The 70,235-nt window shown below is 51.5% G+C and overlaps 2 protein-coding genes across 4 annotated transcripts in view; both read right to left on the reverse strand.

Moving 5' to 3' along the window:
• Positions 1-8,712: 8,712 nt before the first annotated feature.
• On the reverse strand, positions 8,713-19,921 carry KIAA0513 (KIAA0513 ortholog). Of its 2 annotated transcripts, XM_009904467.2 has the most exons (13): positions 19,695-19,921; positions 17,717-18,199; positions 16,819-16,918; positions 16,470-16,543; positions 16,267-16,337; positions 15,589-15,796; positions 15,106-15,146; positions 14,519-14,597; positions 14,135-14,212; positions 12,475-12,504; positions 9,608-9,688; positions 9,028-9,122; positions 8,713-8,906 (listed from the first exon to the last, which is right to left on the reverse strand). In XM_009904467.2, the coding sequence occupies exons 2-13, from the start codon at positions 18,052-18,054 to the stop codon at positions 8,857-8,859; spliced, it is 1,245 nt and encodes a 414-aa protein (XP_009902769.1). In that variant the 5' UTR covers positions 18,055-18,199; positions 19,695-19,921; the 3' UTR covers positions 8,713-8,856. The 2 variants fall into 2 exon arrangements, with proteins under 2 accessions (XP_009902769.1, XP_009902770.1); XM_009904468.2 differs by lacking the exon at positions 12,475-12,504.
• Positions 19,922-48,761: 28,840 nt separating this feature from the next.
• Positions 48,762-70,235, reverse strand: part of FBXO31 (F-box protein 31) — a 24,294-nt gene continuing 2,820 nt past the window's right edge. The window contains exons 2-10 of one of the 2 annotated variants that reach the window (XM_054170229.1): positions 64,783-64,854; positions 61,560-61,646; positions 56,988-57,064; positions 55,512-55,679; positions 54,693-54,767; positions 53,025-53,134; positions 51,763-51,916; positions 50,769-51,133; positions 48,762-49,264 (exon numbers count right to left, since the gene is read on the reverse strand). In XM_054170229.1, the coding sequence (XP_054026204.1) occupies positions 49,042-49,264; positions 50,769-51,133; positions 51,763-51,916; positions 53,025-53,134; positions 54,693-54,767; positions 55,512-55,679; positions 56,988-57,064; positions 61,560-61,646; positions 64,783-64,854 (1,331 nt within the window). In that variant the 3' untranslated portion in view covers positions 48,762-49,041. The remainder of the gene's footprint in view (positions 49,265-50,768; positions 51,134-51,762; positions 51,917-53,024; positions 53,135-54,692; positions 54,768-55,511; positions 55,680-56,987; positions 57,065-61,559; positions 61,647-64,782; positions 64,855-70,235) is intronic. The other variant, XM_054170230.1, reaches the window with a different exon arrangement.

Consider the following 70,235-nt stretch of genomic DNA (forward strand, 5'->3'; position numbering starts at 1 on the left):
TTATTTATTTATTTTCTTTCCTTTCCCCTTTCTGCTGGCAGTGACAGCTTCTTAAAAAAAAAAACCACCACAGTGCCATCTTGGGAAACTTGCCCTCCCAGCTAAGTGTTCCAACATCCTTGTCCTCGCCTGCTCTGGGGACTTCTGCGAGCGTCCCAGCTGCAGAGACTGAGAGGCTGGATGTCAAAACCCCATGGGCTGCAAAATCCACCTCCGCATGGGGCTTGAAAAGTCATTTCAGAGCCATTTCCAGCACTGTCTGAGGCACAGCAAAGCCAGGAGCTTGCATGTCCCTCCTGTTTCCTGCCCTGCCGAAGCATCCTGCTTGGAAGCGATAAGAGAGGCCAGCCAAGGAAAACTGCTCAATTTTGCCTCCCTTTGGTGAGGAAGAGGCTTTGCTGGCTGCCAGTCTCAGCAGTAATCCCGTGGGGACCTCAATCTGTTCATGTTTCATGCCACATTCCTGGCTTTCTTGTTTGTAGGGCTTCTCACCCCCTGAATGCCCGGTCCCCAGGGAGAAGGAGGAGGAGGAGGAGAAGGAGGAGGAGGAGGAGAAGGAGGAGGAGGAGGAGAAGGAGGAGGAGGAGGAGAAGGAGGAGGAGGAGGAGAAGGAGGAGAAGGAGAAGAAGGAGAAGGAGGAGAAGAAGGAGAAGGAGGAGAAGGAGGAGAAGGAGAAGGAGGAGGAGGAGAAGGAGGAGGTGTTTAACTCAGCTAAAGGCTGGAGAAAATGCCCTTTTGAAGAGTTGAAGTGAGAGGTCCCACATCCCTCCTGGCCCTCCAGGCTTTCTGTCCCAGGGTTGAGGCTAAAAATGTCCCATTTCATTGGGGAGCTACAGGAATGGCCCATTAAACACTAGCCTGGGGACTCAGCTGAGCAGATCAACCACCTGCACAATGTGCTGCTGGTTCTGGGTCTTGTCCCCTTTTAGCACTGTGTCCTCTCCACCAAGAATGCACAGAGTGATACAATCATAGAACCACACAGCCACAGAATTGTTTTGGTTGGAAGAGACCTCCCAGATCATCAAGTCCAACCATTAACCCAGCACTGCCAGGTCACCACCAAACCATGTCCCTACCAAACCATGTCCCTCAGCACTACAGCTCCATGGCTTTGAAACCCCTCCGAGGATGGGGACTCCACCACTGCCCTGGGCAGCCTGGTCCAGGCTTTGACAATCCTCAAGGGGAAGAAATTGTTACTCACGTCTGGCCTAAACCTCTGCTGGTGCAACTTGAGGCTGGTTCCTCTTGGTTTACTACTTGTTTCCTGGGAGAAGAGACTGATCCCCACCTGGGTCCAACCTCCTTTCAGCACTTGTAGAGAATCTGCTGGGAGAGAAGGCATGCTGTTGGGGAAGGACTGGGATTTGCAAGCTTGTCCAGCCTGTAAAGAACTGTGAGCTTTTTGCTTGTGGAGGGGCAAACTAGGCTGATCCCCTGGCAAAGATCCCTTGAAGCTGAGCTCAATGTCCTTTGAGGAACCAGCAGTGAAAAATCATCACTGGGGGAAAAGCCAGGTGAAAACAATTTATCCAGGACATCACTATCACCTCTTCAGCCAGCCAAGGAGCTGCACTGACCTGGCCCCAGCACAGTGTCTGGGGTTGAAAGTACAGAGCAAGAGGATGTGACTCACATCTGGGATGTGATCACAGAGGACAGATGTGTTTTGTCACTGTCCAGGGCCCTATCTGCAGCTCTGTCTCCACATGCAGTGACTCAGCCTTGCCTTAAGCCCTTCTGAAAGAGGAGCCATGGAGCATCTCTTCCCACCAGCATCCCTGTGCTATTGTAAAATAGATTTGGGAAGAGCAGGCTCCAGTAAGGGGAAACAAATAAAATAAACCAAACCAAAGCTGTGATTCTCCATGGGAATCTTCCTATTTCAATTGGAAATCATTCAGGGAAGGATAAAATCAAATATTTTCGTAGTGGGATCCATCTCCAAGTTGAGAGGCTTAAAAGCTAAACATCCTGCCCACCCTAATAGGACACTGATGAGTCCTCTGGGTTTTCTTAGACACTTACCATAAGACAAGAGGAAACATCTCCTGGAGATGTCTGGAGGGAGGAATAAGGGGATTTCAACAGGCTTCTTTCCTACAGCTCCTGGGAAATCCAGCAGCCCCAGAGCACAAGAAGGATGCAAAACTGTTGGAGTGGGTCCAGAGGAGACCACAAAAATGATGCAAGGGCTGGAACCCCTCTCCTGTGAGGACAGACTGAGAGAGTTGAAGTTGTTCAGCCTGGAGAAGAGAAGGCACCAGGGAGACTTTCTTGTGGCCTTTCAGTACCTAAAGGGGTCAATTAGAAAGTTGGAGACAGACTTTTGAGTAGGGCATGTTATGACTGGCAAGGGGGGGTGGTATGACACTAAAAGAGGGGGATTCAAACAGGATAAAGGGAAGACATGTTTCTATATTGAGGGTGGTGAGACACTGGCCTAGGTTGCCCAGAGAGCTGGGAGATGGAACCATTCCAAGCCAGGTTGTTTGGGACTCTGAGCAACCTGCTCTAGTTGCAGATATCCCTGCTGACTGCAGGGAGTTGGCCTAGATGATCTTAAAAGTTTCCTTCCACTCCAAACCTTTTGATGATTCTATGATTTTAGTTAAGGCTGAGCCGGTATTAGACCTTGTAGAGTCTAAAGAGAAGAACACCACAACCACCTGAGCATGGCACATTACTTCTGTGGGCCTTCTGCAAAACCCAGCCCCACACCTTAGCCCCACAACCTTGGCTGGGTACTGATGGACACCCCAGGCTGATGACCAGGGTCCCCAAAATCAGCTCCTGTTCAGCACTGCTCAGGATCCCCCCATCACAGCAGTTGCTTTCTGGTGGGAGAGCAGATGGAGACAGGATATTTCCTGGGCACACCCTGGCTTTGAAGGCGTCACCAGCTGTGTATGTTTGTGCTCTAGGGGGCCAAGCGCTGCCTGCCCCAGGGGCCAGAGAGCAGGGAGCCAGCAATGCAGTTCACTTGGCAGACACATGATGGGGCTACGAAACCGACTACTGCTGCACCTGCCAGAAACCGGGGGGGCAAACCAGCTTCTGCCAGATGTTTTGGGGGCCTGTTTTGTGGGGACCAGGCTGGCATCCAACGGCTGTCAGCATCCATGTGGGATGCATCAGCACACGGTGCCTGGCAGCTTCACTCACGGCCCGGCTGCTCTGCAGCCATTGCCTGGACCTGGGCAAAGCTGAAGGCTTTATCCCAGGAAGATTTTCCATGATCTGTTTTGGGAAGCAGTGGAAAGAGAGCTCAGGCAGCTCTGGCAGAGAAGCATCAGACCTCTCCAGCAGTGTCTTGCAAAGCACTGTTCAAGTTTGGTGCTGCTCTTGCAAGACCTTGCTCTGTCCTACCAGAGCAGCACCTTTGCAGCTTGCTGTGGAGGGTACTGGTGTGATGCCATACAATCACAGAAAGGCTTGAGTTGGAAAGGATCTTAAAGATCATCTAGTTCCACCCCCCTTGTGCCTCTTACTAGACCAGCTTGCTCAAAGCCTGGTCTGAAACTCTTCCAGGGATGAGGTGTCCACAACTTCTTTGGGCAACCTATTCCAGTCTCTCAGCACCCCCGTTGTAAAGAACTCTTTCCCCAAGCCAAATCTGAATCGACCCTGTTTGAAGTTGAAGTTGTTGCCCCCAAATCATTTCCCCACGTTTCACCCCAAAACAAGAGGAGAATGAGGAGATGTAATCCCAAAGCCAAGCCCAAGCACGGTGAGAGGTGCAGCCCTGCATTGCAGAGCCCACTGCAGGCAAGGGCCAGCCCTGAAATTCCCTGAGCACTGCTGTCGAACCTTCCAACACGGCTCTAAATCCATCAGCCTGGCTCCAGCTGGTAGAGCAAAGCCAGCAGCAGTATGCAGAAGAGTCAAAGCTTCTGCTTGGGTTAAAAAAAAAAGGCTTAAGAGACGTTCTCCATAAATCATGAGCCAGTTAGTGCCGGGGAGGGCTCCCTCCCTCTTGCTCCACACACTGCGGCACAAATGATGGTCCCGACGCCGCTGTTGTTCTGTGATGAGCATCTGAAAAGGCTGTGACAGATGAGAAAAGGGATGATTTAGCAGCCATAAATCCAGCCAGCTTAGAGGTGTTTTTACAACCAAGCCCACCACGAATCCCCTCTGTGATGAGCACTCATCGCTCCCAGACGCTGCTACAATGGAAAGAGTTTTAGCAGCTTTAATAGAAACACAATAAAAGCCCCAGAGCCCGGCAAGCAAACGTCCTTTTGATCCCTCAAGGGAGGGAGAGGGGGCTGAGAACTGCTTGGTGTGCTCAGCCTTGAAAGATCCAAGCTGGAGCAGCCACTCAGCCTCTGCCTAATCCCTGGGTTTAATGGATGAGTGGCTTTCCTCAGGGGAAAAAGCATATAGGTTATAATTAATACCCCATAGAGAGTGAGAGATGGGACAGGGTGAGGTGGGAAAGGATAGAAGCCAGACTATGCCCATGATGTGCAGCATATTCCCTTTCTGATGTCGCTCTTACCTTTGCTGGGATCTGCTCCTCTACTTACCCAGGTCACAGCTGATCTAACCCAACTTTGAGTGGTTTCAGCTCAACCCAAGACCCTCCTGGGTGAGGTGTCCTCCCTCAGCCGCCCCTCACTGCTTTTTATGCACCTCATTTCATTAAAGCTCAATACCCACCACCCAAGGAGCAGGGCAGAAGCACTGGGAGATCTCCCAGCTTGGTTTTAAGTGGCCAAGGGTCTTGCTCCCTCTTGCTCTAGTCTCTTTGCACCCTTCTGTGTGTGCAGGTGCAGGCATACAGCAAAACCAGAGGTGCTGGGGCTGTACACACTGCAAAGACTACCCAGCACTGAGCAAATACCCCAGCAGTAACCACCTCCTTTCATAGAATCATAGAATCAATAAGGTTGGAAAAGACCTCAAAGATCATCAAGTCCAACCTGTCACCCAAGACCTCATGACTACTGAACCATGGCACCAAGTGCCACATCCAATCCCCTCTTTCATATACACACAAGATTATCTAGCAAGGTGATAAGAATTCATCAGGTAGAGGGAATAAAAAGTCATCACAGGGCTTCTGGTTTTCTAGAGCTGGACAGCCTGCCACCCCTGTAAAACCACAGCATGGGCTGCGGGCCTGATGGTTTTCCTCTTGCAGTGGTGGATCTGTGGAGTGCTCCATGGAGTAGAATAGAATAGAATAGAATAGAATAGAATAGAATAGAATAGAATAGAATAGAATAGAATAGAATAGAATAGAATAGAATAGAATAGAATAGAATAGAATAGAATGGAATAGAATAGAATAGAATGGAATAGAATGGAATGGAACGGAACGGAACTAGGTCAGAAAAGACCTCCCGGATCACTGAGTCCAACCTGTCACCCAACACCATCTAATCAACTCAACCATGGCACCAAGCACCCCATCCAGTCTCTTCCTAAACACCTCCAGTGACGGTGACTCCACCACCCCCTTGGACAGCACATTCCAATGGCCAATCTCTCTTTCTATGAAGAACTTCTTCCTAACATCCAGCCTAAACCTCCCCAGGCACAGCTTAGGATTCTGTCCTCTTGTTCTGGTTGCCTGGGAGAAGAGACCAACCCCCACCTGGCTACAACCTCCCTTCAGGTAGTTGTAGAGAGCAATAAGATCTCCCCTGAGCATCCTCTTCTCCAGGCTAAGCAACCCCAGCTCCCTCAGCCTCTCCTCACAGGGCTGTGCTCCAACCCCCTCCCCAGCTTTGTTGCCCTTCTCTGGACACCTTCCAGCAACTCAACCTCTTTCCTAAACTGAGGGGCCCAGAACTGGACACATTAAAAGAAAAAAAGGAGGAGCAGGGGAAGCTCATTGCTAAAAGAAACATGGCTGGGAGCCCTGCTCCTGGGTTAGCAGTGGAGAAATGAGCACTGCAGGGCAGGGAACAGGCTCAGCTTTGCCATGCAGAGACCTGAGGGGCTGTAGTCTCCCAAGCCTGGGGAGAAGATGAGACTCCCAGCCTGTTCATCTGAAGGAACATCTCTCCTTTTTTTTTTAAATCTTAATAAGATAATACTGAGTAATTGATTTTTAAATACACTGAAATCAAATGTCCTGAGGCCAGAGAAGGATCCCAGCTCAGATCAGCGGCAACAGGCAGAGACTGAGCACGGGGGGAGGCAAGGGGGGGGAGGGGGAGGAAAGAAAATCAAAATTACATCTCCTTTGTGAGCTTAGCTGGCTGCAGGGCAAACATTCATGACTCTTGAAGAAGGGGCCTCAAATTTTTCCCTATTACAAAAAAAGTAGGTCATCAAAAGGGAAAAGCCAGTAGGGGCTGAGCTGGAGAAAACACCAGGGACCACTGAAGACAGAGAAGATCCATCTGATTAAAACACACCACAAGGACTGAGCAAAAAAAAAAGGAAAGTCATTTTAAAGAGAAATTTATTCCAGTCTCTCTCACCCCATCCTTCATTCAGTCCCAACCAGGAAGAGTTTAAGGATATATAATTTATTCCAGTCTCACAGAATCACCAAGGTTGGAAGAGACCTCAAAGATCACCAAGTCCAACCTGTCACCACAGACCTCATGACTGCTAGACCATGGCACCAAGTGCCACATCCAGTCCCCTCTTGAACACCTCCAGGGATGGTGACTCCACCATCTCCCTGGGCAGCACATTCCAATGGCTAACAACTCTCTCAGTGAAGAACTTTCTCCTCACCTCCAGCCTAAACTTCCCCTGGTGCAGCTTGAGACTGTGTCCTCTTGTTCTGGTGCTGGTTGCCTAGGAGAAAAGACCAACCCCCTCCTGGCTACAACCTCCCTTCAGGTAGTTGTAGACAGCAAGAAGGTCTCCCCTGAGCCTCCTCTTCTCCAGGCTAAACAACCCCAGCTCCCTCAGCCTCTCCTCACAGGGCTGTGCTCAAGGCCTCTCCCCAGCCTCGTTGCCCTTCTCTGGACACATTCAAGAGTCTCAAGGTCCTCTCTCACCCCATCCTTCACTCACTACCAACCAGGAAGAGTTTAAGGATATATCATTTATTCCAGTCTCTCTCACCCCATCCTTCATTCAGTCCCAACCAGGAAGAGTTAAAGGATATCTTTTATTATTATTATTATTATTATTATTGGATTTTAAGAGTTTTAATTTACTCTTTTTTGGGTTTTTTTGGGTTGGGTTTTTTTTTTTAGAAAAATACACATGCAAATAATATTTATTTCCCCACTAAACTCTTTTTTTTTTTTTTCTTTAGGTTGGAAAAGAAATAATAATAAAGAAACAAAGCTGGATTCAGGGGGGGGGGAAAAAAACCTGGAGTGGAGCTGTGGATGAAGCAGGAATGAGAAACCATGGGATGCAGGTTGTGGTGCTGAGCTTCCTGATGCTCGTGCTTCAGCAAAAGGTTTTTTTTTTTCAGGGGGGGGATGAGGGGCTGCTGGAAGGGACTAACATGCTTGAATGTGCATGGTAGTCCCCTCCAGCAGCCCCTCACCCCAGTAAAAACCTTTCCCCACTGACCCATTCCCAGGTTAGCTAAACCCATCGTTGTACTCCTAGAAATGCATCAGAAATTAAGGGCTACGTGGAAAAGAAAGAAGCCTGCTATGGTATTGGTCTATGAGATAAAGCTGACAGCACAAGGAAAACTGGCCTGATGGTCCCTAGAAACTTTGTTCTGAACCAAGTCCAGGTTTAGCTGATGCTAAGCTGGAGGGAAAGGGTTGGGGAAGGAGAAGACAGTGAGATGAAGCCTAGAGAAGGAGGGTGATTAATCCAACACCATGGTTGTTGCAGGAAACCAGGTGATGCTCCTCTGCCTCCTCTCCCAGCAGTCCCACCCATGGCTTTATTCCTGCTGATCCAGGCTGATATGGATCAAACTGTGGTTTGTGTCTGCCCAGAGGTCCCAAACCCAACAGGCAGCACAGGGAAGATTTCCCAAGGAGAGGGCTTCCAGCTCCCAAGGAGCAATATACCAAGGAAAGCAGCCCCATCTCTGCTTCACAGTATCACAGTATCCATCCAGCTCCCATATTTCCCCTGTCCCTAGGCAGTGGTGACATCCCTGGATATACAACACAAGCTCTTGGAGACACCCAGAGCATCCCATCAGCTGCTCATCCCATCAGCTCCTCGGCAGCCAGCTGAGGACAAACCCATGTGCTGTGAATGCTCAGTGCCTCAAGCTGGAGGCAGAACCAACTGCTCTGTCCTAGCAGTGGCTTCCTTCAGCAGCTGGCTGCAGCATCAGCAGCAGGATGTGGTCCATGCTATCCCTTCCTGCATACCTTGTCCAGCTCCAGCTCCTGCTGTCCTCACCCAGAGGATGCCAGTTGGAAAAGGCAAGCAGGAAACTGACAGCCTTGGATTCCTCTAGCTTTGCATCCATCCCTGGCAGCCTCAGAAAGGCACCAAGCAGCAAAGACATTTGGCTGCTCTGCACCCACCACTGCTGTGCTATGAAACACTGAAGACCACAGGCAGCATTCCACGGGGGGGCTGGGGATGCACCTCTCCAGCTCCCACAGACACTCCTGGGGGTGCAACAGCCACTTTTTGCTTTTCCCTTGTGGTCTGTTGTTGGGTTTGGTTTGGCTTTTTAACTGACAAAATGCACTTTGGGGTCTGACTACTCTGCAAATAGATGGGAGAGGGTCTGCAGAAGGAAGGGGGAGGCTGTTTGGCTTCTATGTCTACAGGCTGCCCTGGTGCAGCTTGACAGTTCAGTGGATGATCATGCAGGTTTTATTGCAGCTTGTCTGGGTGATTGGTTTCAAGCAGCCCAACTTCTGCTCCAGGTAGCCCTGGAGATGGCTTTCTCTCCCCTCCCACCAGTCTCCATCTCTCCACCACAGCGTGCCAGCCGAGTGGCTATTCAGTAGCCATCTGCTCGATGTGGTCACTGAGCAGCTTGTATTGCTCTGTGGAGAGAGAAGAAAGGATGTTGGGTGAGTGCTGACACACCACCCTGGCCAGGGAGGTGGGCTCCACCCCTCCAGGACCTCATGAAGGAGATCTATCTCCTTTCAGGCTCATCCCTACCTTCATCCAAATTGCCGATGGTCGCCTGCTTCTTCAGGAAGTCACTGCAGAGCTTCTTGTTCAGGCCAAATGCCAGCATGTTGTGAATGAAGGTGCTGAGGAAGTGCAGAGATGCTCTTGGTGAGGGCAGGGCCAAGCTGCCCAGATTTTCTTCCCCCCACCTTCCTCCTCCCACCCACAGAGCCTTGTACTGGATACTGGGATGATGCTCATCTGTAGGACAACATGCTGGGACCATGTGGTGACTGGATTTTCTTCCCCTCACCTTCCTCTTCCTCCCTGCAAACCCCTATAGTGAGTACTGGGGTGATGGCTGGCTGTGGGACAGCATGCTAGGACCCTGTTGTGCCTAGATTTTTATTCCCCCTACATCATTTTTCTTCCCCACAGCCCCTTGTACTGGATGCTGGGATGATGCTCAGCTGTGGGACAGTCCCTGTGGTGCCTGGATTTGCAGCTTTAGGGGCAAGAGCACACCCCAGGGAAGAGTATCAAACACCCTCTGCACCACAGAGGGGACCTCTGTAAGGTGTCCCCTCTCAGCAGCTGGCAAGGATGCAGGTCCCCAGGCCCAGCTCACCCCAGCTGCCCGAAGGTGATGTTCTCGTTGAAGCGGAGGCTGTCGTCACGCTCCTCCTGCGTCATGTGGCACCACTTCTCCCTGCAAGGCACAAACCTGTTGGAACTGCTGTCAGCCCAGGATCCCCTACCTGCATCCCTCCCCAGGCCACACTGCCTGCGGACAGGAGGGCACCAACAGCCTCTCAGCTGCAGGCACATCCATCTGCAGAGCTCCCCACCCTGGGTCAAAGCAAGAGATGCCCCAGGAAAAAGTCTTCTTCAACTTTGGCTTTCTCCTGAAAGACCTTTGAGAGGTTGTAGCCAGGTGGGGATCAGTCTCTTTTCCCAAGTAACAAGTGATAGGGCAAGAGGAAACAGCCTCAGGTTGTGCCAGAAGAGGTTTAGGTTGGACATGAGTGAAGATTTCTTCCCCTTGAGGGCTGTCAAGGCCTGGACCAGGCTGCTCAGAGCAGTGGTGGAGTCCCCACCCTTGGAGAAGTTTCAAAGCCATGGAGATGTGGTGCTGAGAGACATGGTTTGGTGGTGACCTGGCAGTGCTGGGTTAATGGTTGGACTTGAGGATCTAGGAGGTTTCTTCCAACCAAACCAATTGTATGACTCTATGAATTAGAGCTAAGAAATAGCACTGGCCTCTGCAGCATGGACTTTACATCTCTCACCTTTGGTGCTGTTGTTTCACCAAGGGGGATAAACAAGGAGGACTTGCAGCTCTTGGGAGTGGCCATCCCAGTGGGGCTCCACTGAAGGCCCCTTTCTAGAAGGGGTATCAGAAGGGTACCAGGCACCTCTCCCCCATCTGCAGCCCTGAGCAAGAGGCTCCCCAAACATACCTCTCCTCTGACAGCTTTGGGGGCTCCCATACCCCTCCCCACAGTCCCAAAATTCCAGCACTGCCTTCAAGTTATCCCAGTTCCACTCTGCCTCCTGGGCAAACAGAACTATAGCATTGCCTTAAGGAAATGAGGGGGGGCAGTTTAAGCTCTAGATGCTTGCAACCAACTCGAGGTGATTTCAGGAGTCCCCCACTCAGATGTCCTGCTTGTCCTGTGTCACAGAAATGTCACTATGGTGCTGGTGGTAGTAGCTCAGTGCATGCACACCAGGGAAACTACAGCCCAGGGTGAAGCCAACCCCCTCCTCAGAACTCAAGTGAGGATACAGCCAAGGATAAGAGGAGGGAAAGCAAAGAAAAACATGGATAGGTAGAAGAAAAACAGCTCTATGGAGGAGAAGGAGGAGGAGGAGAAGAACACCAGGAGTGCACTGCACGCTTGCAGCTCATGCTAGCTCTCCATCACACCAAGCAGGATGGAAGGAGCTGTGTTGGGCTGAAATTGTGGCTTGGAAGAGAGATCTCATGGCAAATTCAGTGGGGTTAGCTCAGCCTCCTTGCATGTTTGTGTGTCTGAAAGTGGGGAAGGATGGGAACCCAGTCAGGGGGAGCCTGGCCTCTCTCGAGTCAGCCCAGCCTGGGCGTGAAAAATCTGCTGAGCTGAACCTACGGTGACCAGGAGAGAGCTGCTTATGTTTATAGGGCTGTGGAAACTTCTGTGCTGTGCTTATAGGAGATTTAAACAAATGAAAATAAATAAATAAAACAGGTTTAATGTCTCCCAGATAAAGCTTGTGGCAAGCAAATAAAACCCACATCCAAATCTGGAGGCTGAAAAGAGAGGGGAAGAATGAAATTAAGGGGCTTTGAAATCTGGAAGCAAAGCTTCACTGCTCTCACTGGCCAGCTTACAGCAGGAGCACATTTGTAACTAGGGTGTGATTTTTTTTCCTGCCTTTTTATGTTTTTGAGGGAGGAAGGAAGGAGGGAGGGGGAAAAAAAACCCAACCCAACACTAAAAAACCAACATTATCAAAGAGTCCAAGAAAAAAAATTGCTGTGTTCCTGGCTACTTATTAGGACCAATGTGCCTGGGAAGGCAGAAAGCTCACATGTGGCTCTGCTCAGCCCCTTTGATCTTCACTCTGGCAGTGCAGGAGTGCACGACCCCATGGCCTGTGTGCCATGGTACCCAGGAAAGCCTCACCATGGGCAGTCACAGGTGAGGACCAGGCTGGGGAGACTGGCTTGGGTTACTCAGCATCCCTGGTCCTTCAGCAGCAGCATTTCATCCCACACAGCAGCACTGAGGTTTGCCATTTTCCACTGCATGCCTTAGCCACGTGGAAGATTTACTGCCAGGCTCCAGAGAACCCTCACCCTCTTGCTAATGCCATCACTTGGAGTGATTTGCTCCCAGATGGACTACCCCACGCTCCAGCGAGAGAGCAGTGACTCCCTCTGCCCTGATCCCAGCTCCGGTGGCCGTGGCTGGCTTTGAGCTTTGCAGCCCCGAGGACACGCTCGTGCTGGTGACATGCAGCCCCTGACTGCATTTTTCTTTTTGTCTAGAAATGGCTTTAAAAAATAAAAATGAAAGGCCCAGCTTCTCCAGCTGGCAAAGGACCCTCTGCACCTCTCTGCAGCAACAGAAGCTGAAAGCAAGCAGGAAAGACAGGAGAGGGGGATGCTTTCTCCGTGAAGAGAGTCAGTTCACGTCCAAAACCTGCCCAGGGGGACCATTCCCCACACAAGCAACCAATTCCCACGGCAAAACATCACAGCTTGAAACCAGTCAGGGTTCTCTTTTAAAAGCCACGTTAAAAAGGAACCAATTTAAACCTTCCTGGTCCTTTGGAGAGGCTGATGCACATGAAGTCAGAATTTTGGTGGCCATTGCTCTTCAGTGGAGAAAGGGCCTTTCCCAGCCCCCCTGAAACACATTACCCTCCCCCACCCCAGGGCAGGATTTGGACCTGAAGTGAGGTTCAGCCTCTGGACACTAATGCACCGAAGTACGGGGACAGACACACCTCTGCTCCTCTTCCTCCCCAGTGTTCCCTCTGGAGCGGCAGCAGAAACGGAGCCGACAACAGTGGTGTGTGAAAGATCATGCAAGACAGAGGGATGGAGGGGAAAGGAGAGATGAAGGGATGGAGGAAGGTTGTTAGAAGCAGAGAGAAGAAAGAGAGAGAAAAAGAGGAGTTTAGTTCTGGTTCTTTCCCCCCCATCCCTTGCCCTCCCCACCAAGAGGAGAAAAAGCCTCCCCAGCTCTTGCTGGAGTCCCAGGAGGATATAGCCCAGCCACCCCTGAGACACCCTGGCCAATCCACAGAGGGTCACAACCCCATCACCATGGACCCTCTGGCCACCAAGCACGATCCCTGACCTTTCAAACCCAGCCAGTGGGATGCCAGCCTTCACCAACCACCTCCTCCTGCCACAGGTTTTAATCCTCAGTCCAACAAGCAGCATCTCAGTTCATCCAGGGGCTTCTGTTATCCTCTTCAGAGGACTAAGGGGAGGTCACCGCCACCTTCCAACCCTTCTGAGATACTCCAGGCTGCAGCTCCCAAAGCTCATTCATTAGCCAGGCTTGTTTCTGCAGCAGAGGCAGACTCAGCCATCAGATTAATTGGGAAAGGCACCGGGAGCAGAGAGCAGCTGCCGGTGGCGAATGTCCTCGTGAGACATTTGCTGCTGCTAATTTGGGGCTTAATCAAAGCAAATGCAGTTACAGTTCCATTACTGCTCGATAGGTTCCTTTGATGGCTTGCTTGGAAAGAAAGAAAAGCAATAAAGGAGAAAGCAGAGGCTGATTGCTGAGCTGAACCTGGCAGAGCATCCCATGGTGGGAGCCAGGGCTCAGCCATGGCTTCACTCAGGATTTGGGGAGGATGGAGGAGGGCTGGGTGCTTCAAGAAGTGCCATCACTGCTCCAAAGAGAGGCTGCTCAAGTGCCCTGAGCTCAGTGACTCTCACCCCCAGAGCTCAAAGCCTCTGCACTGCCCAGGCATACAGCAAGATGGTCCAGCTTTGGAGGAGTGAATTGTTTTGAGGTCTCACGGCAGCTCTATGGTGGAGCAAAAGATGGGCATGCACCTGGTGAACGTCTTGCTCATCCTTGCACCCTGTAGGGTCCCCTGGGCCTGGGCACCCAGCTGCTCCCTGCACACAGCCACCCTCCAAAATGAGCAGCCCCTTCCCCTTGCAGGGTTTATCCTGATCCTGCCAGTTCTCAGGGATTACCATGCTGTCACCTCCTGTTCTCATCCTTGCTGGCTGCTGAGGTTGGTCTCCACACTGTGCTGGCAGCCTTCCTGGGGACAACCAGGAGCCAGAGCATCCCTTCCCCATCTGCTGCAGCTCCCCAGAGCGTTGCACCAAGCATCTTCTCCCAGATCTGCTTACAAACTTAAGCACCAACAGCCTGACCCTGGCTAGGTTTTCTGGGCACACCCAGAGGGCTTTGGCCTTGCCAAAGCGATGCAAAATGAGCAAGAAAACCTTCATGCTGCCAAATCTCTAAGAGGATGGAGATCCCACCTGCCCACCCCAGCAGATATGCAATCAGAGGTGGAAACTGGAGAATTTCCCCAGGCTGGAAAATGTTAGGGCTGTCAGGAGCAGGAGGGAACGCTGAGGGGCTGGAGGGGACATGGGGATTTCTTCTCCCACGAGGACATGCCCTACCTGGTGGTGGGGGACCGCTTCCTGCGCTCGCAGTGCACGGCGTCGAAGAAGGCAGCGTTCCAAAAGCGCAGGTTGTGCCTGCAGAGTGGGAGGGAGCAAGATATTGGGAACAGTCAAATCCCCAGCCTGTCCCCAAGTCCTCCCAGAACCAAGCTCAGCCACTTGCTGAGGGCCAGGAGGTGATTCAAGGGGGATGTAAGCAAGATTTGGTCCATCTTTGGCCCAGCTCCTTGTGTGGCTGCAAACACACTCTTGTGAGCGCAAGGGATGTGCAGAAGCCATGGGCACCACTTCTAAGGGCAGCAGCAGTACTCATGAACATCTGGGGAATGTGTGGCAAGGGTGGACAAATCCCCTGCCTGGGGAGGCTAAGGCAAACTTTACCAGATGGGCTGCTGCTTGAGGTGCATGTACAGGTAGATCTTCTCTCCCTTCTTCTCCTCCTCTGGGCTCTGCATGGAAACTGTAAGGACACACAGTTATGTGATGAGGTCCGAATGACTTCCACCTTCCCACCCCTGCACCTCCTACCAGCTTGGCATCCAAGCAGCAGTGGTGGCAAGGTTTCATCCAAATTCTCTTGCCCAACACATCCTCATCAACATGAAGAGGAGCTTTGTCTGCCTTCTGTGTGCAGATATTAGCTGTGATCAAGGCATGGATGTCCCAGGAGGATACGCAAGGGACCACTGGTTTTATAGCACACAGAGCTACCAGAGGGGAGACAGGGGCTGCCCAAACCTCTGCTTCTTGTACCACTGAGGACAAGATGCCATGAGATGTCCTTGCAGGGCAAGAGCTGTGAAGTCTCCTTTGGAGCTCTTGTCTAGGAGCTCAGAGGAAACAGCATTGGTCCTTCCTGCCCTTCTCCCCATCCCACAGCTCTAGCCATGCTGACCATCCTGCACCACTTCCAACTCTCTCTTCTTCCCCTTGATTGTGTTCAGTTCAGCAGTGCTGGCTCTACTCACCGGTCTTCTTCTTCTCCTCCTTTGGTTTGTCCTCACCTTCGCTGTGGCACAGAAATCAGTGTCAGCTCCCAAAAAACCCATCCCCCTGACAGCTCCTGTGGCAAAGCCCTGGCCCCCATGGCATGCAGAATACCTTCACTGGAAAGCCCCCCTACCCCCATGCTGTTGTCCTCAGGGTCAGGAATGTGATTAGAAAACTGTGATGTCCATCCCATTTGGATCCAATACAGAGATGATGCAGAAGACCACAAAGCAACAGCATGGTCTCCTGGAACCATATATCTCCATGCCCAAAGGATTCAGGACTCCCAGACCATGATGTGCTCACTGTCCGAAGTATGAGATAAGGGAGCAGGCTAGGGACTGCCTTCCCGTGGCCATGCTAACCCCTGGCTCATGGTGGCCCTACCCCCAGGAGGTTTCTGGCTGGTCTTTTTGAAGGTGCTTAAACTCCCACCCAGTCCACCCAACAGTGGTACCCACTCGTTCTTTTTGGTGGAAGGGCCTTTCAGTTTGGTCTCCAGGCCCCCAAAGAAGCCCTTGACATTCTCTGTCTTGGCCGACGTGTTCTTCAGCAGCCGCTCCGCGATGTCCTTCTTCTCTGCCAGCCAGCTGTTCGCTGACTTCAGGTAGGAGTCAATGCTGCCCATGGGCTTCTCCTTGGCCTCCAAGGGCAGTGAGTGGGCCTTGCCTGTGGGCAACATGGCAGGGGTTTAGTTGGCCCCATGATTCTGGGTGCTGCCAGCTCCTGGGGGATCTACTCCCAGCTACCAGATGCACCACAGAGACAGATGGAAACAATCCAGACCCCATCCCAATTCCTGGAGGTCTTTATCCTGGATAGAAAATCCAGCAGCCCATGGAGGAAAGAGCACCACACACCAAGCAACAAGCTTCTGGGCTGGGGTGTCCACATCACATCCCCAGGGCTGAGGAACATCTGAGGACTGCCACAAGCAAACACCCTGGCTAGAAGCAATGACAAACCAGCACCAGCCTGAGATAGCTTTGGCAGGTTTGAAGAGCTTCTCAGCCATGGAGGCTCTTCTCCACTCAATACTGGAGTCAGCCAGAGTAAGCCAAGCTTGAGGACCCCTCCATCACCCTTCCCACACACAAGGCACTTCACCACCAATCTCCAGGACAAGTAAACTCTCTTACCCACATAGTAGTAGGTGAAGCACATGGTCATGAGGTTCTTGGCAGGGCTGAAATCATCCATCTGGTGACACCTGCCATACAAGGAGGATTTGGTGAAGACATCTAACAGTAGCAACCTGAGCAGCCTTGTGGTTGCTGCCCCTTCTCAAGCTGTGGCTCAGATCTCAGGAGCTTTTGTTGCTTGCAACCCAACCTCAACTTACTCAAACAGCACGAGGGCAAAGGACTGCATCAGGCGGTAGAAGGTCTGCTCCGAGACGCACTTGGAGTTGCAACGCTGGAGACACAAAGCTCAGGGTTTAGTAGAGCTCTGCAGGGCAGCAGCAAGGACAACCTCAGCCCACCCACACTGCAACAAGCTTGGATTTAACCATCTGAAGATGCTTTTGGTCACTTCTCTATCCCCCTGTGACGAAGTCTCTCCCTTCCTCTGGTCTCCTAGCTTCCAGAAACATTGCTTTGGGCTATTGTTAGGTTTTCCCATCCTGAGCCCCCTGCTGCTCCACAGCCCTGGTGCAGGATCTCTGCTCCTTCACCCACCTCTCTCCTTACCTGGGCACTCACGTATCTCGCGAACCACTCCCTGCCCTTCCCGTTCTCGCTGCTGCAGAGCTCACCAAACCTGGCCTTCTCCTCTTGGTCCAAATCCTCTCTGAAATGGGGGGAAAAGAAGAAAAAGAAAAAAAAGAAGCAGCCACCACTACATCTGAGGATGTGGCCAGCATTCCCCGTCCAGCCATGGCTCAGCTCCCCAGCATCATCCCTTTTGGTGCAAGCACCCCAGTGCTGCGATGACAGGAGGAAGGCAGAAGAAGATGGGAAATGGAGCACCCATTTTGTCATCCCTTGGCTTATGCTGCTCTTTTGTTCCTCCTTGGCAGGAGGGAAACCAAAGGCAGAAGGAGAAGGGAAGACCCAGGGACAGCCCAAGCAGAAACTGAGCTCCAGAGACAAGCATTCTGCCCCAGAGCGAAAACAAGCCCTGGTGCTGCTCATCACGCTTGGTTTGCTCAATCCTGCTTGACATGCCAAGCCACAGCATTATGAAGACCACAGCAATGGGAGCTGGGGGGGCTGCAGGATATTGGGGCTTCAAGGCAGCGTGGAGCCATTGGCATTTGCACCAGCATTGGCAGAGATGCTCAGTGCGGGAGAGGCGTTGGAGACACCCAGCATGGTGAAATCCCTGGCCCACGAGGGGCACCTGGCATGGGAAAGAGGAGAAAGAAGAAGGGAGGGAAGCTGGAGGTGAAGGATGAGCCAGGGTGTACCTTAAAGAGGGCTGCAAGTCAGCCCACATCCCCCCACTTAGCTCCACAACACATGGCCAGGAGCTACAGGCTGCAGTAGCCAAGCCTGCAGAAGGACACAAACAGCTGCTCCGAGAGTGGGAAAGCAGCCAGCTCCCACCCCGCAGGACGGCCCCTGGCAGCAAGCTCAGCTCACTCACCCCCCACTGAAGATCTTCTCCACGTAGTGCCTGATGAACTCCCGGCGCTCGGCCATGCCCTCGTCCCGGCAGGACTCGGTGCTCTGGCTGGAGGAGAAGGACTCGTTGGAGGAGGAGCGGTGGCAGCCACCCCAGTGCCTGGGGGAGTCTCCCATGTCATTCTCGCTGTCCGCCGACTCGGTGGCATCGCTCTCCTCCCCAGCCACGTCCCCCGTGTCCTCCAGGTGCCCGTTGTCACTGGGGGCGGTGGGAGGAGAGGGCTCCGAGGGCAGGCAGGGAGGTGTTTCACCATCAAAGTCAATGAGGTTCCCTACAGGCACATCCAGAGGGGCCTCCATGGCTCTCCTGAGGGATGTGGCGGCGCTGGGGGGAATTTGCTCTGTGTCCTTTTGTCCTCACTGGGGTGTCAAGGCCATCACTGGCAGGATGCGTTGGCTAAAGCAGGCAGGTCCCTCTGTAGGGGTAAGGATTGCCACAGGACATCTGAAAGAGAAAGGGAGAACAAGAATGAAGAGAGAGCCCCAGGGAGCTACCTCCGTGGGTGTGGGCAAGAAGACCACAGGCCACCACCTATGATGTCTCCAGGATGGCTAGCAGCAGCAGGGAGGGACAGGATGGGGACACCCAGGCAGAGAGAGCTGGCTGTTCTCCATCAGCCACTTGACTAAGCAAATCCAGGCAGCCCTCATGTGCTTTCTGCACTGTTCAGGTGGAGCTTTCATCCTTTTGCCCAGAAAAGAGACAGTTTGAGCCCAAGCTCCATATGCTACATCTTGCAGCCTGATGGGTAAAACTGGGCCAGTGTGAGCCAGCAGCTGGCAAACACACTGGTGATTTTCCAAGGCAGCCCTGGAGAAGAATCCTCCTCTCCCTTTCTCTCCTCCCTGCTCAGGGGTCTGCCTGACCCCATTTGGAAATGGGATCTTCTCCAAGATGGAGCATCCCAGTATTAAACATGCCCCAGCTTGAACTGGGAATGGAAAGGGGATGTAAACATAACAGAAGCTGTAATGGGCTGTGGATGTAGGGCTCTGTGATTAGATTTGTTATTTTTGGAGTCCAACCAGTGCTGCTCTTCAGAGAGCCGTGATGGACCACGATGCTCTGGTGCATGGACATCCCAGGCGGTACTGCAGCAGCTGCTGTGCAGCAAAAGGGGCAAAGAAAGGGCTGCCCTGAAGCTGCCCCTTCATCAAAGAGCCACTTGTGTCCTCAGTGAGCATGTTTCTGCCCCAGGGAGGTGACAAGCGATGCCTTCTGAGAAGTGAACTCGGTAGGACCTGCAGCAGCTGGGCATGGAGCCAGCACAAGGCAAGGGTCTGCACAGGAGTGGGTAGACCAGTCCAGGCAAAGCAGTGACAGCCCTGAGACAGCATGACAGGAGCACTGCCACAGCCCTGCTATCTTCCAGGGAACTGAGCCCAGGACACAGGCAGCTACATCAGAGCTAAAAAACCCAAACACCTCAGATTTCTTTCAGCTCAAAGATCAGCATACCCCAAAGGCCCCAAGTCCTTTTCATCATCATTTAATGGTTGGAGCTGATGATCTTAAAGGTTTCCTCCAGACAAAATGATTCTATGGCAAAAATGAGTTCCAAATGAAACCAACTCTGAAGTGTTTCACCAAGCAAAGCACACAGATGGGAAAATAACCCACCAGCTGCAGGAAGAGCAGCTCTCCCCAGCAGAGTATCCTCCTCCCCACAGCCCCTTTGGGTCAGCACGGTGCTGGGACCCACAGGATGGAGAAAAAAGAACAGGCTGCAGGTTCCCTGAGCACCAGACAGCTTACCAGGCTGGCTGGGAAAATCTCTTGTCACCCAGATCCCCAGGGCTGAGAGACAGCAGGAACAGAAAGGGAAGTCACTTTGGATGGCAGAAACTCATGCTCCCACATGCACCCAACCCCGAGCGGTCACCTCCCTGCTCCACACCCTCCTGTCCCACCCTCACTCACACCGAAGCCCTGAACGCACCTAAAGCCAGGTCCTGGGAGAGCTGCAGGGACGCTGCTGCAGCCAGCCAGCCTGCGAGCACCGGGTGGAGAGGAGCCGAGTGGCTGCGGCACAGGAGGGGCTGGCAGCGTGCCCGTGGGGACCCGGCCAGCTGCAGGCCAGCTCAGCCACCCACAGCGTTCCGACCCCCTCCAACCCGCTCCTCCAGCTGCAGGGATCACTCTGTGCTTCATCCATCCACCCCCAGATCTTCCCGCTCCCAAGGCAGCTGTGGAGTTCCTTTTACAATCAGAGGATCAGAACTGTTTCAGCTGGCTCACCAAGTCTGTCAATCTGACACCACCCTGGCCACCAAGCCGTGTCCCAAAGTGCCACGTAGAGATGGTTTTGGAACAACTCCGGGGATGGCGATTGCACCACATCCTTAGGCAGCCTACTTCCATGCCTGACCACTCTTTCAGTAAAGAAATTGTTCCTATTACCCATCCTACCCTCCCCTGGTGCACCATGAGGCCATTTCCTCTCATTCTATCACTTGTTCCTTGAGAGAAGAGACCAAGCCCCACCTGGCTCCAACCTTCTTTAAGGGAGCTGTAGAGAGTCAGAAAGTCTCCCCTCAGTCTCCTTTTCTCCGGGCTAAACAACCCCAGTGCCCTCAGCTACTCCTCAGAGTAGCTGTTCTCCAGACCCTTCACCAGCTGTGTTGTCCACCTCTGGACCCACACCACCACCTCAATGTCCTTCTTGGAATGAGGGGCCCAAAACTGAACCCAGGATTTGAGGTGTGGGACCTCCTCTGCTAGCCCTTCCAAAGCTTGTTTGGGCTCAGAGCTGCCAGAGTTACTTGGGAGACCAACCCTCCCCCTGTGATCTGGGCACTCCTTGGCATAGGAGAGTCTCATGTCCCTTTTCAAGCGCAGAATTCCCTCTACCAAGTGAACAATCTCACAAGCATCCACCCCAACCAGAATTGCTCCCACTTTGCAAACTGGAGGCAGGGCACAACCCATCCCAGCACTGCTGATTAGCCTCCTCCCATGCTCAGCTTGCCCATGAGCTGCCACCTGTCCCATGCACGGCCAACCTTTGCAGAAGCTGTTCCAAGCAACACACTGCTTAGTAACAAGGCATAGCCAAGATCAGGGAGTTCCAGCTCTAGAAAAACAAATATCACTGAAGAGCAGACACCAGCTCTGCCTCTGGGCAGCTCTGTCCTGCCCCAGACACCCTGGCCCAGCAGCACAGGGAAGAGACAACCACATCCAGGAGAACATATTTCTCCAGATATCACCAGAAAACAGGACAGTGCTGGGGCTATAGTGGCTTCTGGCTCTGCTCCAGGTCATGCATGTGCCCAGGAGGATCTGAGCTCTCTTCCAGATGTGCACAGCAGGCAGCTGGCATCCCTCCCCAAAAAGCCAGCACCATGTGGGAGAGAAGACTCAGGGTACAAGCTGTGCAGTGCCCAAGGACTCACAATGGGTTTAAGCAGTTCTGAACCTCAGCAGAAACCTGGCCAGGGGCTGCAGGCAGCATTAATAAGTGCTTTCTGCTCACAGAGGGCCAGAAAGGGTTTAATCACTCATTGGCCAGCTCAGGATAAAGTCCTGCCCTTGAATGAAAGCCACCAAAGGTATTTTTGGGTGCTGGCAGCTGCTGTGGGTGTCCAGGATTCCCAGGCATTTCCGCAGCCCTCAGGGTTGTTTGGTTCTCAACACAGGGCTCAGGAGAGCTTCAAAACCAAAAGAAGCCTCAAGCTCAGTCCCATACCCACCACACAACTCGCTTGTTGCTACAGCAAATCCAGGGAAGGAACAGCCAGGATACAAACCAAGAGCCCCAGGTCCTGCTTGGCTTCATTCACACTTGGAAATCAGCCCAGCTGCACATCCCACCACTGCCCAGGCACAGCCTGGAGGATCCCACTCCTGGCTTGTGACTGCTGGGTCAAGTCTGGGGGTGAATGAGGGATCTGAAATAAAAAGGGAGGTTTGGGCTACTCGGGAGACTAGCTACAACGTCATGAGCTTCAGTGTCTTTCAGATCCTGCAGCTCCTGGGCTGCCTTTAACCACAAAGCTCAAGCAGACAAAGTGGCACACAGCTCATGATGGGGTTCCTTGCAAGCAAGCATCTTCCAGCACATCTGTATTCCCCACAGGCAGCTGGCAAACAACAAGTCCACATCTTCCCACTGGAGACAACAGCCTGGGAATATTATCACTGAGGAAAGAGTTGGCATGGAAGTGCTACAGGTGCCCTAAGACTTTGCCAAAGGCCTGGCTTTACTAAACAGAAATGCTGGGGTAGATCTGAACTACACACCTAATGCTGCACACACACGTGCAAGCAGCCTTCATCCATGATCTGCCTTTGAATCCACCACCTCTGGCCCATCACAATCAGGCAACTGCTCAGTTTTGCTGCTTCCTCCACCTTCATCAAACCCTGAGAAATCTCAGAAGGGGGCAAAATCTACCAAACTCCCAGCACATAGGCACTTGGAGAACTGTGGGTGGTGGGACCCACTATGACCAGGGGTAACACTGCTGCTGGCACTGGGACACGAACAAAACCAAGATGGTTTGTGCAACTGTGAGCCCCAGCTGGCTGCTGGTGGGTCATCAGTGTCCTGAGGAGATTGTCAAGGAGATACCATGTAGCTCTGCCCTGGGACAGGCATGGGACAGCCCAGAAGGGACATGCAGGGTGTTTAAACCCAGTGCCAAGAGAGGAAAGGGAGGAGTAATGGGCTGGGGATGACGGTAAACATTTCTTCTGCCCTGTTTGAGAGGAATGTTGCAGCTTTGACATCCTCCTCCCATCCGGGTTCCAGTACATCCTTTCCAGAAGACAGGACCACCCAGCCTAGATTGGCAGTTGAATTCCTCCTTCTCCTGGCAAAGCCTGAAGAAATGACACAGGGAGGCCAAAAGTCACAACCCCCACACCCCCCAAAGCCTCACTGGCACCCATGAGACCCAGACTGGAGAACAGCAATGGTAAAGGACATGACATAGTCTGGCTTTGAGCATGGCCTTTGGGGACCCTCTGCACTCATGCAGAGTTTCCTTTCAGGGCTTTCTACAGGCATGCTGGATGCCTGAGGCTGGGGACGCTGCAGGACCTCAGCAATTACCCTCTGGGGATTATGTAATCATGGAATAGTTTGGGTTGGAAGGGACCTTTCAAGGTCATCTAGTCCAACTCCCCGACAGTCAGCAGGGATATCTGCAACTGTAGCAGGCTGCTCAGAACCCCAAACAACCTGACCTGGAATGGTTCCAGGGATGGGGCATCTCCCACCTCTTTTGGCACCCTGGGGCAGAAAGCAGGATCCAATCCCAGTTTGCTGCTGTGGCTTCAGCAGGACCCAGCCAGTCTGTAGCCCAGCTCTCCTCACCCTCCAGCCATGGGTGAGCTCCTGCCCACCCCATCTCCAGAGCTGGATGAGAAACTCAGCTAATCCTCATTATCAGATCAGGCTGTGAGTGTCATCCTGCATAATGACAGCACTGGAGCCCACATCTGCATCCTACACAGAGACAGTTCTCCAGCCCAGAGCCATCAGGGGTGATCAGGAACTGTAATTAAGCCAAATAAATCTCTGGCTGTCTTCTCACAGTGGGGAGCACACCCCTCTAATTCCTCTGCTCCCTGGGTGCTCAGATGGCACCCAGACACCTCTGAGAGCCCCTGGGGACATTCAGCCTACTTGCACCCCCCCACGAGAGCTGCTGCTCTCGGGAAGGGGAAAAGAGACCATTAAATATTCTTCTAGAATTTGGCTAAGCAGCCCAGAGGGGACAGTTCTGCTCCTTTGGCCATCACACACTGACACCGTTGACCTCCTCTGAGATCTCCAACAGTTCATCCATATCACGCTGGAGGAGCCATCAAGGCTCCAGCCTTGAGCCAGCGAGATGCTCCCAAAGCATATGGGCAGCTTGCCCTGGGCATGGAAGCACTTGGACATGCCCTGCAGCTGAGGTGACTTAAACATGTCCTACATCTTCTTTTCTCAGCCTCATCAGGGCACATGTCCTTCCTAACCATGGTGAGGGGGACAGTGCATTGCTACCTCCTCCTGCTGATGTCCTGCTGTCCAGGAAAGGATGCAGCCCTGAGGCAGGGGGAACACGGTGAGTCACTGCTGCCAGAGGGACAGGGCAAAGTGCCATCTCTCAGTGCTGGCACCTTTCCACACTGCAGCTTGCCACAGAGATCCACACTTGTCTCACCCACCCCAGCAAGAGCACATCCAGACCCCTGCAAAATACCAGTCTTTGATTGCCCACTGTGGGGTCCAACGTGGGCACATCACTTGCACCATGGCCACTGCTCCAGGTATTGGCACTGCCCGGGAGGACCATATAGCCAGTCACCCCCACTGCATCCATGGGTTTGTGCCAGCAAAGCACCTCTGTGAGAAGCTCCCCGGCGGGCACTGAGCCAGACCAGCAAGGCTCTGCAGAAGCACCATGGGCAAAGCTTTGTTTCTGCCAAGGAAAACTCCCTGTGCTGTAAGGGAACAGCCTGTTTCCTCCAGGGGAACTGGCCAGGCTTGTTCCGTGTCTCTCCCACAGTGAGCACAGCCTGGCAGAAAGGTCACAGCTTGGGGATACAGAGCTGCCAAGTGCTGGATCACTCCAATCACCCTCAGTCTGGAGGTACCTTGCCTAGGCCTGCTCCACAAGTGCCCCCAGAGCATCTAAACACATGACCTCCAGAGGTCCCTTCCAAGCCCTACTGCTCTGTGGGACCTCCTTGCCTGAGCAGCTGCTGGGATGTGAGGAAGCTGGAGCTCCCCACGCTGGGTTTGCTTGTCCCCACTGCACAGCTACTGGAATGTGCTGGCAGCGAGGACTTGCTTCCCATTACAGGGCTGAAGCTGTGTCCTCTCCAAGGCAGAGCCCACAGCAGATGCTGCCTGGGCACTTTGCAGCCCAGGAGAAGTTACAGCCTCTGCAATTCACTGAAATAATTCCCCAAATACCAGGGAGGTTGTGAGCCGAGACCTGTGCTTGGCTGCAGGGCAGAGACCGCACACACTCGATACACGCCAAAACCAGCACCCGCCGCCTGAGGCAGGCTTTGGGCAGATGATTGGAACACCACTGGTCCTCGAAGTCTTCTCCCCAGCTTTGCATCTTCTCCTGGCCCCAGCATCCCCCATCCCAAAGGCAGCATTAATCCACATGGGTCGCTTCAGAGGGTCAGCTCAGCTTTCATGCCGGAGCTGTTTCAAGCCAACCTGAAGCCCAGCAAGCTCCCAGCTTGCACAGAGCCTTTTCTTCCTGCTGCCATCAGACACCAGATGGCAGCTCCCCATTTGCCTGGACTTCAGAAGAGAATTAAATGTCTCTTGAGTAGACCTGTGCTACAAAAACACAGCTTTTGTGCCCAGCAGCCACTTCTCCTTCAACATTCGCCAGCAACCCAGCTCCCACCTCCCCCCCTGCCAAATCCCCTGGGAGCCCCCAAACAGGGCTGTTTATTCTGCATTTCCCATTTTCACCTGGCAAAAGACACTTAGGGATCTTAGGGGCTGGGCTGTATTATGGAAATGAGCTCCCTGAAAGGGTTTCCCCTGCCTCAAACACACTCAGCCCCCGCTCTTACTCCCACAGGAGATGCTGCCTCCAGCCTTATGGTTAAATCATGAACAGCAGCATAGCCAAAGACATTTGCTTACGGGACCTGTGGGGCAGCCAGGGATCCTCTATCATACCCAGGGACCCACAGAGTACCCAAGGGCCCTCCATCCTACTCGGGGGGACTCACAGAGTACCCAGGGATCCTCCATCCTACCCTGGGAGGCAGAAGGCATCTGCCCGATGGGCTGAGTTCAGAGAGAACGGTGCTGCCTTGGTGTCTGGGCCAGGAGAAAGCCAGTTATCACCTCCCAGCATGAGATGAGGATAGAGGACGGATTTCTCCGTCTCCCAGCATGAGATAAGGAAAAAGGACGGATTAAGCCTCAGAGGAGGGCGGGGGGGAGGATGGGGGCTGTGTTGCCACGCCGATGCCTGTCCTTGCGTGGGGTCACAGCAAAGCTGGCGTTCCCATCACTGCCTTCCCTCCCTCCATCCCCTCGGCCGTTACCTGCACCCGGGCCCCTCGGCACACCTCGGCTCGCCGGCGGCTTAGCGGCATCCGACGAGGCTGGCTCCGGCGCGGCCGGCACGCCGGGGAGCCGGCGATGGAGGGGACGTGGGGACGAGAGGATCCCTCCCTCCGGAGCTCAAAGGCATGGCGTTCCCCCCCGGCTGCCCACGCACGGCTGCGCGCAGAGCCCGGCTGGCTGCCGCGCCGGCTCCGAGGAAGGCGAAGGGGGAAAAAAAAAGAAAAGAAGGGGAAAAAAAAAACACCCAGGCTCATTGTGCGATTTCAACACGGCTTGCACGGCTGGCCGAGCAGGGACAGGACAAGCGGGCAAGCCCTGTGGGACCACTTGCTTTGTGGGGGGATTCCCACGCTGAACTCATCACCCACCCACCCCCACCCCCACTAAGAGCCTGGCCAAGCCCTTGCACGCACAGACACCCGAAATATTCAGCCAGAGTCCGTGGGGTCCCCACGGCTTTCACAGAACCACCTGGCTGGAAAAGACCTTCAGTCCAACCCTAGGAGTAGGGGGAATGGAACAAACATAGGAGTGGGTAGATTCAGGCTGGATGTTAGGAAGAAATTCTTCCCCAAGGGGGTGGTGAGGCACTGGAACAGGTTGCCCAGGGAGGTGGTAGAAACCTCATCCCTGGAGGTGTTTAAGGCCAGGCTGGATGTGGCTCTGGGCAACCTGATCTAGTGTGAGGTATCCTTGCCCATGGCAGGCGGGGGTGGAACTAGATGATCCCTTGAGGTCCCTTCCAACCCTAACAATTCTTTGATTCTATAACCTAACATCTCCCTGTGCACAACTGTTAGACCATATCCCTAAGCTCCTCATCCAAACATCTTTTAAACACCTCCAGGGATGGTGATTCTCTGGGCAGCCTGTTCCAGTGCCTGATGACACATCAGCTTCCATCACCTTTAGCTGGTTTTTAAGCCTCTCCATCACTCAAACAGCTGAGGACTGTGAGGTACCTGCTTTGCTCCTCCCCAAATAAGCCACTCAGGGGAAAATAAAAATCCTCCAGGGGAGGTTTAAGTTGGTCACAAGGAACAATTTCATCCCCCAAAGGGTTGTCAAGGCTGCCCAGGGCAGTGCTGGAGTCCCCACCCCTGGATGGGTTTCAAAGCCATGCAGATGCGGTACTGAGGGACATGGTTTACCATTGACCTGTCAGTGCTGGGTTAATGGTTGGGCTTGATGATCTTCAAGGTCTCTTCCAGCCAAAACAATTCCATGATTCTGTGATGATTATCTGATCAGCATCTTCCCCCTCAGGGAGATGATGTATGGGGATGACCCATGAGCAACACATTGTCTGAACCTGAGGAGACCCCTCTGGGAGGCTGAGGAGGCTGGGAGGCTGAGAGGACTGTGGCATTCCTGGCAGAGCCTGGTCAGACCCAGATGCTGCCTCACAAGGGCATCTTTGGAAGAGAGTCAAAGGATTTTCAGTCCCTTCAAGCCTTGCAGGAGGAGAGAGATGGGTGAGTCACTTCTGCCCTGGAGCATCCTCATCAAGAGGGCTCAGATGGTGCAAAGAGCTGCTGCCTGCCCCTCCACACACATCATCATCAGCCCATGGAGGGAACAACACATTTGTGACACAAACTTTGAGCTCAGCAGAAATCCAAGAGCATCACTAATTGACTGTCTGCTGAGGGTGATTATTGTAATTAAGTGAGACTTCAGCAATTGCAAGTGACATGTAAAAACACATTTCAGAGCCCCAGCTTTTATGTGAGGGGTTTGCTGCCTTTTCCTTGCCAGCTTTTGATGGTTGGATTTTCATATGGACACCTGATCTTCAAGGCACAACTTACAGGTCTTGCTTTTTATCTCCTCTTTCTGCTGGTGACCTGGGGTTTACACCAAAGTAGGGGAGGAGAAATCCTGGTGATGTGCTGGCATGCATGGTCCTGACATCAAACCAAACCTAGGATGGCAGATGGGCAGTTTTGTGCCTGCTCCACCTGCTTTGGTAACTCACAGCCCTCCACAGGAATGATTCACCTGGACAAGGAAAGGAGAGGCTCTGGGGTACCAGGAAAGCATAGAGTCATAGAAGGGTCTGGGTTGGAAGGGACATTTCAAGGTCATCAAGCCCAACCTTCCTGCAGTCAGCAGGGATATCTGCAACTAAGGCAGGTTGCTCAGAGCCCCAAACAACCTGGTTTGGAAGTAGTTTCAGGGATGGGGCATTTTCCTCCTCTCTGGGCAACCTGGGCCAATGTCTCAGCATCCTCAGCTTAAAACATTTCTTCCTTCTGTCCAGTGTGGATCTGTCACAGCAGGCCCTGCTAAAAATTGTCCCCATCGTGTTTATTCATATCTAAAGGGCAAGTGTCAAGGGGATGGGGCCAGGCTCTTTTCAGTGATGCCCAATGACAGGACAAGGGGCAACAAACAGTTCCATCCCAGCAGAAGGAGAAAATTCTTTGCTGTGGGGTGTCAGAGCCCTAGCGCAGGCTGCACAGAGAGTCTCCTGCTCTGGGGATATTGTAAAGCCACCTGGACACTGTGATCCTGGGAAGCCTGCTTTAGTAGAGGGGTTTGACTAGATGATCCCCAGAGGTCCCTTCCAATCCCCACCGTGCTGGGAGATTCTGTAGTCCCCCTCAAAAACCTCCTCCTGGGAGACCAACCCCTCTCTCCAGCCCCACACACAGCCCAAACCTGCCTCCTACTACCCTCCACACTTGCAACCACATCCACCCTCCAGCACCTACCTCGGTGTGCTTGCAGGGAGCCCATGGGCACCCACAGGCCCAGCAGCACCAAGGTAGCAGCCACAGCTCTGCCCCCAGATTGACATGGAAATGCACCCCTCCATTCCCCTCTCTGCAGACAAAGGCTCTGGGGGTGGCTGTGTCTGTCAGACAGGATAAGTGGCCTATTTTCCTTCCATGGTGACAACACGGCACGACTCCAGCGGTGGGCGGGCATGGTGAGACAGCCAAGCTCACAGCTGCCAGGGCTGGTTCTCCAGCACCAGCAGGGAGGCAGAGAGGAGGAACTGGTGCTGAGCTGAGAGCACCATCCCCACCTACACCACAGCTACAAGAGGAAGAGCCTCTTCTGTGGAAGTTACTAAATTGTTGGGCAACTATTTTTTTTGCTTCACACCCTTGAGTAAAAAGCAAGCCAGGACAGCAGGGCTGAGGGCAAGGCACAGACAACTTCAGGATGGAGCCAGGGTTTCAAAACCAGAGGGGTGTGAAGGAAAATCCTTCTTTAAGGAATGGGGACAGAGCTAGAGCAGAGAGAAACAAGATAAAGACTCTGAAGAAAGCCCCAAAGGCCATGTCCTGCTTGCAGACCCCCCCATGAGCAGGCTGAGGTGAACCCCGTGAAAGATGGGCAGCTCCTCAGCTAGGGCTGCAGGCTGGCCAGCACCCTGCCCATGAGCACACCCAGAGCACAACAGAAACACATGGACAAGGGCAAGGAGAAACTTCAGCACCACGGAGTCCCTTGCACAATGATTCATTTGCATTAAAATGACCCACAACAGGATGAAACCCTCCAAGCCCCGAAGGTACTCACCCTCCACCATCTCCTGGCCTAAGGGATTTGGCTCAGACTCACAAGACAAGGAAGACGTTGGGTTCCAGATGTTTATCTAGCCTTGTCCTCTTGCAGCTCAGACCACCCTCCCATTGTCCCTGCACACCAGGGTCACCTCACACCATCTCCCCTCTGCCCAGCCCAGGAGTGCCTGGCTGCTCACCGAGCCCTCAAACCCAACACCCCGGCGTGAGCACGCAGCGCAAGAGCCTGTTGCAACACCAGGGATGGTTGTGACATGGCTGCTCAAACCCCTCCATAAGCTGCTCTTCCAGCCCAACCCTCTGCAAATCCTTCCTAATCCAATCTGGTTTATGGCATTAAGCTGGACCCTCCCGGACTCAGCGCCCCTGTTTGCACAACGCTGGGGGAAATCCTCTCGTTTCCTTATTCCTGGCTGAATCTCTGGTGTAGAGGTCACCAGAGCTTCCTCCTCTTCACTCATGGAAGCATCTAGGGACCTGAAATCCCAGCTTCACAGCCACCTTCCACATCAAGGGGACATGACTGCATCGCCAGCCGGCACTGTCCTCCCCACCGAGCAAAGCGAAGCCAGCCAAGGGCTGTCTTGGTAAGCCTTCCCTGATGCTAACTTCTTCAGAGGGGAAGAAGTCTGCTCATGTCTTCTCTAGGTGCTCTTGATTAATGAGCCTCTGTCACAGCATCTGTGTTAGAGGAGCTGAGTGAGGAGGCAGGTGGCAGCACGTTAGGACAAAGGTGCTAGAGTTACACTCAACCTCCTCAGAATCTGCAGAGTGCCAAAAGGTTCCCAGAATCCCAGCACAGTGAAGGGTTGGAAGGGACCTCTGGAGAGCATCTAGTCCAACCCCCATGCTAAAGCAGGGTCACCCACAGCAGGTTGACCAGAATCACAATGTCCAGGTGGGCTTGGAATCTCTCCAGAGAAGGAGACTCCACAACCTCTCTGATCATCTTGCTTCAGGGTTCCAGCACACTCACTGCAAAGAAGTTTTTCTTCATGGTCAGATGGAACCTTCTGGGTTCAAGTCTGTGTCTGTTGCCCCTTGTCTTGTGGCTTAGCACCACTGAGAAGAGCTTGGCCCCATCCTCTTGCTCCTCACCCTTTAGCTCTTGCTGAACATTGAAAAGATCCTCTCTCAGGCTGCTCTTCTGCAGGCTAAACAGCCCCAGGTCTCTCAGCCTTTCCTCCTCACAGAGATGCTCCAGGCCCCTCAGCGTCTTCATAGTCTCTACTGGACTCTCTCCAATAGTTCCTTGTCTCTGTTGAACTGGAGAACCCATAACTGGACTCAGGACTTCAGATGTGGCATGACTAAGGCAGAGCAGAGGGGCAGGAGAACTTCCCTTGACCTGCTGGCCACACTCCTCTTCATGCACCCTTGGAGACCACTGACCTTCTTGGCTACAAGAGCACATTGCTGATCACAGGGAACTTGTCCACCAGCACTCCCAGAGCTCTGCAGAGCAGCTTTCCAGAAGGTCAGCCCTTCACCTGTACTGGTGCAGGGAGTTATTCCTTTCCAGGGGCAGGACTCTACACTTGCCCTTGCTTAACTTCATGAGGTTTTCTCTCTGCCCAACTCTCCATCCTGTCCAGGTCTCACTGGAGATAAGTTATGCCATGCAATAGAAAAGCAGTCAAACCTGGGGAGATGCTGATGATCAGGCTGACATGAGCTCAAACAAGAGGTGCCAGACTCTCCTTCCTCTGCCCTCCCTGCAGGTATGCCTAACCTCACCAGAAACTTCATACAGGCATAACTGGAACCCATAGGGACATTGCTTCCACACCGTTCCTGGTGAGATGGCCCCAGGGCAGAGCTCCAGCTGCACCTGCAGTTCACATCATTCTTCCAAGCACTGCTCTTTGTCATAGAATGACAGAAAGCTTTCAGTTTTAACAGACCTTTAAGGTGATGAAGTCCAATCATTCTCTAACTCTACCAAGTCTGCTGCTAAGCCATGTCCCTCAGATCCACATTGCTGCAGCTTTTAAGCCCCTCCAGGGATGGGGCTTCAGCCACCTCCCTGGGGAGCCTGTTCCAGTGTTTGAGAACCCTTTCAGTGAAAAAAATTCTTCTAAAACTCACCTGCTGCCACTTGAGGCCATTTCCTCTTGTCTTATCACTTGTTCCCTGGGAGAAGAGCCTGACCCCCACCTGGCTCTGATCTTCTTTCAGGGAGTTGTAGAGAGCAACCCCAGCTCCCTCAGCTGCTCCTCACGAGACCTGTTCTCCAGACCCTTCGCCAGTCCTCACCTTTCCTGGTAAACCAGCCCATGGGAGCACAGTAAACCACCCAGGGAATGCTGGAAGTGGTGGAGCTGGGAGAAACAATGGTGGTTTTGATCCCTCCCACCCATGCAAAGCACCCAGGATGGGTGAGGAGTAAACGTAGAGCTGCCAGGAGTGCAAAGGTTGCCTTGGCAAGCAGCAGCTCAGCTTTCTGCTGTCACAGTGTCACAGGGCTGGGGACTTCACCAGCATCACGAGGTGACTCCTAAAGTGGCAGAAGGGGCCTTGGTGTGGCAGGAGACAGCTGTGTAAACTGCTGGGTTTGCCAGGGTAGGGCAATGCAGATAGCACAGTACCTCAAGCTCAATGCTGGGCAAAACCTTGTTGTGTTTCCAACAGCCTCCCCAGAACATGCCACTCTCAGATACCTGCAGTGCCTACCCAGCACAGCTCCCATGTTTTATGTTCCCTCTCTCTTTTCCTGCTAGAAAGGGTGACAGGCCAGAGTTATCATCACCTCCAAGCATGCCATCTTACCCAAGCAGAGTGTGAGCTTTCATCACCACCCCACACACCAGAGAGAAAGTCCTCATGGCAGCCACACCGTCCTCCTTTATCCATGAGCAGCTCAGAATGAGTGTGAGGGGATGCCGAGCAGATGCCCGAGGCCACAGCACCAAAGGAAAGGTCACCAGCAAGGCCATGCAGATGACTCAAGCACAACAACATGGATGCTCAGGGCATGACAATGCTGGCAGAGGACCAAAATGTTACTTTCCTGATTTTATTGCCAAATCCTGATGGAGCTGTGGCTGCCCAAGCAGGTCACCTCACCAGACCTCTCCTGAGCACCTCATGTGGGTGTAACCTCCCTCTGGACCAACCTGTTCTCCTATTGTCCTTCTTAAGGGTCTGCTAATTTAACTTCAACATCACCAACACCCTTTGCAATCCCCACCATGCAGCTTGGAGTGCTGGGCATCACCCTCCACCTTCCCCATCAGCAGCATGTGGGCAGGGACAGGGAGGATGAAAGACTCATTGCAATTCCAGACAGGAAATCTCTCTGTCGCCTGGGAACCCTGTCCCTAATTGTTTTGCTTTCAGAGCTTTCAAATTCATGAGCACAACCACCAAGAAGAGGAGAGAAGTGATTAAATTAACTCCAGAAGCCATGAAAGGCAGCTCAGCATCGTGGGCCTGCAGCCCTATCTGATAGGATGGGGTGAGGTGAGATGGAATGGAATGGGATGGGATGGGTGGAATCAATAGGACAGAGCAGGACAAGATGAGATGAGATAGGACAAGATGTGATGGGAGAGATGGACAGGATAGGATGGGATGAGGTGGGACAGGCTGAGATGAGATAACCTGAAATGGGATGATATGGGACAGGATGGGATGGAAACAAGATGGGATTGAATGGCATGGGATGGGAACAAATGGGACAGGATGAGATGGAAATGGGAGTGAGACAGGATTGAATGACACGGGATGGGATGAGATGGGACAAGATGAGATGGAATGGACTAGAATGGGATGACAGCCAGTTCCAGTCACCCCCAGGGGACTGTTTCTCAACACATGCCAACCAAACCCATTTTACACATGCCCACCAAAGCTGTTTCCCCAGCAAAACTCCATCAGGCTCTCCTGAAGTGCTCGGTGCAATGTCACTTCCTGTCCTGTTATCCCAGCCAGCTGCTGCTCCCTGTTCCCTCACATGTGGGTAGCAGCCCAACAAGGAATTGATAAATACAGGAGCCTTTTGAGGCAGCAATTGTTCCTGCAGCCATCTGTCCCATGGGGAGTGAGGCAGTGGCATGGCAGAGTCAGAAACACAGGGAAAGCATCACAGCAGTGCCATGGATGAACCTCTGAGGGGAAGCAGGGGTGATGCTGTGATGTGGGATCTCCTGGGAGCTGCACTTGGATCATTTGCCATAGGGATCATCCTGTTCACAAGGATGTGAACCACCCACCCAAAGCCCCCAATATCCAAACTCCATCAAATTCACCAGCTTCTGCCATTCTACACCACCTTCTTGCCATTCCACACCACCTCCTTGCCGTGTAGGGGTGCAAGCTGGCAGCCAATATTTTCTCCCAGTAGCCTTTCCAGATGGGATCAACCAGCTCACCGTCTGGGAGCCCAGAGAGGCTACTCCAGCCCTGGAACGTTCCCTGAGCAGCACCTATTTGCTTTTTTACCTTCAACTCATGGGCTGTGGCTCCCTGGGGCTGCTCCTTCCAGGAGGTGAGAAGCGTTGAGCAGAAGGTGATGCCCTGAGTGCCCCGGCGAGCTCGGTGTGAGGCCAGACACAGCTCAGTGTTACAGGGATGGCTTTGCAAGCCCTTGCTGGTGCGTGATGATTAATTAAAGCTGTAACTGTCAAAATAAAAGAGCTGGTGATGCACCTGCTGCTTTTCCCTCTCCTCAGGTGCCACCCTGCTGCCAGCATGCCCTGAGAGCTGCAGTAGCAGCTCCTGAAGGCTCTGCATGCGGAAACGTGGCCCCAAGCACCACGGGGGTAGGACTGGAAAGACCTGTTGCTGTTCACACTGCCAGAGCCACCGGGGCACGGGGCTGGGAGGAGAGGTGTGGCAGAGGCCAACAAAGCTGTGGTGTCACCGCCTCCTGTGCTGTCACCAGCGCCCTTGTGCCTGGTAAAGGGTCGGAGCAGTGTTAGCAGCCAGTGATGGAGGTGGGTGGATGCATCCTGCAGCCCCAAGCGGCCCAAACCTGTCTATCCCCCTGTGAGGCTGCGCCCATGACAGGAATGCACCCATTTCATTCTACCCTTACTAGGTCTGCAGGTCCCTGACCCACAGCCAGGCGCCCCCGAAGGGCTCGAGGAGTAACCCCACATCCCAATTCCATCAGTGGGATGCCACAAGGTCCTTCTGTGCCCTGCTCCCCATCTCCCCCTGCTCTGACTGCAACACAAAGTGCCTGCAAACCAATTCAGCCGGGGGGGGGGGGGGTGTGTGTGTGTTAGATAAAGCAGCAAAAAAAGGGCAGTTTTATTTCTCCCTGACATTTAATAACCTTTATTGTCCTCTGAGCAGCAGTTTCCTATCCCCAGAGCCAGCAGCACGGCTGATCTTCCTCCAGGCTGGAAGCACTTTAAAGCCCAGCAGCCGCCTCATCTCCCCACCCTCCATCAACAGCAAAAAAAAAACCCCAACCAAACTCAAAAACACCCCGAACTCCGAAGGTTCAAAAGGCGCAAAACAGAAGGAAACGCCAGGGGAAGCAACAGCTCTGGCTGCAGGGGCCAGGCTGGCTCCTCCAGAGCTCGCTGCAAACCCAGCTACACCCCCGCCCCCTCCCGACATTTCCAGGGCTGCTCTGATGATTTCTCATCACTGAGCTGCTACAAAAGGTGCTGGGGCTGCAGAAGAGCTTCCGACCCTTTGGATGTGGCGGTTCCCAGGCGAGGGGGAGAGCTGCTGCCAGCTCACAGGAGGCAAAAGGAGAAATTAATGGTGCGGCAACTCCCACTGCCTCCGTCATTAGGCAAAGAAAATGCGTTCGAGCATCCTCACTCCAATGCACAACGCAATTTGTTTCAGGTTTAATATCATCCCTCTGCCCAGAGATGGGCTGGAGCTAGGAGAAGCTCGGGGTTTATCAGCTGTGCTCCGGGGCAGACGCAAGGCAAAGGAGGGGATGTGCAGAGGGTGCCTGAAGGGGCTAAAAATCATCTGAACCCACGTGGTGGTGCTGCAAGAGGCCCTTGGCCACCAAACTGTCACAAGCGCTATTGCCCAGGGAAATAACACTAAGAGAATAAAATCAGGTGATAAAATAGCTGATTAGCTCCGTGGTAAGTCTTTCACGGGGGTGGGGGGGTGGTGTCAGGAAGTTTTTCTCCTGCCCAGCAAACTTTGCACTGCTAACACTCTCCGCTGGCAGTGCTCCCCCTGAAAGCACAAGTCTGGGGGCAGGAGGGATGGGAGAATCCTACTTTTACCTGAGATTTAAGCCTCCCCTCAAACCCCTGTCTTTGCACAAGGAGGCTGGGATTTTCCCCCCAGGCATTTCCTCCTCGGGGCCTCTTGTTTGCTCAGGCAGTTGTGAACATTTCCTCCACCCGACACCACCAAGCAGCTCTGGGGGAGCAGCTCGGCTGGGTGCCAACACCCACAACTCCCCCAAACCCACCAAGGCCACAAATTAAGGCATCAAATCTGCTCTGCTCATCCCCTTAAAAGCTGCAGAGCCCTCCCCTGCACCTCCTGCTGCTGGTTTTCAATCCGAAAAAGCGGGGTGGGGGCCATCAGCTGTGCCAGGCAGATCTCCAGGTGCTGCTAGAAGAGAGAAATGATAAAATACAGACCTGGTGGTCCCACAGGAGCAGGATTGCTGGGGGGTTTTTTCGTGTGTGTGTCTCCAGGGCTGGAACAAGGAAGAGATAAACCACGCTTGCTCCAGAGCACACAGGCAAACAGCAGCTTATCACCACGCTAGCAAGCCTCAAGGCTATTGCAGGGCTTCAGGAAAAGTATTATTCCTCTCTGCTCACAGGAAAGTTTCTATTTTGGGCCCCTTCGTCACAGGGAGCTGCTGCCTTCACCCTCACCAGGCTGGGAATCCAGCCAACCCCACAGCCCCCAAGGATGCCTGCAAAGCCCATTTGCCCCCCCACCCCTGCTAACCTCCCCAGCAAATGGCTAAACTCTTGGTAAAACCATGCTGGTTTTTAACTAAAGATGCAGATTCCTCCAGTTCAGCTTGGCTTGATGTGGGTTTGTTTTGGTCTGGGGTGGTTGGTTGTATTGTTTTGTTGTTGTTTCCTGCCCCCTCCCCTCCCCCTTGAAATGGTTTATTTGCTACAAAGGGAGTTTAATCGGGGGGGTGGGGGGGGGGTGAGATGCATCTGCCTGCAGATGGCAACAGCCATCAGCTGGTGGGATGCTGCCAGCCCAGGCTAGCTGCAGTAGGACTGCTGCTTGTGCCCTCGGTGTGCTGCTGGGAAGGCTCTCCTGAGAGAGCTGGCACCAGTTTGGGGACGTTTTGATGCTGGGGAGGGTCCAGCCAGGGCTACCAGAAGGCTTGGGGTTGTCATGGGCATGCCAGTATACGGCGGTCCGGTCTGAGGTGGGAGATACCCAAAGGGCATCTGCAAAGGGGCAGAGGCAGACTTGGCAACAGCACTTTGCAGGGGTTCAGCATGGAAAACGGTGGATTCTCTGTCCTTGGGGGCACAGAAAAAAGCTGCAGCTGATCTGACCTGGCCCTGGCAACAGCCCTGTGTGGTGGGTAAGAGACTGCCAGGTCCTTCTGCCAACGCATCTGTGATGCTCTCCTGCCTCCACCATATTTTCCTTGGCCAGAGAGCCCAGATACATTCATTTTATCACTCTGCTGATTCCACTTTCCAGGTCTCATCAGCTAGCTTGGGTTGCAGAGCTACCACCACCTCACTGCGACGCCCAAATCCAAACCCTAAGCGCACCAGAAGAGGAGAACATTTTTGCTAACTGCGTTCTGTAGAACCATGGCATCTGTAATTGAGGGTGAAATTACGTCCAGGGCACATCTCAGGACTGAAAATAGCAGGATAAATGAGCTCAGCTCTTTCCTGGTTGACTCAGCTAATCCTTCAGACGCTGACAGACAGATTTGATGCTATCGTCTCTCCTTGGGCTCAGTAAATACCAAGGCCAAGCCGTGGCAGCTGCGGAAGACAGGCACCGAGCTGCTGCCTGGGATATATAATCTGCCCTTCTTCCTGGGCTGCACCACAGCTTGGCAGCAGAGCTGAACAGGGGTTGCTCACCCTCCTGGTTTGATTTATGAATATGGATTCTGCTGGTTAAGCCATTAGGAGCAGTGATGAAGCAATTCAGCCAACATCCTTGAACTGCAGCCTGCCTCATTTGAAGCCCACACCGCAGAACGTTCTCCCTGTCTTCCCCCCCCCCAAGTGCTGCTCATGCAGGGAAGATTATATTAAGGCTTTGTCTGTTATGCTGTAATTCCACCTTGCCTCCCTGAGCCCTCTCCTGTGTGGAACAACCCAGCCATGGGCAAGAAAATGGTTGCAAAAGGAGATTGTAGAGGGCTTGCACTCATGCACAGCAGGAGAAGATGATACCCTACCCAAGAGGCTTCAGGAAGACCATTAAAATTTGCTAAGCCCCCCACAGGGACCCTGCTTTGTTGGTTTGTGGTGCTGCCCCAGCACCTCCTTCCATCCCAGGGCTCTTGGAGGTGCTTCTGGCTGGGGTAAATTGGCTGGGGGTGACCCATGCTGCAAGATCAGTGACCTGGACACCATGCTGTGGAGCCTGCTCTGGCAGGACAGATTGGACTAGATGATCTCCAGAGGCCCCCTTCCAGCACCTATCATTCTGTCAATCTGTGATCCCCTGAGAGGAGCACTTAGACCCTGCTGGGGCAGAGGGTTTTACCATCGTGGGCACGGCTCACTGAGGGGCCGAGCATCAGTCCCAGGCAAAGCCCAGACCAGTTAAAACCCTCTTCCAAGGTTGTATTCCCCGTTCCCAGGTCAGCACGTCCCAGCCCCATTCCATGGGGCTTTGTAGCAGCACAGGGTAAGAAACAGGCTGTGCCTGGGAGGCCTGGCTGTGCAATTAGAGAAAACAAAGAGGGAGAGGGGAATTGTCCACCCGGCGCTGCGAGGGTGAGGGTACAGCCTCCGCCGCCTGGCTCCCAGCTGGATTTTTTTCTATTTCCCCCCCATATCTACTTGTTTTGCAAAGAAAAACGCTCACCCCTGGTGGTGACTGCTGCCAGCTGCCCTCCTGTCAGCACCGGGTGGTGAAAGGCCCATTTGGCACCTTCTCCTTAACAAAGCAGCAGGAGCCAAGATGTGGTGGTAGATGAAACAAACACGTTATCCATGCGGGAGCCTTCAGGAGGGATCCCAGGCAGGGCAGGTTTCTCCTTTACAGCAAAGGAAGATGCTGAGAGAGGAGAACAAATAACACCAAAGATCTCTCCCTTCCTGAGTGGCAGAAAATTGAATTTCCACCTTATTTGAGCAACTTGCAGAAGTCGTGAAGGGAGCGGAGCAGCAGCAGCCACCCAGCGCAGCGCTTGCAGCCGTCCCCTCCTCGTTTGTTTTTAATTAGCAGCAACACGCAGGGGCTGAGCCAGCCCTGCTGACAGCCTGGGAGATAACAGAGCTCCCTGCTCCAGCAGGCCTGATGGCATGGGTTTGAATGGATCACAGAAGGGTTGGGAGTGGAAGGGACCTTTCAAAGTCATCTGGTCCAGCCTCCCTGCAGTCAGCAGGGACATCTGTGACTAGAGGCTGTCCCCAGCTTTCTGATCAGCCCCTTTAGGTACTGAAAGGGCCACAGGAAGGTCTCCCTGGAGCCTTCTCTCCTCCAGGCTGGACAACCCCAAATTTCTCAGCCTGTCCTCACAGCAGAGGGCTTCCAGCCCTTGCATCATTGTTGTGGCTTCCTCTGGCCCTTCTCCAATCCAACAGATCCATTTCTCTCCTGAGGATTCCAGAGCTGGATCCAGCACTGCAAGTGAAGGACATCAGGCAGTTAGCTGCAAATCACCCCCATAATATGCTGTGAGCAAGGGTGGGATCAGAGCACCGGAGCAGGTAATGAGCCACTGTCCAAAGGACACTTGCCCTGTGTCTCTGGTATTACTGTGACAGGAATTGAAGGGCATGGGGTCAAATGAGGCTCTGTGGGAAGAGCAGTGACTCCACAAACCGGGGTGTGCTGCAAGACCTGTGACTAATTTGGGTTGCCAGAAGTGAGCAGAGGGATGAGGAAGTGACAAAAAGCCACAAGGAGAAGCAGCCAGAGAGAAAAACACTTTGAAGAGAGGTGAGACATGAAGGCTGAGGAGGGGAGAGAAGGAGGGGAATGGATTTGCCTGTCAGTTTAAAGCAGTTCATCCTCCCTGGCTCAGGGGTGGCACAAAATGTTCCCAATGACTAAGGTGGGTTTAGGCTGTCCCCTGGGCATCAGAGTGACAGACTGAGATTGCTGATGGGAATGAGTTTGTTGAGGTGAAGGGTGGGTGGTGTGACAGCACATCAATGGGTGAACAGGGAAGAAGCTCCAGCTTCCACTTCTCCCAGTGTGACCTTGGAGCAGCCCATGAGCCCTGATGGGAGACCTAGCCCCAGTAGGAATGTTCTGCCCTCAGCCTGGATTCTACCTGCACCAGAGGGATTTTGAGGCCACCACCAGCCTGGACTGACAAGCATTGAGATGGAGCTGTGATGAAGCAGAATGTGGGATGGAACTGCATCAGGTCAGCTAATGAGCTGCTTATTGAATAATTCAGAGGGAGCTGGTGGCCACAGCATCCCATTGCTCTTCCCACCTCCTGCACAACAGTGTTTGGTTTCACCACGTTCTGTGCTCCAGAAGAGGTCAGAACTTCCTTACCTGGCTCACTTCCTTCACAGTTTTTGGTAGGAGAAAGCACTGTCCCTGCATCTCTGAGGGACAGACCTCCTCCAGGAGTGGCTGCTGGTAAGGCCATTCACCAGGGCCTCCACGTCCCCACCACGCAGCGTGACACTGATGTGCACAAGGCTGCTCACCATCAGACAGGAGTGGAACTGGCAGGCAGTGGTAGAACATCCTAGGGGTGCCTGGCTCTCAGGGATGATGCCACACAGGCCTGTGGGGTGCTCAGTCCTACGGGATGCCTGGGTCCCACTGGGATGCTCAGTTCTGTGGGTACCTAGGTCCCAGTGGGATGATCGGTCCCATGAGGTGCCTAGCCTGATGGGGGGCCCAGGTGCCATGAGATGCCCAAGTCCTGTGTGGTACTCAGTACCATAGGATGCCCAGTCATAGGATCAATAAGCTTGGAAAAAGACTTCAGAGATCATTGAGTCCAACCTGGCACCCAACACATCATGACTAACTAAGCCATGGCTTCAAGTGCCACCTCCAGTCCCCTCTTGAACACCTCCAGGGATGGGGACTCCACCACCTCCCTGGGCAGCACATCCCAATGGCCAATTACTCTGTGAAGAACTTTCTCCTCACCTCCAACCTAAACCTGCCCTGGTGCAGCTTGAGACTGTGTCCTCTTGTTCTGGTGCTGGTTGCCTGGGAGAAAAGACCAACCCCCTCCTGGCTACAACCTCCCTTCAGGGAGTTGTAGAGAGCAATAAGGTCTCCCCTGAGCCTCCTTCTCCAGGCTAAGCAATCCCAGCTCCCTCAGCCTCTCCTCACAGGGCTGTGCTCAAGGTCTCTCCCCAGCCTCATTGCCCTTCTCTGGACATGTTCAAGAGTCTCAATGTCCTTCTTAAACTGGGGGCCCCAGAACTGGACACAGGACTCAAGGTGGGGCCTAACCAGTGCTGAGTACAGGCACAATGACTTCCCTGCTCCTGCTGGCCACACTATTTCTGATGCAGGCCAGGATGCCATTGGCCTTCTCAGCTGCCTGGGCACCCTGCAGGCTCATGTTCAGCCTACCATTGACCAGTACCCCCAGGTCCCTTTCTGCCTGGCTGCTGTCCAGCCACTCTGACCCCAGCCTGTAGCACTGCATGGGGTTGTTGTGGCCAAAGGGCAGCACCTGGCACTTGGACTTGTTGAATGCCATCCTGTTGGACTCTGCCCATCTGGGGTCCCTTCCACCCCAGTCCCTGTGGGGTGTCCACTTCCCAGAGAAGTTCCCTGTGGGATGCTCAGGTGTCCCCACCCGGAGGGGAGTCCCACAGGCACCCTGCCCCAGGGCGCTGGTCCGACCCGTGACCGGGGAGGGGGGAGGAATCCCACGCGTGTCCGTGTCCAGTCTTTAGGCGCCCCCTGGCGGACGCGCCGCGCCACACGGCCGGACCCCACCCGGCAGCAGCTGCCGCGGCCCCTGGAGGAGCCCCGGCCTGCAGAGGGCTACCCCGAACTGAATGTGGAAAGGGACACGGTGCCATGAAACCGCGGGTCCTAAAGGCACGGCCAGGCACGGAGACAGCCAGGCAGGGCCGGCACGAACGGCAATTGCTGCAGGAAGGCCTCGGGGGGCAAGCCAAAGGGTGACAATTCCCAGGGGCCGCAGAAGGAGCTCAGGTGCCTTCACTTAGCCAGGTAGAGCTAGTCTCTAATTAACCTCTGGCACCGGGAAGAGAAGGAAGAAACAAAGCCCTGCTGGAAGTGGGGTGAGAAAAGCACACAGCAAATTGCTCATCCTGCTCCCAGCCTACACACTGGGGAAGGATGCAAAGAGAGGGCAGACCCAGGCTTGGACAGCTGAACGTTCCCTCACTTTGGTGCCTCCAAAGGTTTGGAAACTGGGAAGCCCTTGGACCAAGATGGGTAAAAGTTCTTCCTTGTCCCCCTGGCCCCAGACTACACATGGAGACTCCAAACCTCTAATGCAGTCTCTGGGAATGCTTGTGTGGGTCTGGCACCCTCAATCCTCTCTTGCCCTGGGAGGGAGGGTAGGTGACACTCCCCTCTCACAGGAGGGGCAGCTCGGGGTGGCTGATAGGAGAACAGTGACAAAATACAACACTCCCAAGCAGCTCTGAAATAAAAACCTCTGTTCCAGCCCATTCCTGAAGCAGCAGAGAGATTAGGACCACCAAGCCAGAGCAGGAGATGCCGTTTCACACAGCTCTAGGTTCTGATGCTCTGGAAGCGGACACAACATCTGGAGCAAGCTCAGCCTGGCTTGCCAGAGCTGGTCAGACAGCATGTGTCTCCCCACAGCCAAAAACAAAGCAAGCATTAGGCAGAAAGGCAGAAGTACTGCACTGAGAGGGAATGACAAACCCTGGTGTGGCTTTCACACCCCATCCGTACCCCAGGGTAAGGGCTCCAGCTGCTGCCAGGAGTTGGGATCATCCTGGGAGTTGATTTTCAGGCACATACTTGCAGCACTAAGAAGGAAGACTCACCTTCCTTCCTGGCTGGAATCAACAGACCTCTGACTCCATGCTGAGGCACCAGAGCTTTGTGGTTTTTAGGAAGAGGCCATGAAAAAAAGCAGCACTACCACAAACAGCAGCAGTGGCCCTTCTGACAGGGCAGAAACCCAGCCCTGACTGGAGACCAAGACACAGCTACACACACAGTCCCTAGGCCAGCACTGGACGTGCCTGTTCACAGCAACCACCTTCCCAGAGAGGGAAAAATTTGCCCTCAAATGGCCTCAGGTTCCGAGTTAAGAACTACAGGGGCAACCCTCTGCTTGTGCTGCAGTTAACAGCCCATAACCAGCTGTGACACTCAGGACTTTACCCCTAGCAGATGGAAAAAGCCATTCATCCATCACCAAGCAGGATGAAGAATCCACCTGCTGAAGAACATCTCTGCCAGGTCACAGATACCTCCTCACTCCTTGGCCAGGAGCAAAGGAGGTGAGCAGGGCTTAACCTTGCTCCTCTCCAGGAGGTGTTAAGCTGTCCAAGCACTGAACCTTCACACCTCTGAGCTTCTTTGGAAGGAGAGGGATGGTAGCAAGCCAGCACTTGGGGAGGTGCATGTGGTTGGTATTCAGAAATGCTGCCACTTGAGAAACTCCATTTGTGCTCCTTGAAGGCCAAACATATGGTAGGAGTTACTGCATGTGTGTTAAACATGCTTTGCTGTTCTCCCTTGCTAAGGCTTAAATGACTGTGAGATCATCCACGGAATACATCACGGGAAGGAGTGGAGTCAGATCTGCCTTCAGCACCAGAAAGTTAACACACAGGATTGAGGGAGGGCATTGGTGGTAAAAAACCTGTCAGTTTTGTGCCAGCTGATGAAACAAGAATTAAAAGAGATTCCAGGATCACCCCACACTTCCTTTCATAAAGGGAAAGCTGACGCTGGGAGGGCAAAGACTTTTTCAGGGCTTTGCTACTTCTGCCAGCCCCAGCTTCTGCTGCAGGAGGGAGCTGAGCACCACAGCCACCCTAGGGGAGATACAAGAGGGAAGAACAGACAACAGGGAGAAGGGAAGAGCATGAGGTGTGTGGGTGTGGGTGTCTCTCACACCTTCAGGAAATCAGTTTAACTGCTCACCAAGTACCCAAAGGAAGGGAAATCAATTCTTACCACATGGTGGAAGCCAGGCTGCTGCATGCCAGAAGGGTGGAACTCACCCAACTCCTTTCCTTTGGAACAACAGAAAAAGGAAGCAGACAGAATTAAGTTCACAAAACTTTCCTTTTATTATTTGAAATTGGAAAAGGCTCCTTGGATAACAATGATCAGGTGTAAAAGTAACACAGGCATTTTGCTCAGCTTTCTGATACCTGGGATGAAGTAGGCTGAGTGCTGCAAAGTCACCTCTGGCTTTTCTACAGCCTGTTCCTCCCAGACCCTCCAACAAAAGGACAGACAAAGCCCTACCCCTCAGAGAAGGGAGCAGATGTGGCAGGCTAGCTGTTCAAACCTCAGCCCTGTCCCACACGGATGTTTGTGGCACAGAACTGAGGTGTTTGATGTCAGAAGGCATTCCAGAAAGAACAGTTCACCTTTATCCTCTGATCTACCCTCTGCACAAAGCAGAGACTTGGTGTTTCACCTTCATTTTTATCAAGTACCACTTTATAGAGACTTATTTACACTCAAAGCCTACAGGAGATGCCCAGATGAATCCACTGGTGTCACATTGAAGTGGTGAGTGCAAAATACACATGGAAACAGGGCACACCTGCTCAGGGGGAGTATCAATCAATGAAAAAAAGTGCAGATTGCTTTAATTAAGCTAATGAACACTGTTGATCTGAGTTCCCTTTTCATCAAAAACAACTCAGATGACTGCAATCCAAACAAAACCCCGGAAATGTACATTTTAATTCAGCACACACGAAGTAAAAGGTCAGTGGCACTCACAGTTTGCTAACTCATCTTCCACTCCACCACCTGATCACACATCCCAGACATTTCACTGTCCAACTGGCAAGCTCTGCTGTCCCTCTGGCCCACAGCAAAGGCCAGCATGCAACCCCTTTGGCAGCTGAACGCAACAGAAGATTATTTGCCACGTGAGCTACAAGACAGAGTTAACACGTTACCGATTCCTAAACTAGCAAATCTGGATTATACAACCCATTTCCACACAACACCCAACACTCCCATTAAGTCCCACCAGTTTTAAATTAACCAAAAAAAGCAATTAAGTCACCCTTGTTTAGAAGTAAACACTTGAGCCAGCTGCAGTTTGGGGTTTTTCCTGGTAGCTTTCACCTCCGAGCACACTTGCCGGTGAATTTGCTTTCTCCCCACTGTCTGCTTCCTAATCAGTTGCCATCCAACCTTTGTCCCATTCCAGAGCAGCTGTGGCAGCAATGCTCACTCCAGAGGGAAGCTGACAGCCAAAGTTACAAAGTAATTCCATCCCTTTTCCTCCTCAATAACAAAGCAAAAAGCCTGACAAGTCCATGTGGAGCGCAGCGAGTCTCCTGCAGCCGCGCCGCCCCATCACAGCACATTTATAGCTACAAACTCAGGCCCAAGGCAAACAAACTGGCTGGATGAGGATCTTTGATGCTTCTCTTTTCCAGCTGGCCAAATCCATGTGTTTTGACAACACAGAGAGCGTGATCTAGGAGCACAACACAGCCCCTGCATGTCAGCCAGTCACTTGCTCATTGCTCCCAAGCCAGAATTAAGCCCTAGGTCTCGCTGTGGCTTTTGGGGCAATGCTGCTCTGCAAGCACTTTGTTTATTCCATAAGGCTTTTGCCAAGAGTATTCCTACCCCTGGCAAGTTGTTGTCCATCTTCCCCAGTGCTTTTCCACCCATCTGGGATCAAGAAATAAAGCCAATTGTCCCCAAGATTTTCTACAGAGCAAGCAAGACAGGGACATGTCAGCACCGGTGATTCATCACCATCCACAAGGCACCACCACACACTGTCCCTATCAGCAGCTCACAGAAACATCCCAACAAGTTGGACAGCTGGGCTTGAAGGAGGAAGGGGATGCACTGAGACATACAGTGCAGGGGAGTGGCATAGCCTATACCAAACACCAACAAGAAAGGCAAAATGCTGGGCTGACAGCACTGCTTCCAATAGAGAAGGCAGCACTGGGGCTGTGGTTGCATCTCCCTTAGCCATGGGTGATGCTGAGATCCCAGCTAAATCCAGCTGGGCTCCTCTCATTTGTTCTCCTCTCCCAAAGCTCTCAGGGCTACAAGCTGTAACTCCTTGTCATGCTATCCTGCTTTCCACTGCTGATGCAGCCACGCACAAAGGAGTCAGTAAAGGCACAGGAGTACCCAGAGCATTTATGCTGGTCTCTCCCAATTCACCATGTTAACAGCTTTTCTTCACTCTAAGCCAAATCAGAATGGATTGTCTTCTGAAATGCCACAAAAGCCTGCCAGGCTTTCAGGAGCAGAAGGTGAGAAGGCAGAGGAGCAGCATTAATACAGCATTTGCTCTTTTCACTGCCTTTGCTCTAGACAGAATAAAGCCAGAGTGTATCAGCAGTTTTGCCTTTGATCAGGACTAGCACATTTTGACACTTTGAGGCCAGTCAGGTACACTGTAAATACAAAGATGCTACTACAGGGGCAAAGCTGAGCTGTGAAGAGCTCCTGCAGGGCATCAAGCCTCTGCAAAGCCCTTGTCTCCAGCAAGCCAAGCAGAGCTGGCCTTTGGAAGGGGGATTCTTAACACTGCCACTGAAGAGGTTCAGAAGGGACAAGACACAAGCAGAACCATGGCAGCCCGGAGGAGAGCAGATGCACAACCTGTGCCAACAGCTCACCACGAGGTCCTTGCCCAAATGACAAAGAGACCTGTCCTCAGCCTCAAGCAACACACTGCTGCCAACTGCAGTCCACAGGTTTGCTATCAAGGGGAACTGAAGCTGCAGGTAACAACTATGAAAAGCATTTTATGACATGGCCATGGAACAAGCCTACACCACCTTTACACTTTCAGCCAGCCCAGCACAGCAGGTTACAAGGAGGAGACCGGCTACAGAGTCAGCATCTGTGCTTAGCCAGTGACTCAGGTCTTGGGCCAAGTGCTTGTAGTAAGTTCAACACAGTCTGGACTTTCAGCCTCACTGTCAAACCCAAAAGGTCAGTTATGTAAAACTTCAGGCTTTTTATTTTTCCAGGTGAGTGGGGAATGGAAGGAAGGATGAATCCACAACCAGAGCTATGGATCCATCTGCAGCTGAAGCAGAGCTGGGTTTAGGGACAAGTGATTCAGCTGCCCAAGAGCACTTCTCATTGCTTTAGGCTGTCAGGGAGAATACAAAGAAGCCAACACACTGGCTGCATCAGCAAACTCAGAGATAAACTGGCCACCCAGATGCCAGACAGACTCCCAAAAACCTGCACCATCAAGCTGGAAAACCTCTGTCTGCAAGACTAAAGCACATGCTCCCCTCCTGCTCACAGCTCAGCAGCTGCAGTCAAGGTTGAGGTGCCTGATTTTAGCTGCAGCTCACCTCCCAGCCCACACACCAAGGCTCAGGGAACTGCCACCCTCCCTCTCTCGCTGCTCTGCCTGATGGGATGAGATCCAAGTCAACTCTTCCCTCTGCTGATGAGAACAGGAACACCTCTACCAGGCTGCTCAGAAACAACCTGGCTTTTTATAGCTCATTCACTACAGCAGTAATAGCACTTCAGAGCCTCACCTCCAACACCCAGGCAGGATTCCCACCACTGACAAACCAGTAGGAAACAAAGGCAAGAGTGCCCTGAATCACCTTCAAACTCTCAGAGGTTTGTAAAACTATATCCAAAGAGACAAGAATTAATCCTGTGAGTGACGTGACCTTCTGCTCAAAGTCTCTGCTGGAGACGTGGTTCTCACGCAGCCTGAGGAACGCTCCAGAGCCAGAAATGGCAGAGAGCCCTTGTGAGAGTGAGAATCAAAGCTGCTCGCAGTCAGCTAAAGCAGGCAGTGCCTCAAACTTCACAGAAGGGGCCTGGATCCTCCCAACACAGACACACTGACAAACCAAACCCTGCAGAGGAGCTAAAGGCAGAGTTTTGTTAGACACTGATCCAGCAGGAAGAGAAGAGACCTGGAGTTTATCTTCACAGCCAGAGAGTAGCTGGCACAAAGGATGTATTTTGCTTGTAACCAAGAGCTTCCTTACACACAGCTCCTTTCCCTCTGTGCATTCCATCATCTCTTCCCACCCAGCATCAGTAACACACACAATGCAAATGCTGATGGGTTACAGTCTGTAGATTAGCACTGGCCAGGGTTTTCCTGCAGAGGACAGTCTATGGGGAATCTGCTCCCTTGCCTACAGCCCACACTTCCCAGTGGAGCTCAGATCTGCCACACAGAATCAGGGAAAATTAAGCCCAGGGGTTTTCTGTGGAAGCAGAAATCATCTGGGATGAAACAAGTGTGAGTAGAAAGTGAAGGGTCCTGTGAGCCCAGCAGCAGCACCAGCCACAAAAGGTGCAGAACAAGCCACAGCAATTTTAGGAGAACTCCTCACTGCTCCCCCCTCAGACTGCATGGGGCAACTCGATCCAAGAATGACACAGAACTGGGGTCACACCAGTACCAGCAACACATGGCACCCTCTGCTGCCCATCACAGGCAGGGGTCAGCAGGCTGCAGTTGAGCTTATTTCAGTTTTTCTCCTTCCTTTACATTTTTAGATCCACTTTAAAAGATCTGAAGTGAAGCTTTGAGATACAAAACCAGTTCTGAATGCACCAGCTTCTGCAGTTTCCACTCACTTCCAGTTCCAGACTCAGCTCCTACAAGAAAAGAAGCCTCATCTCCTCTACTCTCAGGGAGCCACTCAGACCTGAAGCCCCAGGGACAGCACATCCACCAAGCTCCAGGTGTCAGGGCAACACAACACATATGGTCATTTAGGGTGGGAATCCTCACCAGGCTGCTAAGATGAGGAAACTTCTCAAAAGGAAACCACCCACACCAATTACTAAGCCAAGGATGCAGGAGGTGGTATCCAAGGAGGACATCAGCCTCTCTTGACAATGCTGCCCCCAGAGAAAGGTTTCTGGAGAGGAGGAAAAGCTTTATCATTATATAATTTCTCACTAAGCAGCCAGCCAGCCTGCAGTGGAGGACACACTGGATAGAGCAAGCCTCCCAGGAGGACAGACCATCCTGAAGCACAGCAAAAGCTTCAATAAATCCCCTCCCTGAAGAGCTCTTTCCACATGAGACTGCTAACAGTCAGAGCAGAGGACTTGTGTCCATGCAGTCAGTTAGAGCTTCTTCTGATCCAGTTCCAACCTCGAGTTATTGTTGTTCCAATACGTTCTTTTTGCAGTCACAGGTCTGATCCCTCCTCTGCAGGATCCCTTCAGCTACACGAGACAGGGTGCCGAGGCCTGCCAGGGAGCAGTGTGGAGTGGCAGAAGGCAAGGGCAGCCGTGGGGTATTTCTCACTGGGGTGTGTACATTTTGGGGGGGTGGGGGTAAAAAGGCTTTATTCAAAGTGCATGCTTTCATTCAGAGGTACCGAGAGCAAGGAACTCCCCATCCCAGCCCTGGCTGGGGAGCGCAGCAGCCTGTGCAGCCCCTAGCCCTGTCCAGCACAGATCACCCATCAGGTAGCCAGCGACTGGATGTTCTTCAGCATGTCATCGAAAGCCTCCCGCGAGGGCGCCTCGGCGTTCTGGAAGGAGACCTTGATCCGGCTGTAGAGGCTGAAGGACTTCAGCTCCAGCCAGATGAAGCCGAAGCGATCGTCGTCGAAGAGCACAAACACCCCCGGGGTTCTCTCGGGGCTGGTGAAGCCGTGGCCAGCAATAAGCCCCGTGCCATAAAAGCTGCAAGGAGAGGATGCAGAGACGTGAGGGCCGCCGCAGTTCGCCAGCATCTAACGAAACACACAAAACCTCCCCCAGAAAAGCGTGATCCCTGGCCAAACCCGCTGCCAGGGGCTCCAGAACCGGGAGGGCTCCTAGCACACAGCACAAACCACTGCTGATACCATTTCAAGATAAGAAACTCCCGGTTGCTACTTGGAGGTTGCTGCTTTGGGCTGTTCTAATGAGCAGCTGCGCACCAAGGCTGAGCTGTTCCTCTAGCTCAAGCCAGGAACCCAGCTGAGGTTTTACTCCTGCAACTCGAGGATCAAGCCAGGCCCAGACAATCCTCCCAGAAAAGGCATGTTGAGAGGGTGACCCAGCCTTGTGACAAAACCCAGGGGAAGGGAGAGAATGAAAAATCTACAAGGAGAAAAACTCAGCTGGAGCTGGGGAGCACTAAAGGGCAGCCTAACCTCCAAGCAAGCAGCAGGTGGAATTGGATTTTATTCAAACACGACTGGGTTGAGACAGCAGGGGCCTGCTGGGATTAACCAGGAGGTTTTTCCATGAGCACAGATGTCTGGCTGAAGGTCACCTGCCTAAGCCTCAGCTTTTGGGTTCTTTTTCCACACTTAATTTAGTCTGCTGCTTCAGTGGCTCCAGGTCTCATTCAACAAGGCTCTCTGCATACTTGCACCTACTGTTTAGGGTGCTCAGCACCTTCCAGAGCTGGCCCTGAGGCAGCAGAGGCTAGGGAAGGGTGGGAGAGAGCACCGTGTTCCAGAGCTATGGAACACAAATGACACACAGAGACAGGAAATGGCTTGGACAGATCTCCAAATACACAAAACTCTGGGAAACAGAACACACTACAAGAGCAGGTGTGGAATATGGGAGAGGTGCTGGCTCCAGAAGGAACATGATAAAATCTAGCAAGGAAACAGCATAGTAGGTGACAGCAAGGTAAGAGAGGAAGGCCAAAAAAACAACCATGGAAGGGAACTGGGGTTGTTCATCCTGGAGAACAGGAGGCTCAGCAAAGACCTTCTCACCCTCTACAACTATCTGAAAGAAGGTTGGAGCCGGGTGGGGGTTGATCTCTTCTCCCAAGGAACAAGTGACAGAACAAGAGGAACCAGCCTCAAGTAGCACCAGGGGAGGTTCAGGTTGGACATGAGGAACAATTTCTTCCCCAAAAAGGCTTGTCAAGGCCTGGACTAGGCTGCCCAGGGCACTGGTGAAGTCCACATCTCTGGGGAGATTGAAAAGCTGTACAGATGTGGTACTGAGGGACATGGTTTAGTGGTGACCTGGCAGTGCTGGGCTAATGGTAGGATTCAGCAATCCTAAAGGCCTCTTTCAATAAACATGATTCTATTCTGAGACAGGACAGCAGCAGATGTGAGCACAAGGGGCTGGGAGACCCCCACACAGGTAAAGGACAAGTAAAACCAAACAGCTCTCAAAGGCTTCCCCCCCTTTCCATTTCAACCTAAAACCACCAACCACCAGTCCCCATTACCAGATGCGGCAGGTCCGGGGGTAGTCTTCATTCCTTGATATGACTCCCATAGGCAGCACAAAGGGCTGGGAAGCTGGTGCCTTGTCCTGGGCTGTCCCTCCTGCCCCAGCTGCAGTCTCTTCCCCCTCAGCACCTTCTGCTCCTAGGGACTTTGCAGCAGGCTGGGAGGCAGCTTGCTGGGGGTGGTCATCTTCCTCCTGCTGGTGTTCCTGCTCCTGCTCCTCCTGCCGGACCTGCTCCTGCACCTCCAGGACGATGCGGGAGAGCTCGCTGAAATCACGAAGGTTCTCAATGTCTGGCAGCTGCAGGGGGTGAGCCAGGTCGATCTCCACAGTCTGCTGCCCAGCTGGGATGTTGGGATCTCCCTGGAGACAGGAAGCAACAGAATTCAGACCAGTATCCTCTTCATGCCCACTGCCTGCCCTCTACATGCTTCACTCTGTTCTACAATCACCAAGCTGGCAACAAAAAAAACCAACCACTGAAGAACTTGCTTGGACCTTGTTTGTTGCTCCTTGAGCTGCCTACATCAGCTCTGCTTTCCCCTTCTCAGAGTTTTAAATCAAAAGCTACAAGCCAGGCTGTAGTTGCAAGGGTGAAAGAAAGTCAAAGCTGCAACTGCACTTTGTCAGAATCCCTCCCTGCAGAGAGGAAGGATTTCACCAGCCTGGCTTCAGTGAAAAGCTGCCAACATTTGGTACCTGCTCCTCAGATAAATGCAAGTGATCTCCAGTGACCTGCCACCAGCTGCTCACAGAAAGCAGCTGGAAGGGAAAGCAAAAGAAGGGGGAGCCAGGTGGCATCATAAGAAACTTTGCAGAGCAGGTTCTAGCTACTCTGCATCTGTTAAGATTCACCTAATGACACCAGTCCCCATGAGGCACAGTTTGGGGTGGTAACAATTGACTGCCTCCCCAGAGAGGGACCTCTCCTATGGCTCCACGCCACTGAGAATATTTTAACAAGCATCTGAAAGAAAGGAAGATGCACTCACAGTGATTTTAGTCCCTTTTGCTTTCTTTCCATGAAAGCTCAACATGACAATCTCCAGCCCATGGCTCCCGTACGTCCCTTTGAAGAGACCTGGCTTTATAAGGTCGTTGGGGCTGCTGGGAGGGAGGTAGATGCGCCGGTACGTCAAGCAGTTGCTGTATAAGAAACAGAAGATCAGAGAGGTTAAGAGAGAATCCCTCACCAGGAGGAATGTGTCTGCAGCCTGCTCCTCCAGGCAGCTTTGGGATGTCATCAGGAGAGCGCTGTGTGTAACAGACTTTGCTTCAGACCTATGCGAGCGCTCCCTCCGCTTCTCTACCGGCTCTCATTAGCAGACCAACAGGATCTTGCAGTGAGGTCACAGTGAACCTCCTCACTCCTTGGGATTTCTGGAGAAGCTAAGAATGAAGCATATTCAAACATTTGCTACAGCAGGATGGCTGCTATAAGAAGTTTGGAGTGATGGTTAAAAAAACCCAAGCTCTCAGGGACTGTCTGATTTCTGCCTAGCTCACTACAAAGCACATTGCTTACTATTATGAGTAACAAGCAGACAGCTCCCTGGGATCAAGGGTATTTGCTCTGCTTTCAAATTAAAGACAGTCAAATGACTTACAACCACCTTGTTGTGAAAACTTGGAACCTTATGATGACTGTTGTCATTGCAACTCGTTTCTCTGTACAACTGGGATGCACTGTGCTTCCCAGTTTACTTCTGCACAGTGCCTGCAGAGGCAGAAGATTCCTCTGGCTGATAAAGCTTTTTGCAAGGATTCCATTTTTAGATCAAATCATAGAATCATAGCCATAAAATATTTGGGGTTGGAAGGGACCTTTAAAGCTCTATCCCTGTCATCCTGCAGTCAGCAGGGACACCTGCAACTAGAGCAGGTTCCTTAAAGCCCCAAACAACCTGACCTGGAACAGTTCCAGGGATGGGGCATCTTCCACCTCTCTGGGCAACCTGGGACAGTGTCTCACTACCTCCAGCATAAAATTGTTTTTCCTTCTATTTAGTCTGAATTTCCCCTCTCAGGTCAAAACCATCACCCTTGTCCTGTTACAACAGGCCCTGCTAAAAAGAATAAATAAATCTGTCTCCATTTTCTTCCTTGGTCTCTAAATCCTGAAAGGCCACAAGGTGTCCCTGGAGCCTTCTCTTCTCCAGGTTGAACAACCCCCAGCTCTCTCAGCCTGTCCCCACAGCTCAGAGCGCTCTGGAAGTTGCAGCAGACAATACCTAGGAAGAGCTGGTGCCCTTACTCATATTGGCTGGTGTAGATGAACTTCATCAAGATGAGCTCCTGCATGTGTTCATGGAAGATGTCTTCCAGAGTCCGACCCCACTCTTCCCTTAGCCATGTCCGGAATTCCTGCAGCACAAGGAGAAGGAGGAAGATTTGCAGCAGTGATGCACCTCAGCATGACTTCACCTCATCAGCACAATTAAGTGGCAGAGCCACAGAGAAGGCAAATGCCCTGCCACAGACAGAGGATGGTGGCTGGATCTGGGAATAAGCACATGCAGCTTGTTTGGAAATATGCTTAATGAGTAGTGGTAGCTGCCCTGTGCCTGCCAGACATCACACCATAAACATCCTCCCCTTCAGAGAAATTACAGGTAGAACCAATGACTCCTCAGAACAAAAGCTTAAGCATCACTTGTTACTGCAAAGCAGATGATCTACTACCTCCTTATATTCCAACTTATCCTGCATTAACTCATCTGTGTGCCCATAAGCTGACTCCTGTGCCCCATCCTGGCATGTTAATACAAAAGGGACAACTTTTGAAAAGCACTGAAGATTTAGGAGGTTAAATCCTGCCAAATTAATACTGATGCATCTGAATCCAAAGGGTGCTTTGAAAACATCTCCTGAAGTACCTCTGCACCAGCTCTGACAAGTTAATACCCTACCAAGAGTTAGTGTGATAACAGCTTACGCTAAGATAGCAGCACGCCGAGTGATATTCCAAACCTGCTGGCTTTATCTTCTAAAGCCAGATCCTCCAATTACCATAATGCCACAGACACTTAACACAGAGCTTTCAAAGTATTAAAGCATTTCCCATCTGCTACAGAACCAGAAACACTTAACTGAACCTTTCACCCAGCAGCTCCCCTTTAGCAGACAGACATTTTAAAGGGTTTGTTAGAAGTAGCAGATGTGTCAGCAGCGAACCCCCACCACCTGGAACAGGTATTAGCTGAAGGCTTTCATCCTGACATATTTATACCTGCACCTTAAAACATGTGGCTGGAGTCAGGAAATCTGCCTTGATGAGTATAGCTGACACAGGATAAACAATTAAACAAAGCTTTTTATCCCTTGACCAAGATGGCAAGCAGTAGAAAGGTGTCCCACTGACAAGCAGGTATGCAAACGCAGCTGGTACTCAATATCAGTATGTGTCTGGAATGCCTTAATTAAACAGGCAGCACTATCAGTGTCTGGTAGTGCTACATGTGTACAACATGTGTTGCTGTCTCTGGACAGCTCCTGCCATCAAACAGGAATGGTGGCACAGCACAGAAAGGTAAAAAAAGAGCTGAGGCTCAAAGGCCACCTGGCCACAGAGAACATCCTGCACTGAGGTAAGGCATGGGTTCTCCAACCCAGTATTCTGTGGGTGTATCACTAAACTGATCCTTAAATCACACCCTGACAAGTACAAAGAAGATTCCCCAAGATTCTGCAGTTCTTCAAATGTGGCCACTTCGAGTTTTGATTCAAGTCACAGATCAATTCCACTCACTTAAAGATTGTAGTAAGTCAGCCAGAAGCTGCCAGCCTGGATTTTTGTGTCTGTGCAGACACACAGGAATGAGAAAGCACAAGATGACCTCCCAGATCCCAACAATAGCCAAGACTGCTAGAAGAGAGGGGACACAGAAACAGCTTTAATGCAAACTCTTGGCACAGCACTTACCTCTTGCCTTCCCCCTGACATTCGATGGTGATCCGTCTGGTTGCACTTTGTGGAGAACTCATCCTTCTTTACAATCTGTGGTTACCATGGAAGGGAATTTAACACATTACAGGCCTGTCCAGAGATGTCTAGGATGATGTAAACTAAGGCTGCTTACAGTAAATGCTCTGCACAACAAATGTGACTGAATTTGCTACAAGAGGGGAATCATTAAGTGAAATCAAGTGAAGCAGCTATAGAACAGAAATAAAAGTAATGAACCAAACAAAGCATTCTAATGTAAGCTACTGGTTTTAAGTTGCTCCTTTATTTGAGCTTTCTTCTTCCAAGAAAAGGAAATGACCTCTCAGGAAGCTTTTGAAAGCATCCAGTGGATGCTACAGTACACAGAATGGATCCATTCAGGGCACTGGAGGCTACATCAGCACCTCAAGGTCTTGTCTTATAGAGGGCTGTAAAACAGAAGAGGTCTGTGTGCCTGCTTGGATGTATTCACCAGCTGCACAAGGCTATTTCCCATATCCTCTCCCCCAGTCTGTGCACACACTGGTGCTGCCACCCTCCCACTGTGCTCCATCCCAAAGGAAGACAGTGTAACAGCCTTGCTGTAGCACTGCCAGCGAACAAATTCAGAGCGAGGAACAGCCCACACAACTTGTCAGACACATAATGAGTGTAAAGCTGGCACCCATGCATACAACAAGGTGGTGAAACCACATCCCTCAAATAAAATTCTCGTGGATTTTGAGGAATCCATTTCCAGAGCACACAGACATCAGGCCTAGGAGAGAGCATGCTGGCAGCACTAGAGGAGCTCACCTGGATATGGCCGTTGTGAGGTCCCTTATGACCATACATACACTCGACGGTCGCAGACTTCCTCTCCATGAGATGAATCCTGAAGAGAGGTTTGAATCTCATGGGATCATCAACATGAGGGTCATGAGGTGGCAGGTACATCCACCCAATGATGAACAGACCATCCACCTGCAGAGGCATGGGAGATGAAGCACACGACATCAGCCTGGCGTGATTGCTAGCGAGTGTGCAGCAAGCTCTGGGGCCCCTCCTGCAGCACAGCAGGAGCTGCAGAACAGCTTGCTGCACTTCCAGCCCCTTTTCCAGCCATTAAACCAGACCATATGCACTCTCTTGAGCAGAGAGGGAGAGGGTTTCTTTGCAAGGCTTCCTGCACCACTGGAAAACGACTGGGCTTTTATTACAGCAAACGACTTTGTGACGGATGCTTGGTGTGCAGGATCCAGAGGGAGAAACTGCACTGAAGAGACCACACAGCTAGTCAGACTCTTAATTGGTTTGAGAGCTCATGCTGGCAGATACTTGAACAGAGGAATTGTGCTTCTCATGATTTTCCATGCCTTTTGGACAAGGAATTATTTGGCTCAGTTACTGACAGGCAGCACAGGAAGCAGAAATCCCCTCTGCTAAGGGGTGCGAGTGCCAGTCCTCTTTCTGCACGCCTAACAGAATCCTTCCCCTCTCCCTCCAGAGAAAGGAGATTTTCTAAACAGATCTGAGACAAAAGCAGAGCAGCAGCACAGAGCCACACTTGCCTTTATAAGGTCACAGTATCATCTAAGTATCAGTGCACTTGGATGTACTCATACCAGTGCATGGAACAGAACCCTGCAAAACCCAAAGGCCTCATGATTTGTTACACTTCAACCTGCCAGTCATTGAACCATGGTGCAAAGAACAAGGGTTGCAGCAGGCAAGCTTCTGGCCCAGCTCCCACCAGTACAGAATAAAATGTTGTTCATTAACTGCTCTCCTAGCAGTGCAAGAGCTGCCAGGCTCTGTGGGTCTTCCACCAGTCATGCACTAGTACCACTCCACTTGATGTGTAAGTGAAAACCAGGGCAAACTACACAGGAAAGAGAGGTGCACAAGCTCAAGTGCACAACCCTCTGCAGAACACTGAGCTGAAGGTAAAGATGACGCTGTAAGTGATAGGTTCATGCCAAAACCTCTGCTATACTCCATGCACAAGGAATGGACTCCTGTGCCAGCCATGCAATGTCAGCATTAAACTCTTAAAAATATTTCAGGGAATGACTTAAGTTTTCTGTGTGCTCCTGAGGCTGTTTGGAGCCCAGGTGAAAAACTAAAGGGTTCTCTCTGGAGAAAAGTAGTGATGATGAAAAGATCCAAGAAGCAATTTCTGGGTTCCAATCACATGCCTTCCAGTGTGAAGATGGGAACCTGGTCCAGAAAAAGGCATGTAAAAGACTCAGGCCTAGAGACCCCAGCCCCCAGCAGGATGCACTCACTCACCACCACGTTCAGCAGTCCCCCATAGGGCCCAATGTCTGGCTGCCACAGTCCCAGGATGTGTCGGTATCGGTGCAGCACTAGGGAACAGCGAGAGACTGAAATGAGCACATCAAGCTGAAGAATTGGGATTTGGGGGAAAGAAAAATGAAACTACTACCAGATTGCACAGACCATTGACCAACACCACCCACAACTGCCATGACTAAAGAAGAAAAGAAAGTGGCTACACCACAACCACAACCAGGCAGTTCTGAATCGAGGTCTCCTAGGAGGCTCATACAGATCAGTGTCGTTCTCTGCAGCCCAGCTCCTGGCCCAGGCCAGGAGCAGGAATTAGTTTCCAGGACTTTGCACAGCCAGGTATCTCACCAGGAAGTCCCAGAAAACTTTTGCAGCGGTCCTGTTAATGAAAACACGTGATACACCCAGAGCTAAAAACAGATAAAGTATCTGCCATCTCCAGTTACCAAAAATGTGCTTGATGCCTCAGGCTGCAAAGCAACAGAAAATATGGAAGGGCAGAAAGGCAGCAAGGAACAGGGAAATTCCAGTACTTGGAAGAATCTCCCTGCCCTGGACTGACAACTTTGTCTCCAAAGTTAAGCATCTTTACAAACAGCCACCAAGAGAGCACGGGCAAAGCGCACAGACCAGGCCAGCTCAGGACATCTCGTGGGGTTGCCAGGTCAGTAACAGCCTTAAAAAGTCTAAGTAAGCAGCTATGCTTCAGCAGTGCCCAAAGCTGCTCCCAAGCCCACCTCAAAGCCTGCTGCAGGTGAGGTTTCTCCAAGTACCCATCTCAGAGTGAGGGGCACTTTCAATCCTACCAAAACTGAAGGACAAGCAGAAGATGCCTATTACAGAAACATCTCAACAATCCTCCTCTCTCAAGGACAGCTCAGAGATGCTTCTTGCCTTACCCAGTCAGTCATGAATTCTGTCCACATAATTTCCTGACATGTTCAGTAACATTACACACAATCTGGCATTTCAGGCAGGAGAGAGATTATCTCTATGAAGATGGCAACAAGATGCTACACTTGCCTTACAGCGATGTTCATGGCCGGCTCAGAAGGCCACAACAACCTGGCTTAACCTACAGGACTGGCTTGAACAATGGCTTTTGCTTTGCATCTATTTATAGCAAGAATTGTGTTTCAGTGCAGTTGTTTACAACAGCTTTGCTTCATTAGCTACTCAAGACAGCAAGAACTAGAAGAGTTGCTTTTATTACACAAAAGCAGAGAACTTCCACAGAGGTTTAGGACAGCAGGGAGGGTTGTCCAGAGCTGCTGCCAACTGGCCTGGAGGAGCCTTTTTCCTAAGCAGTAAACAATTTAAGATTGATGGGTTGGTTTCACCAGTGCAGCACAGACAGCACTAAGTCAAGCAAGCAAACCACATTCCCAGGCTTCTTGTCTCAGTGCAGTAATTACACATTAATAAGTGGCATGTGCATAAGACACTCCACCCACCACAATCTGCCTTCTACCCTCTCTGGCATGGAGCTGATAAAACCCTGCTTTATTTTGTATTTTTAGGAAAGAAAACTCGGTGCTAAGCTATCCAAGAGCGATGAGGATGTCTCACTTTCACTGCCAGCTCTTGTCTGAAGCGCTCTCAGAGCTGTAGCTACAATTGATGGACTTTTCAGCAGCAGGGAAAGTGTCTGCTCAGCCAGGCGAGCCCTTCCACTCCGAGACACGTGCCTGTTGAGGGCAGTTTGTGTGCTCACTGTGAGTAAACAGCCAGCTCCAGCTGCAGCTCAGCTTGCCAGAAGCCTTGGTGGTTTAGGAAATGTGGATGAGTCACAGACAGAACCTGATTCACCATCTGCCCAAACCACCTGGAAAGCTGGGGCTGCAAAGGAGGGAGGAAGCCAAAAAAGTCCTATTCACTTCCAGAAGAATCCTGTCCACTGGACAGCAGCATTTATGCTTAGCTTGCGTCTCTGCCCCAGCTGCCTGGCACCACAGAAGTCTCCAAATGAGCTGATGGGAAGCAGGCTGCAATGGGGGCAGTGCTTCACCCATCCCCACCCTTCCTATACACCAACATCTGTGGCAGGGACACCTTAATGGAGGACATCTCCCTGACTTGCTCAGGGTGCTACAGACTCTGACCTCTCCTCCTCTTCTTCCAGGAAAGGATGTTACTAGGGAAAATGCTGCTACTTGGCCAAATGCCCAAACAAGTCTCAAAGCACAAGCACAGCTCCATTTTCAAGCCTGGGGTGTCTCTGGGCTCCAGCAAGCCAGCAGTACTACAGGGAAAACCTGACGAATTCCAGCTCTGGCTCTCCCTGGCAGGAGACAGGATGAGTCTGACAGTTGTTTCCTTCTCTGCTCCTCGAAAGAAAACAACACTTGGGTCTTTCTCCAAGGTTCTCCTTTGCTAAGCACACTGCCTGTTTTATTCAATCCTGAAAAAGCCTCTTGCCTACCCGAATTTCTGAGCCCACATCCTGCCAAAGGGAGCAAAAAAGCATCCACTGGATGCTTCCATACAACCTCTACCCAGCCTGCATATTACCCATATTGCCACAAGCAGCTCTGCATGCTCTTCAGATGGGAAGGCAGCTTGACTCCAGCTGGAAGCTGGCTAGGAAAAGCAATGAAAGCCCAAGCTCTCACCAACAGAAGGCTGTTTGGGAAAGGTCTAATGCCTGTGTTACACAGGACAGGGAAGTGACACCGAGCAAATGCGATTCAAGCACCACAGCAGTGGCACACCGGACCACAGAACAGCTATCAAGCCCAGAATGGGTTATTAAACCAGGAGGAGAGCAGATGCTGGCAGATGTTGCTGCTTTCATTAAATGTTATTTCATTACCTGTGTCCAGCCTGGAGAACACAGGCCAAGAAACAAATTCATATGAGATTGCAGTGCAACCTGCAGGCTTTAAGGCAGAGGTAGCTCATTTTGAGTGGGAAAGACATCTGGGGAAGCAGGGAAAAGAAGTTTAGGCTTGAGGTGAGGAGAAAGTTCTTCACAGAAAGAGCTGCTAGCCATTGGAATGTGCTGCCCAGGGAGGTGGTGGAGACACTGTCCCTGGAGGTGTTCAAAAAGGGATTGGACGTGGCACTTGAAGCCATGGTTTAGTTAGTCATGAGATGTTGGGTGATAGGTTGGACCTGATGATCTCTGAGGTCTTTTCCAACCTCCTTGATTTTATGATTCTACGAATGTAAGCAGTTACTGCCCTCCAGCTGGTGATAACTGACCTGCGAGTGGAAAGAGCTCAGTGTCAGCCAGGCTCAGCTTAAAACCCAGGGGAAAGTGATCTGAGCTGACCTGGCTAATGCTGCAGGAATATGAATAAGGGAGCACTCTCAGAGTAAATCCTGGCAACACAGTCTTAATACAGAGGAAGGGAAAACAAGTAATCCCATCTTAAATCCCACTGGCTGCTCTTCAAATAATAGAGCACACTCCTAGAGAAAAGGGGCACCAGACATCACAGGTTTGGGGCTGCAGCTGTAAGAATTAACAGCACAAAATGCCATTTGAATGCCACCACCTTGGCACTTTTGGAGCAAGCACCCAGGTACCAATCTACAAAGGAATCCCTTGTCCTGTGGGGCAGCTTGGATGTGCCTCTCCTTTCCATCCAGCTCCAGAACAAGACTGGCATTAGAGGCAGGGCTGTCAACCCTAAAAGCTTTCTACCCATTCCTGCTGTAGCACTGCTGCTGCTTGTCTGCCACAACTGCCATGACTGACACCATCTTCTCTGTGTGGCCCACACTTGGCTTTCTTTAGCACAGGTAAGTCTGCAGCATCCACTCCACTCATTACCAAATGCAAAAAGCTGCATTCCCAAGCACCAGGGAATTAGTACCCCGAGGCTGCAAAACTCTGCAGACCTAAAAGAAGCATTAGAGTGTTCAACCTGCCCTCCAAATACCAAACACTGGCTTCCTTAGTTGATGTGAACTAATCAGTATTTCCACTGCATTCCTGTGGAGCAGTAAGCCTTAATACCAATGTTTCCCTCAAATCAGGAGGGAATGAATAGATTACCCAGAGCAGCTTCTTCACTGCAGAAGGCAAATCATCATCTCTGAAACACCAGCAGAATGTCTCCTAGAGACTGAGATGGTGGTTAAAGGATTCACTGTGCAGGGAGAGAATTAGCATTCTTCACTGGGAAGGGCTGTGGTTGCCAGTGCAGCTCATCTGGATCAAGACAAAGCCTTTTGCCAGCCCAGAGCTTATTTAAACTTGCTTTGGGGGGCCTTCACCAGGGTATCTGAATACTTCCTTCTGAGAGAGAAGCAATCCATGAAGAGCAGAGCAAGGGCTCCCCTGCTGTGAGCAAAGCCCCTCCTTTGTGCAGCCAGTCAGGGCCATTTTCTAACTCAAAGCACTTCAAAGTACCACCACACCTCACGGCACACCCAGCCGGCACCGTGGCTCTAAAGGGTCTCAACTCCCCACAGAACTAACAGGCACCCTCCGTACTGTCCCAAGGCCCAGCCCAAAATCATCTGCTCAAAGCAGCTTCACACTCCATGCAGCATCTGGTGTGTGCTCAGTGCAGGAAGCATCAACCAGCAGGAGGTACGTACGGCAGGTGTAAACATCTCTGTACTCCATGTGCTCGTAGTCGGGAAGGATTTTCATAAAGCGCCCCGACTTCACCCGGGGGTTTATACCTGAACAGACACAGCAGGGTGAGTACCAGCAAACTGCTCCACCACAGCCACCACTTCACCCGGGGGTTTATACCTGAACAGACACAGCAGGGTGAGTACCAGCAAACTCTGCTCCACCACAGCCACCTAACAGCACCACCGCGCTGGACCAAGCGCCGGCGGCTGCACTTTGGCCACAACAACCCCGTGCAGCACTACAGGCTGGGGTCAGAGTGGCTGGAGAGCGGCCAGGCAGAAAGGGACCTGGGGGTGCTGGTTCATAGTAGGCTGAACACAAGCCAGTGGTGTGCCCAGGTGGCCAAGAAGGCCAATGGCATCCTGGCCTGCATCAGAAATAATGTGGCCAGCAGGAGCAGGGAGGTCATTCTGCCCTGTACTCAGCACTGGTTAGGCCACACCTTGAGTCCTGTGTCCAGTTCTGGGCCCCTCCGTTTAAGAAGGACATTGAGACTCTTGAACGTGTCCAGAGAAGGGCAATGAGGCTGGGGAGAGGCCTCAAGCACAAGCCCTACGAGGAGAGGCTGAAGGAGCTGGGGTTGTTTAACCTGGAGAAGAGGAGGCTCAGGGGAGACCTTATTGCTGTCTACAACTCCCTGAAAGAAGGTTGTAGCCAGGTGGGGGTTGGTCTCTTCTCCCAGGCAACCAGCACCAGAACAAGAGGACACAGTCTCAGGTTGCACCAGGGGAAGTTTAGGTTCAAAGTGAGGGGAAAGTTCTTCACAGAGAGAGTTGTTAGGCATTGGAATATGCTGCCCAGGGAGGTGGTGGAGTCACCATCCCTGGAGGTGTTCAAGAGGGGACTGGACGTGGCACTTGGTGCCATGGTTTAGTAGTCATGAGGTCTTGGGTGACAGGTTGGACTGGATGATCTTTGAGGTCTTTTCCAACCTTATTGATTCTATGATTCTATGACCAGCTATGCAGGCAAGTCAAAACACTCTTCTGACTTTGCTTCCAGCTGCAGTGTGCTGTTTGCTTGCTTCCATCAGCCCCAGCCTTGGGTACACCTGGTCAGTGGGGCTGTTCACACAGAACTTGGCACATTCAAGACCCCCCCCAGACAATATTTACAGTGAATTCAAAGTGGAATCACACTCTCTAGACTGTAACAAGCATCACTGTCTTAGCAAGACCACTTAGGCCAAGTAACTACACAGACAGTGGCCCTTGCATTAGTTATGCTTTCTAGCACTGAAGCTCAGTTCTCCCACTTCTCACACTACTCCTTACAGAAACCCTTTTCAGTGGACAGAAAAGTGTCTGCAAGTCCTGCCAGTAGCCCCAGATTAAATCTTATGCAATTAAAGATGTTTATGGGACAGTGGAGAAAAGTCCACACTACCAGGAAACTGGAACAGGGCAAACTATGGAATCTGAGCAGGAGAGCTGAGATGGTGCAACCTGAAAGGCAGAAAGAGCTGCCAAGCATTCTGACTTGAGAGTAACCACTGCTGGTTAGGATTGCTGAATGGATATGGACACAGACCTTACTCAGAAGCACAATGAAGTCTATCACAGAGGTGGTTCTCGCATCAAGTGAGACTCTAAGCCAATGGATGCTATGGATTCAGGAAAGATTTTGGTGCAAAGGAAGACTGGAAATGTGTGTAAGATCTATTGAGGGCTATTAAATTAATGAATAGCATTAGACTTTGGGAATCTCCCACCCTGAGCACAGTCAGAAACTGGGAGAATACTCAGGAAAGTATCACACAGGTTTGTCCTCTTCTCAAGTCTTCCTTGAGTGACTGGGCTACAGAAAGACCACAGCTCTGAGCCAGTAAGGCCATTCTTACATATAACTCATGAACAAAAAGCACTAAGTATCATTGTAATAAATTTGAACCCTGCAACTCTTGAAGAGGAGAAAGACTTTGACTCATGGAGAGTTTTTCCACTGTTTAAGACTGGCAGTGCAGAATTCAGATCCTACGTGGCATGAGTTGTATGGTTGTTAGCAAACCAGCATCACAAACACTGGATTGAATAGGAAGAGAGGCCTCAAGTTCTAATGAAACTTCTCTGTTGACACCTAAGTGCTAGCTCAGCATCACTCAGCCCTCCCACCCAGAAAAATCAGGCAGTTCCAGTCCTAATGCACAAATAAGTAAAGAGGGGCACTAGGTGATGAAACTATTTTCTTGTGGATGCTGAGCAAGTCTACTACAGATGGGAATAAAACCTTTCTACCTCTTCTTTCCAGCATCAAGATCAATGCTTAAGGTCATCACTGCTTCAGGGTTCAGCACATGCAGAAGCTGAGCCAGATTTTGGGCCTGCAAAACCTACAGAGACCTCTCACGATTGGCCTCTCTGCTTTTGTTTCATAAAGCAGGAGCTTCCTGCAACAGCCAGAAGTCATAGGTCACATGTTGCAGGTCAAATATTGTTCTGTAGGATAAAGACCACAGGTAACAACTCCCTTAAAAAAAATCTGGTGTGAAGAACCAAGACAGCACAGCCTGGCAGCGCTGGTGTGGGAGCTCTTGAGAGCTTTGTGAGGCTCTGAGCAACCAGCTCAGCTTCTGAATGCAAAGGTCAGGATTTGGTGACAGGGGAGACAGGCTCATCATGGATCTAGGCCTCTATCTAGTCCTTAGTTTCCCTCATCTGATGATGCCCTCACTCCTTAGACTAAGACAGAAGATATGCATCTGCCTTGGGTTTAAGGAGTTGGAGTTTCACCCCCACAGACACTCCTAAAGCACAACACCTCAGCAGAGGCCCAGCTCCGCCAGGCTCTCCTCTTCCAGGAGCATCCCAGAGGAATGCTCAGCCCTTTATAGGATTTTCCCCTCCGTCTCTTTTCACTGAGATCAAGACTTAGCTACATTAGGGCTATGACAAAATACCAGTTAATTCCTCAGCAAGATCTGAAAATGGCCCAACAGGGAAGGATGAAAACCCTTCAGTACTCTTTACTATCAAGTTAAATTACATGCTTTTTCTCCAGCGATGAACTGAGGGGCAGCTGCTTAGTATTGACTAGGATTCCAAACATGTCAGCTTCACAGACGAACCTCCTGCCATTAGCAAGTCAGTCTGAATAACTTATGGCCTCAAAGTTGAATAAATATTCAAGGGCTACATGCTTTCAAAATCACTCCTAAGCAAGGACACCAGCTCCAGCACTTACGTTTGGCATAGACGTCTCGACAGGACACTCCGGTGATCTCCAGCTTCCGCAGGTTTTCACAGACACCATATTCTGCAAAGACACACAGATGATCAGGTCAGCTCTGGTGCAAAGGTGTTTGCTACCCAGGATCTTGATATCCACTGTCTGAGGGGAAAAAAACCAAAACCCACACCACCACCAACCACAAACAAACAAACGAAACCCACCCAGATCTTAAGAGGTGCATTACTGCAAGCTGCCACATTAGTCCAAGGATCTTATTTCTGCTTTGAAGAGGAAAAAAGAAGAGAGGAAAACACTGCAGTTTGGGAAATGTAACACATTTTACAAGCAAAAATCTGCAACACACACACCAGAAGGAACACACAAACACAGCAGAATTGCAGACGTTTACACCCAGCCCAGAAAGAGTGTGAAACGTGGAAGACCTACTCCTTCCAGCTGGGATCCTAAGCCCGTTTAGATCAAATCATGATTGTGTGTAGTAATTATCTACTCCCACTGAGGCATCCAACAGGGAAAACTGCTTATTAGGATGCTAAAGAAAAGGTCACAGACTTTAGAAAGAATGAAATGGAGACATAAAGCAGGCATCAGCATGTACAAATATGGTTACACTTGAAAGCAGATCAGATTGAAATGGGTTCTGTTGTACACTCAAATGGCTTTGATTGCTTACAGAACGCCCTGAAAACAAAGGGATTTGGAGATCTTAAAGGCAGCTTTGAAGCAGAAAATGAGATTCAATCCTTTTCATTTTCAGGAAGTCAACCCAGAATTTCTAAGAAACTCAAAAAAGAAACAAAACCCCCCTACTAACAACTCAGTGCAAGAAATCCTCAGAAGAGCAGAGGGAGGAAATGAGAGGAGGGAGATCCCTCCCCGTCCCCCCAAAAAAATAATCATCAACAGAAAACAGCCTGCTGCAGTGACCCTGGTAGATCTCAGTATGGAGAACCACCCTCCTCAACATCAAAGGCATCTACACCACAGATCAAACACCAGCTTCCCCTAGCAATACCAAACATCTGCCAGATACTTTGACACCGAGTCTATTTGTGAAGACTTCTCATCAAATATGAAGCTTACTCTCAAGTCAGGCTTCCTTGAGTGAATCCACTGTGGCTGCCAAACACCACCACCTCATGCTGCCAACCTGCTGCAATCCGAGAATTCATTTTTCACATATGAGAAAAGCAGAAGTTTCCCTGAATGAATCCAACCTCCTCCTGCCTATAAATAAGTAAGTACAGGTGTGGCAGATGATAAAGCACACACAAAGCTTACTGTCAGCCTGCCTCCAGGGAATACACGTTCTGCAAAACATTACTTTGGGTGAGCACAGCAAGTTCAGTGAGGGTGGGCAGAATGTACAACCAACGTGCTGCCCTTCATTAAAAGATGCAGAGGTCAGTGGCAAAGTTCCTGCTGACTTCCCTAGCAGAAGCCAGAGGAAGCTCTAAGCATTATTAAAGGCAAGGTGGGATGAAGAAGCACAATTAGCCAGAGAGCAGACAGATGAGCCTGCAGGAAAGTACATCCAGCCCAGCACAAACAAGCTATTTAGTGCTGGGCTGGAGCCAAATGACCCAACACAACCATCCTGCAGATCTGTGAAACCAGAGCTCAGCCAGAGGCTGGAAATTCAGACTCACCCCACAACTCACCCTGTGTCCATTCCCCTGCTGCCAGAGCTACCCAGGCTTTCACCCACTTGTGTACATATGCAGAGCCCTGATAAAGAGTTGGAGCATCACATCAAAGGGATGGAAGGAACAGTATGTTTTCCTCAGCTGATCAGAATGTTTGACATCTTTATGACTGAAACAGCATGGTCACAGCCTGTTTGGAAACAGCCAGCTCTTTTCCATGTAAACAAACACTCACCTGGCCACAGAACCAGTTAGGCACGCGCTGTGCGCAGCAGGCATTGCAGCCAGATTAGATTCGGTGCCACTGAAGATATTTATACTGCATCAGAAAGGGAGGAGACATGCAGAGGATCCTGCCCAAATGGCACTTCTCTGTGTTGCTCTCCAACAGCACAGTGATGCTTTTTCTTCCTCCAGACACTGGTAATTTTTCCCAGAGCATCTTCCCTGTAAATCACTCTGAGAGCAAACTTGGTGCACTGCAGGGCTAGATCCACTACCAGGAGGAATCTTGAAACAACAGGGTGGGGTGGGAAGCGATTTGGTGTTAAAGCTCTATCACGTTTTCATGGTAGTGTCCTTGATAACCTGCAGTGCAATTCTGTGGAAGCCAAACTACTGCTAAAGGTGCATTTCCTAAGCGCTGTTGTTCAAATCTTCCCTGGAAAGAGTCCAAGTTCTCCCAAGTAATAGCAAGCTCCTTTAAGAAGTGGTGGTTCAACACTCACCTCATTTTCTGGTAACTGGTCCTTAGCCTGCCATGTTCAGCAAACAACTGCAGAGAGTCAAAACCCCAGAGTGATGGCTTAGCTCTGAGTAAGTGTATCACTTAAGCTCTGCTGACCCAGGAGCTGTTAACACCACGATGGGCACTTGGATGGGTCAAAGCATTCTGTTGGCTCACAGTGCCTACAAAACCTCCTAATATGAGAAAGAAAGCTGCCCGTATTTTCTCTTTGTTTTTTTTCCAATCCAGAAGACAAGAGGGATATAAAATGAACAGCAAGTAGAACTTCAAGATGATTACAGCAAAAAAAAAGAGATGAGGTTTTCTTTATGGAGAGTAGAAAGTCTTTTCCAAGAAAGCTTTGGAGGAAAGGTTTGAGCTTTCTGGGCAATTCCACTTCAATGCAATTAAGTCTATTTTAAGGAAACGTATCTCAGTGCAGCAGATCACTGAGTGAAGTATTTTAAGGAGTTAACAGTCACAGAAATCCACACATGAAATTCATACCGTCAGAAAATGGCTACTTAATCCTGCTTGCAAAGCAAGGCTGGGATTTGGGTTTGAAAATCTCCCTTGACCAGCTGGAAAGACCCTTTTGATTTGGTTTAGAAGGAGCGCTTGAAAGATTTACCAAACACACAGGGACACAGTGCTGTTTCCATGGTCCTATGCACTGGAATTTAAAGGACCTGGAAAGGCAGACTGTGTTTATTATGAACCACTTAATCCTTTTGCAAGTGTAATAATTTACTCCCTGGCTTGCTCTCACCACAGGCACTTCTCAGCCTCTCATTCCCTTCTCCTTTCTACAAGGAGCCACACACCTCCCTCTCCGTGACTTAAACAATCAAACAAGGATTTTCCAGCTCAGGTAGGGAAAAACCCCTCTGCTCCCACCAAAGACCAAATGACTTCCCTTTCTTCCTCAGCATGGCACCATCAGCAAGCAGCTGCAAGCACTGAGTGTGGACATCTGCAATTCACAGGAAATTAGGATGTCTGGCAGAGCTCGATGCCCTTTATCATCACCACATTTCCACTGTGCTCTAATCAAGTCTTCCAATTACTGCTGGATAAATGTGTTGCTACAAGGCTGTACACAGAACAGAAGACACAGAAACTTACTGGATTATTCCAGAGACCATGAAAATGGGACATTCTCAAACTAGCATCTCCAAAATACCAGGTGGAGGAGTTTGAAACTGGCTTCCTGCTTCCAAAGGCTGAGCTACCAGATTAACTCTCTTGGGCCCAGGAGGCCAAGAAGGCCGACAGCATCCTGGCCTGTATCAGCAATTGCATGACCAGCAGCATCAAGGAAATGATTGCCCCCTGTACTCTGCACTGGTGAGGCCACACACCGAGTAGTGGGTTCAGTTTTTGGGGTCCTCACTACAAGAAAGACATTGAGGTGCTGAAGCAGGTCCAGAAAAGGTTGGTAAAGGGTCTGGAGAAGGAATGTTGTGAGGGGCAACAGAGGGAACTGGGGTTGTTCAGTCTGGAGAAAAGAAGGATCAGGGAAGTCCTGACTCACTGCAACTCCCTGAAAGGAAGCTGGAGCCAGGGGGGCGGTCAGTCTCTTCTTCCTAGTAGAAAGTGATAGGACAAGAGAAAATGGCCTCAAGTTGAACAGGGGAGGTTTAGGCTGGACATCAAAAAAACCTTCTGCACTGAAAAGGTTCTCAAACACTGGAACAGGCTCCCCACAAGGTAATTGAATCCCCATGCCTGGAGGTATTCAAGAGCCACAGAGGACTTGTGTTGAGGGACATTGTTTAGCACCAGATTCCGTAGAGTTAGAGGATAGCTGGACTTGATGATCTTAAACCTCTTTCCCAACAAAACCAACTCTATGCTTTTAAAATGCACCAAATACCTTCCCAAATGCTTCTCCCAGGGCAAGGCTTGTTATTACCACCGAGACATTGTGCAGGAGCTGAGCAGAAGGAGATTTGAACCGCAACGAATGAAAGCATTTGCTGAAATCCTACAGCAAGAGACGGGCAGCTTCAGCACTACAGCTTACAGCAGATCTAAGGATGATTCTCTGAAGGATGACTATGGCTAGTGAGCACCTGCCATTAGCAGAGAGAAATGGCACCAGCTGTACTCTTAAAGCCAAAGAACATAGACAGAAATGAAAGAAATTCCACAGTGGTTCCCCGAAGAAACACAGTGTACAAGGTTTATCCTCACAAAGCCAGATTAAAGCCTTGTGACTCATTAAAACCACCTTTGTGTTTACTAGGGAGCAGCACCCCAAGAAATTGGTCCTGCTGTGGGAGCAGTTGTACCTCAAACTTCTGTGTGGGTTCTCCAAAGTCTTGTAAGAGCTGAACTCCATGCAACAGTCCCCTCACCGCGGGTACGAACTCGGTTTCCAGCTCTTCTCCACTCGCTGGATGCTGACACCTTTAACAGCTTGGCTGACATTTTTCAGCTGGTCCAAAAGCAGTGGGAGGTTGTTTTGACAAACAAAAGCTTCTCCATCCAAGTTCTGGACATTATTCTGAATTACTGGTCTGTTCCCACGTGCTCTGCTGTTTTAAGATGAAAGCAGTTATCATTTAGAATGGACTATCAGGTGTCAATAAAGGTAGGTCAGGCCACCAGCCAGTGTGAAACAGGCTTTAATTCTGCTCCCACTGCAGAGATCAGCAATCTCCTATTTATAGAAAACATGAAAGTGACTGGGAGCCTCTTCTTGCCAGAGAAGCAATTCAGAGACATTGTTTACCCCAAACAGTTGCAATGATAAAAGGACAGCAGCCCTCACAGCCATGCCAGCCTTACACAACTACCCCTGGTTAATCCCAGCACTTTTCCAGCTCACAACCAAAGCAGAAAACACCTTAGTTCCAGGAAGATAAATCCTCTGGATGTCCTCAAGACTATTCTGAGACTGAGTCCTCCTCACAACAGTGCAAAGGCAAGATACCAATGCTTGACAGACCAACTTGGGCAACAGCCAGGCTTTTCCTTCCATTCAGGGCTGCTCCTGGCCAAGACAAAGGTAGAAAATAGCCAAAACACAGCACTGCACCAATCAGCATCTCTCAAAGAACTGGTCT

The sequence above is a fragment of the Dryobates pubescens genome, chromosome 19 (genome assembly GCF_014839835.1).
Source record: "Dryobates pubescens isolate bDryPub1 chromosome 19, bDryPub1.pri, whole genome shotgun sequence".
Classification (NCBI taxonomy): domain Eukaryota; kingdom Metazoa; phylum Chordata; class Aves; order Piciformes; family Picidae; genus Dryobates; species Dryobates pubescens.

Coding starts and splice junctions, on each gene's coding strand:
- KIAA0513 (XM_009904467.2), bottom strand. CDS start 18,054: ATGGAGGCCCCTCTGGATGTGCCTGTAGGGAACCTCATTGACTTTGAT. Junction 16,544..16,818: donor CGAGATACGTGAGTGCCCAG/GTAAGGAGAGAG, acceptor TTGTGTCTCCAG/CGTTGCAACTCCAAGTGCGT. Junction 14,213..14,518: donor CTCAAGCAGCAGCCCATCTG/GTAAAGTTTGCC, acceptor CCCACTCTGCAG/GCACAACCTGCGCTTTTGGA.